At 47.4% G+C, this 72,089-nt stretch overlaps 1 long non-coding RNA gene across 1 annotated transcript; it reads left to right on the top strand.

The window, feature by feature from the left end:
- The first annotated feature begins 6,556 nt into the window (after positions 1–6,556).
- LOC139233776 (uncharacterized) lies at positions 6,557–29,109 on the top strand. Its single transcript, XR_011588215.1, has 3 exons — positions 6,557–6,636; positions 7,332–7,389; positions 28,846–29,109. It is a non-coding gene; the product is annotated as an uncharacterized lncRNA (long non-coding RNA).
- Positions 29,110–72,089: the final 42,980 nt, after the last annotated feature.

Genomic DNA, 72,089 nt, shown 5'->3' on the forward strand with positions numbered 1-72,089 from the left:
GGAGGGGGGGCGGGGAGAGGTGAGTTAGAGGATTCTAAAGCAATAAAGACCTTCACAACATCAGCAAAACATCACAACATCTTCAGCACAACAGCTGGACAACATCATCAAAAAAAAAGGAAAGATAAATCAGCTACTGAAAATAGAGCAGTCCTACCTTGCCGACTGCAGAATGCACTGGTTAGCCCTCCTGTCAGGGCTAGGGGTGGCAGGCACACATGACTGTATGGTTGAGGGATTTTTACTTTTTACAGTTTTCCCTAAATGTTGCGTGGTCCTAATGGAGAATGATTCATTTTTAATGCAAAATATCTTTTATTGGATAATTTACAGTGCACTTCAATGACAACAGCAACAACAACAGCAACAACAGCAATAAAGGCTGCACCCATCCCTCACCCACATCTCGGGGAAAGTACACTTCCTCATAGGGTCGGTGATGGTGGTGAGGGGTGTGTTGGGGGCCCGGCTTGGGTCTGACTAGTGGCTGGTGCGTGGATTGAAGTGGGAGTGGCATTTGAGTATCCAGCCTTTGTGCCCTTATTGCAGAAGCTAACTCCCTCATGGCATCTGCCATCATTTGCACACCCTCTGAAATGCTCGCCCTCAATTCCCGTCTCAGTGCTGAGATTCAACCCGACATTGTCGTTACCTCATCACACACCCCACTGACGGCCGCCACGAGTGATCTTGTGAGGCCATTGGTCTTCTCACCCAATGACACAACCTGATTAACCTCTGCTGAGGGCTGCATCTCAGGAGAGACTGGTCGGCTTCTACCTCCCCTCGCTGTGGGTCTGCCTAGTGGCACCCCTCCAGTGTGAGGCGCAGGCTGGGACAGTGGGGGACTGGGTGTCTCAAGATGCATTTCACGACCGCCACTGGGACCCACAACCTCGGAAGGTGTGAACCCATGGAATGTTGCAGAGGAGCTCATGGAGGTTTCTGGCAGTGTGATGCCCTGTACTATGGACTGATCCATATCGCGGGCTGGAGTGCGCGCATCTGGATCCTCTGGTGGATCTTCAGGATGTTGAGGAGTGTCTTCTTCTTCTGCAAAATACAACAGAACAGTCAAATGGTTAGCGGCAGAGGAGGGGGCAGGATGGGTGGCATGAGTAGTCTGACGCGTAGCAGACCATTCAGCAGTTTAATTTGAAGGGCGACTATGCATTTTAATGACTCACCCTCACCCTCGCGTGTGGGTCAGCTTAAGCAGAGCTGATTCTTTTTCTGCCGGTGCGACTCAGCAAGGCAGCAACCCTCTGTTCCAGGAGTGACAATTGGTGCAGATTTGACGGACCTCCTCCTGTTCTAAGTCTTTCCCTTTTGTTATGGGCCAATTTCTTCTGCAAAGATAAAAATATTAATTTTCAGACATGGTGCGCTTCTGATGGGTGGGACACATACAGATGGTCACATTTTCAATTGCAATTAAATTTAAAGATGAAGATATTACTTACAGTCACTACTTGACCAACGTCATGCCATTTCTTCTTGCACTGGCTTCCAGATCTTGCGGCATTGACCCCTGAGGAGTATTCTTCTGCAACTACTTTCCATCTTCTTCTCATTTCCTTGGGCGAAACTTTTAACGGACGTCTCTTGCTGATATCCAGCTCCAGCCATTTCTCCTCAATGACAGTCACTAATTCCTCCACTTCCTCATGGAGGAAATTCTTTGTTCGTCTTGCACGCTCTTGCGCCATTGGTGTATTGGACTCACACTCAGGTAATGTTCAAAAATCACAGTTCTCACCTTTCTTCCACCTATCCAGCACTCCTCTCCACTCCCTCAGCCACACAAAAGTCACTATTTAGACCTTACCTTTATATATGGTCCATTGCCAATAATACTTAGGACACTCTCCCTTTAATTGGCCGATTGCCAAGCTTCCTGCTCCACTGGGCATGCGCGCACTCTGAAACGCGCATTGCGCATGCTTGCACGCTCAAACAGGCATGCGTCCCCCTGCCGGCACTCCATAAGACGCTGGGCCCAAGCGCGGCCGAAGCTCTGCCCCCGCAGGCTCTGCAGCGCCATGCCGATGGATCCGGACGACGAGGGAGCGGCCAAATTACCAGGTACATTTTTGGCGCTTGTTTTGCTGCAACAAGTCGGCGTGCCACCCCTAACTATGTTGCTCTAGGCGGCTGGGGAAATTTGGCTCCATAATGTGGAGAGATTGTGAAGTCATCCACTTTTGTAGGAAATATAGAAAAGCAGAGTATTTTTTAAATGGTAAGAGATTGGGAAGTGCTGGTGTTCAGAGGGACCTGGCTGTCCTTGTACACGAATCATTGACAGTTAACATGCAGGTACAGCAGGCAACTAAGAAAGCAAATGGTATGTTGGCCTTTATTACAAGAGGATTTGAGTATGAGTTAAGATGTCTTACTGCAATTATATTGGGCCCTGGTGAGACCGCACCTGGAGTACTGTGTACAGTTTTGGTCTCCTTACACAAGGAAGGATATACTTGCCCTTGAGGGAGTGCAACAAAGGTTCACCAGACTGATTCCTGGGATGGGGGGACTGTCCTACGAGGAGCGATTGAGTAGACTAGGCCTATATTGTCTAGAGTTTTGAAGAATGAGAGGTGATCTCACGAAACATACAAAATTCTTACAGGGCTTGACAGGTTAGATGCAGGGAGGATGTTTCCTCTGGCTGAGGAATCTAGAACAAGGGGTCACAATCTCAGAATAAGAGGTTGGCCATTTAGGACTGAGGTGAGGAGAAACGCCTTCACTCAGAGGGTGGTGAATCTCTGGAATTCTCTACCCCAGAGGGCTGTGGAGGCTCAGTCTTTTATATTCATGAACAAAGATCGATAGATTTTTGGCTATTAAGGGAATCAAGTGATATGGGAATAGTGTAGGAAAGTGGAGTTGAGGTAGAAGATCAGCCATGATCTCACTGAATGGCACAGCAGGCTCGAGGGGCTGAATGGCCTTCTCCTGCTCCTAATTCTTATGTTCTTATTTTATAATATGACCAGACGTGCAAGCTTAGCAAGTTTCTATATAAATTTAACATAGCCTCTCTGCTTTTCAATTCTATTCCTCCAGTAATGAACCCCATGGTTTGTTTGCTTTTTTATGGCCTTATTAACCTGTGTAGCTACTTTTAGTGATTTGTGTAATCTGTACCTTTCGGTCTCTTTGCTCCTTTACTCCATTTAGACTCTTACTTTACAAGGAATATGTGGCCTCCTTATTCTTTCTATCAAAATGGATCATCTCACACTTATCCACATTGAAACTCATTTGCCAAATTGCATGCCCATTCAACAAATTTTGAAATTATGCTTTCTTAGATATTAGATCTGTAGATCTTAGTGATATTAAAGAGGAAACCCAGCTAAATGAAGGAAAGAAAATGAATTACATATTTATGGTGCCTTATCACATTAAAAATGTCCTTAAGGGCTTTACATAAAATGCATTACTTTGACGTGCAGTGTTTGCTGTTATATAGGTGAGCACTTATGATTAATGGGTAGCAACGGTATAATTTGATGAGAAGCCAGGAGATACAGAATAGATATTCAGATGGTTTTGCAGTGGGGTAGATCTCCACCAACCATATGTCTCCAGCAATGGCCTTCTCAAGTTTCCTTAGAAAGGCCACATTAATTATGTGGGGTGAGACAGCAGCGGTAAAACTATTGGTTATCGGTTTACCACTGCTAAGAAGGAAACACGTAGAGTTCTTCTCCAATGTTTAAAATGCTGCAGCTGATTAAAGAGCCACATGTTCTTTACTGAGTGGAGCAGTTGAAAAGAGCGACAATGAATGAGGATAAAGTTGCATCGGGGGGTGAGGTGAGGGGGGGCCAGCTTAATCATTCCACATCCAATTTTCCAAGATACAATTTGTGTGGAGAAAATGGATGTGCACTATATGTTAGCACAAGATTGAAAAGTGACTTACATTTGAATTAGATGCCACATCAAATTTCCCAACTCCAGGTTTGGTTTTACCCATTGTGCACACCTCACTCATATCAAATGGGTGCATTAGGGAATCTGGGACCTGGTCTGGTCAGGTAGGCTTTTTAAAGGTTTATTACTGTATAGAATCGTTATGAAGAGTGTTTTTATATATTTTCTGTTAAATTTTGCTCCATACAATGGCTGGTTTTACTGAGTGGCACACCATTTTAACAGTTTTTGTTTTATCCTCCTGCCAATATCCATTATTTATGGTTGCTGCTGCATTTTGAATCATACCACACAGAGTGGTGAAGGTGGGAATTCATTTGGGTGTTCTGATACTGCTGCATTATTCAGATAAGGAAGATGAATTTGATGGGCCAAGAAATGTAGACGCAATAACACATATTTATAGAATCTGGCACACAAAGCTGGACATGTCAGACCTGAGCATATCATACAACATACCTACCTTCACAAGAAGAGACTGCCATAAAATTGGACCTTCTCACAAGATAATTATAGATGAGGAAGGCTATTCAGCCTGTTATGTATGTAAACCTGTAAATACCATGTCTAACCACCAGAAGGGATCCCACAATCCCTTGGGATCACCTGTATATAAGGAGGCCTCACAGGCTGGAGAGGCACTCTGAGATCTGTAATAAAGGACTACGGTCACACCTTACTTTGAGCTTGCAATATCTAGTCTGACTCTTTATTCAAGACATAATACAGCCCACCTTGATTCATCCATCCAGAAAGAATTTGCATTTCCCCCATTTCAGCATCTAATTGTTTCTAAATAGTCCCAGAGTTTTCTGTGTAGGATAACCTGCAGATAATTAACCCTGGGTTTCTGTGGATGTCCTGATCTCCTGCCATAAATTCAGCCACAGACCCCGCCCCCCTCACCACCACAGCAACCACCACCCCCCCATTCCCCCCCTCCCCCCCTGCCAAGAAATAACCTAACTAGCTAAAAGCAGCCATTTACATTGTTTCTCTAGGGGTTCAGCTGGTCACTTGCCAGATTTGCATGAAACTTTCATGCTAGTGATCCCTTCCAATCCACTGCAGAGAACATTTGCCATATCAGGCACTGCAGCGGTTTAAGAAGGCGACTCAGCACCATCTTCTCAAAGGCAATGAGGGATGAGCAATATCTGCTGGCCTTGTCAGCAATGCCCATATCCCATGAATGAAATTTTTAAAAGGCCCTCTGCAGTGGACAACTGTATTAAGGATGACATATTGTTAATTGCAAAGCCAACATCTTCATTCTTTAATGGACCTCCTGCAGTAGAATGCCTAACTTTTCAGCATTCATTTAAACTCCTAGTGCAGGCCAATATTGGTGCAAGTGAAGTTGCCTTAACTTAAGCTTACTTCATCGCAGTGGAAGAATTGCAGATGCTGGTAAAAAGCCTACTTTTCAACCAACATTTATTTTTAAAGAAAGGTGTTGAAACTCTTGGGCCTAGAAATTGCATTGCGCAGTGAACATTTTGCGGGTGCTGCATGACAGCTAAGTCTCCAAAATGGCAGGCAGGTGTGTGCGCATGCTTCCGGCCAAAAGTGCGCCACTCGCCATACTGAGTAAAGTCAAACAAGAGGCGTCCTTTCCTAACGTCTAAAGCATATGCAGATAATGAGCATAATCCCTCAATTAACGTCACTAAAATAGATTATCTGGTCATTATCATATTGGAGTTTATGGAAGCTTGCTGTGCCCAAATTTGCTGCTGCATTTCTTACATTACAACAGTGACTACACTTCAAAAGTACTTCATTGGCTGTAAAGCACTTTGGGATGTTCTGAGATCGTGAGAGATGCTATATAAAGGTAAGTCTTTTTAAATTTCTGTTAATGCCTGATTGAGGCCCCCTCTCCAAGATTGGTTTGCCCTGAGGCAGCCATGTCATCGCCCCAATCTCACTCCAACCCCCCACTCCGGCCCTGATCCCCAAACTCCCACACACCTAGGACCTTGATTGTCTCGCCTCCTCCATCCCCAACCCGACACCCAGATCTCTCACCATTTCTCTCCATTCCTCTCTATTCTTGGTCAGCAGACAGTAACACCAGGCCGGCTCTAATACGATCATATCCGAGACGCAATATTAGGAGTGCACCATTTAATTAAAAATCACTAAACCAGATTATCGGGTCATTATCACATTGCTGTTTGTGGGACTCTGCTGTGTGCAAATTGGCTGCCGCGTTTCCTACATTACAACAGTGACCACAATTCAAAAGTATTTCACCGGGTGTAAAGTGCTTTGGGACGTCCTGAGGTCATGCGAGGCGCTAAGGCAATGCAAGACTTTTTTCTCTTTCAAAAATGGGCTGGCCCAAATTTCCCGGCATAGCATTGCAGCAGGTTGACCTTCAACTTCTGCCATTTAAGAACACCTAAGAGCTTCCCAACCATAAGATAGTGACGCTGGTAAATACACGCACTTGAGTGTGTACACGCAGAGGTCTGTCTTTGCCAACTGCCCAGTGTTGCAAGTAGGCTGGTAATCATAGCTTCCCACTCACACTATTGCTAAACTGTTGTTGCTGCAATAAAAATAGCATGAGTTTTGCTGCCTTTTAATTGCTTTTCTGTAGTCACAAAGACACACCAGGGAATGCAATGGGACAGATCTCTGATGAATTTAGAAGCTATTCTTCCCGATAGAGCTCCGCAGGTGATTCTTACTTTATTTAGCCTTACTCAAGTTTCATTACTGTCACGTTAATCTAAATAAAACATCAGCAAAGTAAATTAGTACAATGTTAAACTTATTCAGCCTGTCATTGTTTCCTTTAAACTATGTTTACATGGCTGTTGTGTGTGAATGCCCAGGGAGAATTTTAACTCTCAGAAACGGTTGGGTTTGAGTCGGGCCGGAAGAAAAAAGGGGAAAAAAATCAAACCCAACCCCAACCCATCTCGAACCCACCCATTTCCGGATTTAACGGAGGTGGGATGGGCGGTTGGGGGGAGGGGCAGGCGATCAACCTGCTCTCAGGAGGCAGGTCCCTCATTTAAATATTTTATTGAGGCTGTATGCCACAGATTGATTCTCAGAGTACAGCAGCTCAGAGTGGGAAACTGAGGGTTTGGTAAGTGGGAGAGTTTGGTGAAGTGGGGGCGGGCAGTGTTGCTTTGTCTTGTTTTTCCTAACTTTTTCCGCCGAGCGGTGGCGTACCTGAGCGGAAGCAGATCGAGGCCCGAGAGTAGGGATAAAAGCTGCAGCAGACCTGCAACTTCAAGGAATCTAATACGGCCAGTGTGATCTCCTGGATTAGTTTCGATCACCTGATTGGGTCGGAGAAGAATTTTCCCTGATTTTTTTCCCCAATTGACCTGGGTTTTTATCTGTTTTTTTGCCTCTCCCAGGAGATCGTACGGCTCCAGGTGGGGAGAACTCTGCTGTGTGACATCACAGATAAGGCACGTAAGTGATTGGTAGTGATTGTGGGCTAAGTTTTTCTTTTAAATTAATATATACCATAAAACTAAATTCTAAAAACTAACCTTTATTTATTTAACAAATTTAATAAACTAAAGCAGGTGAATACTTTGTGTTATGTATTTAAACGTTTGCAACCTGTATCACACTACCACCTGAAAGGTCAAAATTCACGGGAACCATCGCCCCACCCCCCCCCCCCTCCCCGCCACCCCCCCCAGCCCCACCCCCCAGGACTTGGGCTCATTAGAAAGGAAATTTAATTTGGGACTATCTACCGGAAACTTTGAAATCCTAAAGTGTTTTTGGAAGAAACTACGGGCCCAAGTTTCGAGCCGCGCCTAGAACGGCGCAGTCCCGACCTGTACGCCCGTTTTTCGCGCCACAAAGTGCGCCTAAAAAAACCTCCGTATTCTCCACCTCCCTGCAGGTCTTCTGGCCCTCGGCGCAGCGCAGCAGGAGCTGTAGGGGGCGGAGCTAGGTCCCTGCGCTGAAAACAGTGCCGGGACCTCTGCACATGCGCGCTACAGTGGGCGCGCAAGTGCAGTAGCTCCAGGCGCCCGAAACTGTGTGGGAGGGGCCCGAAGCACGCAGCCCCTAGCCCTGGCCGAATGGCCTCACTGGGGCTGCGTGAATAAGGCTCCTCCCATGGCCAGCTCCTGCTTCCTCCCGACCCGACTCGACTCCCGCTTCCCCCCCCCATACCGGACCCGACCCGGACCCGACCCAATCCGACCCGACTCCCGCTTCCCCCCCACCCCCCCAACCGCCTCTGGACCCGACCCGACCCGACTCCCGCTTCCCCCCCACCCCACCAACCGCCTCCGGACCCAACCCGACCCGACCCGACTCCCGCTTCCACCCCCCCCCCGCCTCCGCCTCTGGACCCGACCCGACCCGACCTGACTCCCGCTTCCCCCCCGCCCCCCCCCTCACCTCCGGACCCGATCCGACCTGACTCCCGCTTCCAACCCCCCCCCCCCGCCCCCGGACCGGACCGGACTCCTGCTCCCCCCCAACCCCCGCCTCCGGACTCGACCCGACTCCCGCTCCCCGTCGCCCCCCCCCCGCCTCCAGACCCGACCCGACTCCCGCTTCCCCCCGCCCCCCCTCCCCACCTCTGGACTGGACCGGACCTGACTCCCAGTTCCGCCCCCCCCGCCCCCGGACCCGACCCGATTCCTGCTCCCCCCCCCCCCCGCCTCCGGACCCGACCCGACCCGACTCCCAGTTCCGCCCCCCCACCCCGCCCCCGGACCCGACCCGACTCCCGCTCCCCCCCACCACCTCCGGACCCGACCCGACTCCCGCTTCCCCGCCCCCCGCCCCCGGACTGGATCCGACCTGACCTCTCTCCCACCGAACTGACCTCCCTCCCCCCGACCTGACCTCCCTCTCCCTCCCTCCCCCCAACCCGAACCGAACCGACCTCCCTCCCACCACCCCACCGACCCGCGCTCCTCCCGACCCGACCCAACGCCACCTACCTGTAAATCTGGTGCTGGGGACGGGCCCTGCCTGAAGTCTCGGGCCCGGCCCGTTCAGCCTCCCTCCCCCTTCTCCTTTCCCCCCCCCCCATCTCCTTCCCCCCATCTCCTCAACCCCCCCATCTCCTTCCCCCCCCATCTCTTTCCCCCCATCTCCTTTCCCCCCATCTCCTTCCCCCCATCTCCTTCCCCCCCATCTCCTTCCACCCATCTCCTTTCCCCCCCATCTCCTTTCCCCATCTCCTTTCCCCCATCTCCTTTCCCCCCCCTATCTCCTTTCCCCCCATCTCCTTTACCCCCATCTCCTTTCCCCCATCTCCTTTCCCCCCTTCTCCCCTCTCCCCCCTCCCCCCTCTCCGCCCCTCCCCGTCTCCCCTCTTCTCCCCTCTCCCCCTCCTTCTCCCCCCTCCCCCTTCTCCCCCTCCCCCTTCTCCCCCATCCCTCCCTCTTCACCCCATCCCTCCCCTTCTCCCTCTGCTCCCCCCTCTCTCCCTCTACCCCCCTCCTCCCCCTCCCCTCGCTGTCAGAAACACAGACACTGACAGACAGAGAATGAGAGACACACACAGACAGACAGAGAGATAGAGACACTGACAGAGACACACTGTGGGGGGGGCATCCCAGCACGCTGTTGGAGGGCTCCCGGTGCTGCAGTCGGCAAGTAGAAAATGTTTTATTTATTGATTTAAAAAAAAATTATTTCTTATTAATTTTTTTTGATTGATTTATTGGTTGATTTATTGATGTATTTATCATTTATTATTGATGATGGCTCTTTATTTGTAAAACTGAAGTGTTTAATGTTTGTAAACTTCCCTTTAAACCCCCCCCCCCACCATTCCCTACGCCTGATTTGTAACCTACGCCTGATTTTCTAAAGTGTAGAAAAGTTTTTTTCGAGCGTACAAAAATCTTCACTTACTCCATTCTAATTTAGTTTGGAGTAAGTTTTCACTGACGAAACTTTGAAAACAGGCGTAAGTGGCCGGACACGCCCCCTTTTGAAAAAAAAATTCTGTTCCAAAGTGAAACTGTTCTAACTGACTAGAACTGGAGCAAACTAAATGACGAGAATTCTGATTTCTAAGATATTCCGTTCTACACCAGTTGCTCCTAAAAATCAGGAGCAAATCATGTGGAAACTTGGGGCCTACGAACTTAAATTTAATTTTGGACTTTTACAAGACAAATTCAAGTCTGTGGGCGGGCCTAAGGACCTAAAGGAGCCAGCTTGATTATTGGAACCTTCTGGGTGTTGGGACTAAAGTGAATTGTCTGGAGAAATGGATACTCGAAACGTCTTCTCCATAAGAGACATTAACATTACAACAATAACTCAGAGATGGCCAGCCATCAAACTGAACCAAGAAAAGTCATCTTCATCATGAATAAGAACAAAGGGCCCACTACAGCCTGTATGCAAAAACTTTTAATGAGCCCGCCAAAATATGCAGGAAAGTACTTGAGGTAAGGATAACGAGATTATGTCATGAAGGGACAGACCATACAAACAAAAGAGTGCACTATCAAATAGGGTCCAGGCAAGAAAAAATAGCGATAAGACAAATACGGGTATAGTACAAAATAATGTTAAGATGTTTAATAATGTTAAAAATATAAATCTGGAAGTACTGCATTTGAATGCATGAAGCATCCGTAATAAGGTAGACGAATTAACAGCGCAAATAGATGTAAACGAATACGATATAGTTGCAATTACGGAGACATGGTTGCAGGGTGACCAGGGTTGGGAACTGTTGTGTATGCAATAACTGTTAGACTGAGTACTGTTTAACTCAAAAAGGTATAACCTTTGCTTTGCTTTATTAAGGCCCAAAGTGATTAATAAACAAAATGGCTGGCCTTTTATACTAGGGCTGAACACCAGTGCGTGCAGACCAATGGCCTCCAACAGTGACGCCATCTAGTGGCCAGTGATCCCAAAAGTACACACATGACAATACCCCCCTCTGAGATATTAACACAGTCTTTTACAAATTGAGAGAGTCCAGTATTTTACGCTTCCGGGTTGACCATCTCAGTTCAACTCTCCAGCATTGGGTGAGTGTTCAGAGTCTGTTGTGACTGGTGGCTGGGTGACTGACCTGGTGGGAGTGGCAATGGCCATGTCAGGGATTGAAAGTCCCGGTTCACTGATGAACACTGAGTCCTCTGATGACTGGGGGTAGGTTGGTTGGTCGTCGATTGTCTCTTCCTCCGAACTGTTCCGGTTCGTATGTGTGCCACAGCTTTGTCTGATCCATATGTTTCCTGCATGTTTGCCCATTTTGAGCTTAACAATAAATACTCTGTTGCCCTCCTTGGCCATGACAGTACCAGTGATCCACTTGAGATCCTGACCATAATTCAGAAGATATACAGGATAATTTACAGAAATATCGCGTGACGCAGCTGCGCGATCATGATACTCTTGCTGACTTTGTCTTCTATATTCAACATGATTATTCAAGTCATGGTGTACAAAAGATAGCTTGGTCTTAAGACCTCTCTTCATCATTAGTTCAGCAGGCAAAACCCCGGTAAGCATGTGTGGTCTTATCCTGTAACTAAGCAGTATTCATGACAGGTGGATCTGCAGTGACCCTTGTGTGACTTGTTTCATACTCTGCTTTATGATTTAGACAGCATATTCTGTTTGCCCATTGGATGCTGGTTTGAACGGTGCTGACTTCACATGTTTGATACCATTGAATTTCATGAACTCTTGAAACTCCTGACTGGTGAAGCACGATCCATTGTCGCTAACAACGATGTCAGACAGACCATGTGTCGCGAACATGACACTGAGGTTCTCAATGGTAGCTGTGGATGTGCTGGATGATATGATTATACACTCTATCCACTTCGAATATGCATCCACCACAACTAAAAACATCTTCCCCAGGAAGGGACCTGCAAAGTCTATGTGGATCCTGGACCATGGTTTTGACGGCCACGACCACAGTCTCAGCGGCGATTCAGCAGGTGCTTTGCTGAGCTGCATGCAAGTGTTGCACTGATGTGCACATGATTCCAGCTCAGAGTCATTTCCTGGCCACCATACATGAGACCTGGTGATGGCTTTCATCATTACAATGCCAGGATGTGTGCTGTGTAGCTCACATACAAATTTCTCTCCCCCTTTCTTGGGCATAACAACACGATTGCCCCACGGTATACAATACGACTGAATAGACAGTTGATCTTTACGGTGAATGTAAGGTTTGGTCTCCTCGCACATTTGCTTGGGTATGGCAGACCAATCACCTTTGAGGATGCAACTCTTCACCACTGATAATATCGGGTCCTGATGGTCCAGCACTTAACTTGTTGAGCCATGACAGGGGTTCCTTCACTCTCAAAAGCATCCATAACTAACAATAGGTCCGCCGGTTGTGGCGTTTCCACCTCCGGTGTGGGCAACGGCAGACGGCTCAAAATATCGGCACAATTCTCGGTGCCAGGTCTATGGCAAATTACATAATCATAAGCGGATAATGTCAGCGCCCACTTCTGGATGCAGTATGAAGCATTGGTATTGATACCTTTGTTTCAGAGAACAGTGAAATTAGCAGCTTGTGATCTGTCTCCAGTTCAAACCGAAGACCAAACAGATACTGATGCATCTTTTTAACCCCATACACATAGGCTAGTGCTTCTTGCTCTACCATGCTGTTGGCTCTTTCCGCTTTTGAAGCATAAGTTTACCCGACTCATTAGCTTGTTGGAGTACGCAACCAATTCCATATGACGAAGCATCACAGGCTAATACTAAACATTTATATGGGTCATAATGTACCAGCAGCTTGTTAGAGCAAAGCAGATTCGTGGCTTTTTCGAAAGCACTGTCTTGAGATGCACCCCACACCCAGTCATCGCCTTTTCTTAGCAGCATGTGCACTGGTTCTAATAAGGTGCTCAATTTAGGTAGGAAATTACCGAAGTAGTTGAGTAGACCCAAGAACGAACCAGTACAAACCGGACGGTCTGCACCTGGGCAGGACCGGAACCAATGTCCTAGGGGGAGTGTTTGCTAGTGCTGTTGGGGGGAGTTAAATTAATATGGTAGGAGGATGGGAACCTATGCAGAGAGACTGTTGTGTTCCTATCACAGATAAGACTACAGACAAGGAGGTTAAAGTAACAGTGACCTCAGTCTTTATTAAGACACTCCAGAGTGAGTAACGGCCTTAGGGGCCGGCTTATATACAGTGCTCCCAAAGGATGCTGGGATCCCTTGGAACTTCAGGGGATGCGCTCTCTGGTGGCGGAATATGGGAGTGCATGTTTTACAGATACACAACATCACTCCCCCACAAATTCAAAGTGAAAACTATTTACAAGGTGAGGCGGTCAGGAGCCTTTCTTTCCCTGGTGGACCGCCTCGGTACAAATGTCTGGTCTGGTGTGTTGGCTGTGCCCTTGCTGGGCTGGCGTGTTGTTAGCCCTGCAGGGCTGCTGGGTGAGCCTGGCCTTGCTGGGGTGAGGGCGTGATGGGTTCGATTTCCTGGTCCGGCGTGGTGTCGTTGATCTTTTGGGTAAGTGTTGTGGGCTCGAAAAAGGTGGTGTCTGCTGTGGGTTGTTCAGGGCAGTCTGTGAACCGCAGCCTCGTTTGGTCCAGGTGCTTTCTGCAAATTTGTCCATTGTCGAGTTTGACTACAAATACCCTACTCCCTTCTTTAGCTATCAACGTGCCCGCGATCCACTTGGGACCATGCCCATAGTTTAGCACATACACAGGATCATTCAGATCAATTTCCCATGACACAGTGGTGCGACCATCGTTTACATTTTGTTGCTGTCGCCTGCTCTCTACCTGATCATGCAGGTTGGGGTGAACCAGCGAGAGTCTGGTTTTAAGTGTCCTTTTCATGACTAGCTCAGTCGGGGGGCACCCCTTTGAGCGAGCGAGCGAGATTTTGTGCGGGACCTGAGAACTACTTGGGACAGGCGGGTTTGGAGTGAGCCTTCTGTGACTCGTTTGAGGCTCTGTTTGATTGTTTATACTGCCCGCTCTGCCTGCCCATTGGAGGCTGGTTTAAACGGGCCAAGGTGACATGTTTGATCCCATTGCGGGTCATGAATTCTTTAAATTCGGCACTGGTGAAACATGGCCCGTTGTCACTGACCAGTATGTCAGGCAGGCCTCGGTGGCAAACATGGCCCTCAGGCTTTCAATGGTGGCGGTGGCAGTGCTTCCCGACATTATTTCACATTCAATCCATTTTGAAAAGGCATCCACCACCACCAGGAACATTTTACCAAGAAACGGGCCCGCATAATCTACATGGATCCTCGACCATGGTCTGGAGGGACAGAACCCAAACTTAGTGGTGCCTCCCAGGGCGCGTTGCTCAACTGAGCACACACGCTGCATTGCCGTACACAGGACTCTCGGTCAGAGTCGGTACCAGGCCAACACACGTGGGATCTGGCTATCGCTTTCATCATTACTATACCCGGGTGTGTGCTGTGGAGATCCGAGATGAACGTCTCCCTGCTCTTTTTTGGTAGCACTACGTGGTTAGCCCACAACAGGCAGTCTGCCTGAATGGACAGCTCATCCTTTCGTCGCTGGAATGACTTGATTAGCTCTTGCATTTCAACTGTGATGCTGGCCCAGCTCCCATGCAGTACCCAATTTTTTACTAGGGACAGCAGAGGATCTTGGCTGGTCCAAGTCCTAATCTGGCGGGCCGTGACAGGTGATTTATCATTTTCAAATGCTTCCATGACCATCAACAAGTCTGCGGGCTGCGCCACCATCAACAAGTTTGCAGGCTGTGCCATTTCCACCCCTGTGGTGGGCAATCGTAGCCGACTGAGAGCATCCACACAGTTCTCGGTGACTTGCCTGTGGAGGATGCTATAGTTATATGCTGATAGCACGAGTGCCCACCTTTGTATGCGGGCTGAGGTATTAGTAGTTATCCCCTTGTTTTCAGCGAACAGGGATATGAGGGGCTTGTGATCGGTTTCCAGCTCAAATTTGAGGCCAAACAGGTACTGGTGCATTTTCTTTACCCCGAACACACACGCTAATGCCTCTTTCTCAATCATGCTGTAGGTTCTCTCAGCCTTAGACAAGCTCCTGGAAGCATAGGCGACAGGTTGCAACTTCCCCGCAACGTTAGTTTGTTGTAATACACATCCAACTCCGTACGACGATGCATCACATGCTAGCACGAGTCTTTTACACAGGTTATACAATACAAGCAGCTTGTTAGAGCATAAAATGTTTCTGGCTTTCTGAAAAGCAATTACTTGTTTTTTTCCCCATACCCAATTCTCACCTTTACGCAATAACACATGTAGGGGCTCTAAGAGGGTGCTTAACCCCGGTAGGAAGTTACCAAAGTAGTTGAGGAGTCCCAGGAACGACTGCAGCTCCGTGACGTTCTGTGGCCTGGGCACGTTCCTGACAGCCTCTGTCTAGGCGTCTGTGGGCTGAATGCCATCCGCCATGATCTTTCTCCTCAAAAACTCCACTTCTGTTGCCATGAAAACACATTTCGACCTCTTCAGCCGCAGCCCGACGCGATCCAGTCGCTGGAGGACCTTCTCCAGGTTTTGTAGGTGCTCGACAGTGTCCCGACCCGTGACCAATATGTCATCCTGAAAAACCATCGTGCGTGGTACCGACTTGTGTCGGCTCTCCATATTTCTCTGGAAGATCACTGCAGCCGACCAAATTCCAAACGGGCATCTGTTGTAGATGAACAGTCCCTTGTGCGTGTTGATGCAGGTGATGCCCTTCGAAGACTCCTCCAGCTCCTGCGTCATGTAGGCTGAAGTCGGGTCGAACTTGGTGAAAGTCTTGCCTCCTACCAGCGTCGCAACTAGGTCGTCTGCCTTAGGTAGCGGGTATTGGTCCTGTAGCGAGAAACGATTAATAGTTACTTTATAATCGCCGCAAATCCTGACCGTGCCATCACTTTTGAGTACTGGAACAATTGGGCTGGCCCACTCGCTGAATTCCACTGGGAGAAGGATGCCCTCACGTTGCAGCCTGTCCAGCTCAATTTCCGCTCTCTTCCTCATCATGTGAGGTACCGCTCGGGCCTTGTGGTGAATGGGTCGTGCCTCTGGGACCAAGTGGATCCGCACCTTCGCCCCGGAAAAGTTTCCAATGCCTGGCTCAAAAAGGGAAGGAAATTTGTGAAGAACCTGGGTACATGAGGCCTTATCAACATGTGATAGCGCTCGGATGTCATCCCAGTTCCAGTGGATTTTGCCCAGCCAGCTCCTTCCAAGGAGTGTGGGACCGTCGCCCGCGACAATCCAGAAAGGCAGTTCATGCACCGTGCCGTCATAGGTGACCTTGACCATGGCGCTGCCCAGGACAGTGATAAGCTCTTTGGTGTACATTCTCAGTTTTGTGTGGATGGGGCTCACGGCTGGTTTGAGTGCCTTGTTGCACCACAATCTCTCAAACATCTTTTTACTCATGATGGATTGGCTTGCGCCAGTTTCCAGTTCCATGGCTATGGGTAAGCCATTCAATTTTACGTTTAGCATTATGGATGGACATTTTGTCAAAAATGTGTGCACCCTGTGTACTTCAGCATCTGCCTCCTCTCTCGGAGGCTCAAAATTGCTTTGGTCCACCATGGACCGATCTTCCTCTGCCACGTGGTGGTTAGCAGGTTTTGCAGAGCTTGGAGGTGCCCCATTGTTCCACAGCTCTTTCAAACATACCCTTTGAAGCAGCATGAATAGGCTGAATGGAAGCCTCCACAACACCAACAAGGTGTGAATTGCCTTGCATTCATCCTTTGTTGCGGACTCTGAGTCCTCTGGGTCACCTGAGGCCTGCTGGCAGTTGCAGACTTGTGGTTTCTGCCCTGTACATTTCTACTCACAAACACAGTTCCAGTTAATTTATGAACATTGCTAGCACTTTTGTGCTGAGAGCTTTGTCTGGTGTTATCACTGGTGGACATAAACGCCTGTGCTATCGCAATGGCCTTACTGAGGGTCAGTGTCTCTACAGTCAAAAGTTTTTGTAGGATGGTCTCGTGGCCAATGCCCAGTACAAAAAAGTCTCTGAGCATTTGCTCCAGGTAGCCATCAAACTCACATTATCCTGCAAGTCGCCTTAGCTCGGCAACGTAGCTCACCACTTCCTGACCTTCAGGTCGCTGGTACGTATAGAACCGATACCTCGTCATCGGCACGCTCTCCTTCGGGTTAAGATGCTCCCGAACCAGTGTACACAGCTCCTCATACGACTTGTCTGTGGGTTTCACCGGAGCCAGAAGATTCTTCATGAGGCTGTAGATCGGTGCCCCGCAGACCGTGAGGAGGACCGTTCTCCTTTTTGCAGCGCTTCCTTCTCCATCCAGCTCGTTGGCTACAAAGTACTGGTCTAGCCGTTCGACATAGGCTTCCCAGTCCTCACCCTCCGAGAACTTCTCCAGGATGCCCACAGTTTGTTGCATCTTAGCGTTGGATTTGTGTACTCGTCGCCAGTTGTTGTGTTCCTAACACAAATGAGCCTGCACACAGGGAGGTTAAAGTAACAATGACCTCAGTCTTTATTAAGACACTCCAGAATGAATAACAGGCCTTCGGGGCCGGCTTATATACAGTGCTCCGAAGGGATGCTGGGATCGCTTGGGACTTCAGGGGATGCGCTCCCTGGTGGCGGAACATGGGAGTGCATGCTTTACAGATACACAACAGAGGCAGAGGGATGTAGAATGGGGATGGAAGCAAAAGATAGAAAGAAGAAAAGTAAAAGTGGAGGGCAGACAAACCCAAGGCAAAAAGCAAAAAGGGCCAAATTACAGCAATATCCTAAAGGAGCAAAGTGTGTTAAAAAGACAAGCCTGAAGGCTCTGTGCCTCAATGCGAGGAGTATTCAGAATAAGGTGGACGAATTAACTGCGCAGGTAGCAGTTAACGGATATGATGCAATTGGCATCACGGAGACGTGAGACATGGCTCCAGGGTGACGAAGGTTGGGAACACAATATCCAGGGGTATTCAACATTTAGGAAGGATAGACAGAAAGGAAAAGGAGGTGGGGTGGCATTGCTGGTTAAAGAGGAACTTAGCGCAATAGTAAGGAAAGACATTAGATTGGATGATGTGGAATCGGTATGGGTGGAGCTACGGAATACCAAAGGGCAGAAAATGCTAGCGGGAATTGTGTACAGACCACCAAACAGTAGTAGTGAGGTTGGGGACAGCATCAAACAAGAAATTAGGGATGCGTGCAATAAAGGTACAGCAGTTATCATGGACGACTTTAATACACATATTGATTGGGCTAACCAAACTGGTAGCAATGCGGTGGAGGAAGATTTCCTGGAATGTATTTGGGATGGTTTTTTAGACCAATATGTTGCGGAACCACCTCGAGGGCTGGCCATCACATGCTGGGTGATGTGTATTGAGAAAGGACTAATTAGCAACCTTGTTTTGCGAGGCACGTTGGGAAAGAGTGACCATAATATGGTAGAATTCTTTATTAAGATGGAGAGTGACACAGTTAATTCAGAGACTAGTGTCCTGAACTTAAGGAAAGGTTACTTCGATGGTATGAGATATGAATTGGCTGGAATCGACTGGCAAATGATACTTAAAGGGTTGATGGTGGATAGGCAATGGCAAACATTTAAAGATCACATGGTTAAACTTCAACAATTATACATCCCTGTCTGGAGTAAAAATAAAACGCGGAAGGTTGCTCAACCATGGCTAACTAGGGAAATTAAGGATAGTGTTAAATCCAAGGAAGAGGCATATAAATTGGCCAGAAAGAGAAGCAAACCGAAGGACTGAGATAATTTTGTAATACAGCAGAGGAGGACAAAGGGCTTAATTAAGATGGGGAAAATAGAGTATGAGAGGAAGCTTGCTGGAAACATAAAAACTGACTGCAAAAACTTTTATAGATATGTGAAAAGAAAACGATTAGTGAAAACAAATGTAGGTCCCTTGCAGATTGAGGTGATTTTATAATGGAGAACAAAGAAATGGCAGACTAGTTAAACAAGTACTTCGGTTCTGTCTTCACGAAGGAAGACACAAATAACTTTACACAAATACGAGAGGACCTAGGGTCTAGTGAGAAGGAGGAACTGAAGGAAATCCTTATTAGGTAGGAAATGGTTTTAGGGATATTGATGGGATTGAAGGCCGATAAATTCCCGGGGCCTAATAGTCTGCATCCCAGAGTACTTAAGGAAGTAGCCCCAGAAATAGTGGATGCATTGGTGATCATTTTCCAACAGTCTATCGGCTCTGGATCAGTTCCTATGGACTGGAGGGTAGCTAATGTAACACCACTTTTGAAAAAGGGAGGGCGAGAGAAAATGAGTAATTATAGACTGGTTAGCCTGACATCAGTAGTGGGGAAAATGTTGGAATAACTTATTAAAGATGAAATAGCAGAACATTTAGAAAGCAGTGACGGGACTGGCCCAAGTCAGCATGGATTTATGAAAGGGAAATCCTGCTTGACAAATCTTCTGGAATTTCTTGAGAATGTAACTGGTAGAGTGGACAAGGGAGAACCAGTGGATGTGGTGTATTTGGACTTTCAAAAGACTTTTGACAAGGTCCCACACAAGAGATTGGTGTGCAAAATTAAAGCACATGGTATTGGCGGTAATGTACTGACATGGATAGAGAACTGGTTGGCAGACAGGAAACAGAGAGTTGGGATAAACGGGTCCTTTTCAGAATGGCAGGCAGTGACTAGTGGGGTACCGCAGGGCTCAGTGCTGGGACCCCAGCTATTTACAATATACATTAATGATTTGGATGATGGAATTGAGTGTAATATCTCAAAGTTTGCAGATGATACTAAGCTGAGTGGCAGTGTGAGCTGTGAGGAGGACGCTAAAAGGCTGCAGGGTGACTTGGACAGGTTAGGTGAGTGAGCAAACGCATGGCAGATGCAGTATAATGTGGATAAATGTGAGGTTATCCACTTTGGTGGCAAAAACACGAAGGCAAAATATTATCTGAATGGCAGCAGATTAGGAAAAGGGGAGGTGCAGCGAGATTTGGGTGTCATGGTACATCAGTCATTGAAAGTTGGCATGCAAGTTCAGCAGGTGGTGAAGAAGGCAAATGGTATGTTGGCCTTCATAGCAAGGGGATTTGAGTATAGCAGCAGGAAGTTCTTACTGCAGTTGTACAGGGCCTTAATGAGGCCTCATCTGGAATATTGTGTTCAGTTTTGGTCTCCTAATCTGAGGAAGGACATTCTTGCTATTGACGGAGTGCAGCGAAGGTTCACCAGGCTGATTCCCGGGATGGCAGGACTGACATATGAGGAGAGACTGGATCAACTGGGCATGTATTCACTGGAGTTTAGAAGGATGAGAGGGGATCTCATAGAAACATATAACATTCTGATGGGACTGGACAGGTTAGATGCGGGAAGAATAATCCCGATGTTGGGGAAGTCCAGAACCAGGGGACATAGTCTAAGGATAAGTGGTATGCCATTTAGGACTGAGATGAGGAGAAACTTCTTCACTCAGAGAGTTTTTAACCTGTGGAATTCCCTCCCGCAGAGAGTTGTTGATGCCAGTTCATTGGATATATTCAAGGGGGAGTTAGATATCGCCCTTATGGCTCAAGAGATCAAGGGGTATGGAGAGAAAGCAGGAAAGGGTACTGTGAATGATCAGCCATAATCTTGTTGAATGGTGGTGCAGGCTCAAAAGGCCGAATGGCCGACTCCTGCAACTATTTTCTATGTTTCTATGTTTCTATGAACGCAGCTCCGTCACATTCTGCAGCTTGTGTGCATTCTTGATGGGCCTAACAGCCTTAGTATACCACCGCTTGTCGAATGCCCTCTGGCTCATTATCGATTGGCTCGCCCCTTTGTCAATTTCCATCGATACCGGCACCCCATTAAATTTTACATTGATCATTATCGGGTTGCTCTTTGGTCGGGTTGCGTACAGTCCATACACTTCCTCCTCTGGTATCTCGGATTGCATGTCCGGATCCGCGCTAGTCTGACCATCATTCTCTATGTGTTGTGTCGCAGCTCGCTTGCTCATCTGCGGACACTTGCGCTGGAGATGCCGCACTCTCAGACAGCCTTTGCAACTATATTGCTTAAATCGGCACTGCTAGTGCCGGTGATTTCCCCCACAACGCCAACACGGAGAAATCAGATGCATTCCCGCTGGCGGACTTTGATCAGCTACAGGTTTCGCATACGCAGTCGGGTAGGCCCTGCCATGTGCCGAACACCAAATCAATCATATTTACAGTACTTGCCGAGTTTAAATTTTCCACTGATGTCTGCTTTAGACTTCTATCCGTCGTCATGCGTGACTGAGCGATCGTGATGGCCCTGTTCAAGTCCAACGTCTCCACCGCCAGTAGTTTACACAGGCTCACCTAGTGGTTGATGCCGATTACAAAGAAGTCCCGCAGCATGTCTGCCAACACAGCCCCGAACTTACATGGTCCCGCTAGATGTCTCAAGTCGGCAACAAATTCCACCGCATTCTGGCCCACTGAGCGAACGTGCGTGTAAAATCTGTATCTCGAGATGATGATGCCTTCGTCTGGCTTAAGCTGGTCCTGTACCAGTGTACACAATTCTTCATACGTCTTCTCTGTTGGACTCACAGGCAGGAGTAGATCCTTTATCAGACCATAAATTTTTGGACCGCAAACTGTGAGGAACATCGCCTGGTACCGATCTGCGTCGCCGACCTCCTTCATTTTGTTGGCCACGAAGACCTGCCTCAAATGGCTCACAATGTCTGCCCAATCTTCTCCTTCCACAAATCACGCCATTAATCCAATTGTGCTCATTTTTTCATGCAAAGGTTCTTGTTGTCTCATAGCCAAATGTTGTGCATGCAATAACTGTTAGACTGAGTACTGTTTAACTCCAAGAGGTATAACCTTGGTTCTGCTTTTTTAAGGCCCAAAAGTGACAAATATACAAAATGGCTGGCCTTTTATACTTGGGCTCCACACCAGTGCGTGCAGCCCAATGGCCTCCAAAAGTGATGCCATCTAGTGGCTAGTGATAACAAAAGTACATACATGACAGGAACTGAATATACAAGCATATTCAATATTTAGGAAGGACAGACAGAAAGGAAAGGAGGGTGGTATGGCGCTGTTAGTAAAGGATGAAATCAGAGCAATAGTGAGAAAGGATATTGCCTCAGAAAATCAAGATATGAGGCCGAAATTCATCACCTCACTGCCCACTGCCGTCCACTGCCACTGACATTGCGCTTCTTGATCCGCACAGTGCCACTTTCATGGTAGCCTGGAGCTGCCGGGAGGGGAGAGCCGCTGGGAGCCGCCCGCTGATGTCAGCAGATGGTCGAGTGGCGCAACTGAGCTCTAGCCTGCCAAGCTCCCAGATTCCTTGGGGCGGGAATCGGTGGGAATCGGCAGCAGAACGGGGGTGGACCGCTGGTCTGTCCCCGGAGGCGAGTATGAAGAACCTGGAAAAAAGTGAAGTGAACAATTTTTTTTTAATTTCCACAGCGACTTACCTGCATGGGGTCCCCTGGAAGTCTTCCAATAGTTTTTTTTTTTTTTTGCTGCTGCATTTCTTTTCAGGTCTTCCGAGAATGAGACCTCCCATCCACTGCCGCCCAGATTGGTGGTGTACGTCGTCCATTTGCCGCCCGCTGACCTTCGAGGGACCTCAGCGATGAATATCCCGCCGAATGTACCGTCCGATACCTCGGCAGACATCGGCGGCATTTTGGGCGGCATTTGGGCGGGTGGCGGCCTTGATGAAAATCTACGTCCTAGTAGAAGCAGTCTGGTTGGAGCTAAGGAGTTGTCTATAGGCCTCCAACAGTAGTGGTAATGTAGGGGGCGGCATCAAACAGGAAATTAGAGATGTATGTAACAAGGGTACGACAGAACTCGTAGGTGACTTTAATCTATATATAAACAGGCCAAACCAAATTAGTAATAACACTGTGGAAGATGAATTCCTGGAGTGTGTACAAGATGATTTGTTAGATCAGTATATTGAGGAGCCTACTAGGGAACAGGCTATCCTAAATTGGGTATTGTGCAATGAGAAGGAGTTAATTAACAGTCTTGTTTTGCAGGGTCCTTCAGGGAAGAGTGACCATAACATGATTGAATTCTTTATTTAGATGGAAAGTGATTTAGTCCAATCCAAAACTAGGGTTCTAAATCTAAACAAAGGAAACTACAAAGGTATGAAGAATGAATTGGCTATGATAGATTGGGAAGATTTATTAAAGGGCATGATGGTGGATAGGCAATGGCTAACTTTTAAGGAACAAATGCATGAATTGCAACAGTTATACATTCCTTTGTGGCATAAAAACACAAAAGGAAAAGTGGCCTGACCATGGCTAACAAAAGAAATTAAGGATCGTATCAGAGGAGTCATACAAAGTTGCCAGAAAAAGTAGCAAGCTTGAGGATTGGGAGCAGTTTAGAATTCAACATAAAAGGACCAAGAGATTGATTAAGAGGGGAAAAATAGAGTATGAGAGTAAACTTGCAAGGAACATAAAAACCGACTGCAAATGTTTCTACAAGCATATAAAAAGAAAAAGATTAGTGAAGACAAATGTAGGTCCTTAAATCACTGGTGGTACTTCTCCAGCGCTTTAAGGTGTCTACTCTATATTGTCCACGTCTCTGAGCCATATAGGAGGACGGGTATCACTACTATCCTGTAGACCATAAGCTTGGTGACAGATCTGAGGTCCTGGTCTTCAAACACTCTCTTCCTCAGGCGACCGAAGGCTGCACTGGCATACTGGAGGCAGTGTTGGACCTCGTCGTCGATGTCTGCCCTTGTTGACAGTAGCCTCTTGAGGTATGGAACATGGTCCATGTTGTCCAAGGCCGCGCCGTGGATTTTGATGTCAGGCGGGCAGTGCTGTGTGGCAGGGTCAGGTTGGTGGAGGACCTTTGTCCTACGGATGTTAAGTATAAGGCCCATGCTTTCGTATGCCTCGATGAAGGTGTTGACGATGGCTTGGTGTTCGGCCTCTGACTGTGCGCAGACGCAAGCTCGATGACAGAGGATGGGACAACCTTGGGTCTAGCCTGGAGGTGATGAAGGTTGAACAGGGTCTCATTCATTCTATAGTTTAGTTCCACTCCAGCAGGGAGCTTGTTGAGAGTGAGATGGAGCATTGCAGCGAGGAAGATCGTAAAGAGGGTTGGCGCGATGATGCAGTCCTGCTTGATACTGGTCCGGACATAGATTGGGTCTGTGGTGGATCCATTGGTCAGGATCATGGCTTGCATGTCGTCGTGGCGCAGGCAGAGGATGGTGACAAACATTTGGGGGCAGCCGAAACGGAGGAGGACGCTCCATAGTCCCTCACAGTTGGCAAAGTTAAAGGGATTTGTGAGGTCAAAGTAGGCCATGTACAAGGGTTGGTGCTGTTCCCTGCATTTCCCTTGCATTCCGCCCTCCCCCACAGCTCGATCTGATGCTTTTCCTGGCCCACAATCTCCTCCAGGCCCCAATACCTACTACCTAAAGCAGATGACCTATTTGCGATGCTGGCAGGAGGCAAGACGTTCACCAAGCTCGACCTGACTTCGGCCGACATGACGCAGAAGCTGGAGGAGTCTTTGAAGGGCCTCACCTGCATCAACATGCACAAGGGACTGTTCATTTACAACAGATGCCCGTTTGGAATTCGGTCGGCTGCAGCGATCTTCCAGAGAAACATGGAGAGCCTACTGAAGTCGGTACCATGCATGGTGGTTTTTCAGGACGACATATTGGTCACGGGTCGGGACATTGTCGAGCACCTACAAAATCTGGAGAAGGTCCTCCAGTGACTGGATCGCGTCGGGCTGCGGCTGAAGAGGTTGAAATGTGTCTTCATGGCAACAGAAATTGAGTTTTTGGGGAGAAAGATCGTGGCAGACGGCATTCGGCCCACAGACGCCAAGACAGTGGCTATCAGGAACGCGCCCAGGCCACAGAACATCACAGAGCTGCGGTCGTTCCTGGGACTCCGCAACTATTTTGGTAACTTCCTACCGGGGTTAAGCACCCTCTTAGAGCCCCGACACGTGTTATTGCGTAAAGGTGAGAACTGGGTATGGGGAAAAAAAACAAGTAATTGCTTTTGAGAAAGCCAGAAACATTTTATGCTCCAACAGCTGCTTGTATTGTATAATGCGTGTAAAAGATTCATGCTAGCATGTGATGCGTTGTCGTACGGAGTCGGGTGTGTATTACAACAAGCTAACATTGCGGGGAAGTTGCAACCTCCGCTTCCAGGAGCTTGTCTAAGGCCAAGAAGACCTACAGCATGCTTGAGAAAGAGGCATTAGCATGTGTGTTCGGGGTAAAGAAAATGCATCAGTAGCTGTTTGGCCTCAAATTTGAGCTGGAAACCGATCACAAGCCTCTCATATCCCTGTTCGCTGAAAACAAGGGGATATATGCTAATGTCTCAGCCCACATACAAAGTTGGGCACTCGCGCTAACAATGTATAACTATAGCATCCGCCACAGGCCAGGCACTGAGAACTGTGCGGATGCTCTCAGTCGGCTACCATTGCCCACCACGGGGGTGGAAATGGCACAGCCTGCAAACTTGTTCATGGTGGTGCAGCCCGTACTTGTTGATCGTCATGGAAGCGTTTGAAAATGATAAATTACCTGTCACGGCCCGCCAGATTCGGACTTGGACCTGCCAAGATCCTCTGCTGTCCCTCGTAAAAAACTGGGTACTGCATGGAAGCTGGGCCAGCATCACAGTTGAAATGCAAGAGCTAATCAAGCCGTTCCAGCGGCGAAAGGACGAGCTGTCCATTCAGGCAGACTGCCTGTTGTGGGGTAACCGCGTAGTGCTACCAAAAAAGGACAGGGAGACGTTCATCTCGGATCTCCACAGCACACACCCGGGTATAGTAATGATGAAAGCGATAGCCAGATCCCACGTGTGGTGGCCTGTTATCGACTCTGACTTAGAGTCCTGTGTACGGCAATGCAGTGTGAGTGCTCAGTTGAGCAACGTGCCCAGAGAGGCACCACTAAGTTTGTGGTCCTGGTCCTCCAGACCATAGTCGAGGATCCATGTCGATTATGCGGGCCCGTTTCTCGGTAAAATGTTCCTGGTGGTGGTGTATGTCTTTTCAAAATGGATTGAATGTGAAATAATGTCGGGAAGCACCGCCAATGCCACCATTGAAAGTCTGAGGGCCATGTTTGCCACCCACGGCCTGCGTAACATACTGGTCAGTGACAACGGGCCATGTTTCACCAGTGCCGAATTTAAAGAATTCATGACCCGCAATGGGATCAAACATGACACCTCCTCCCCGTTTAAACCAGCCTTGAATGGGCAGGCAGAGCGGGCAGTACAAATCATCAAACAGAGCCCAAAATGAGTCACAGAAGGGTCACTCCAAACCCGCCTGTCCCAAGTACTGCTCAGCTACCGCACGAGACCCCACTCGCTCACAGGGGTGCCCCCGGCTGAGCTAGTCATGAAAAGGACTCTTAAAACCAGACTCTCACTGGTTCACCCCAACCTGCATGATCAGGTAGAGAGCAGGCGGCAGCAACAAAATGTAAACGATGGTCGCGCCACTGTGTCACAGGAAATTGATCTGAATGACCCTGTGTATGTGCTAAACTATGGACATGGTTCCAAGTGGATCGCGGGCACAGTGATAGTTAAAGAAGGGAGTAGGGTGTTTGTAGTCAAACTCGACAATGGACAAATTTGCAGAAAGCACCTGGACCAAACGAGGCTGCGGTTCACAGACTGCCCTGAACAACCCACAGCAGACACCACCTTTTTCGAGCCCACAACACACACTCAAAAGGATCAACGAAACTACGCCGGACCAGGAAATCGAACCCATCACGCCCACACCCCAGCAAGGCCAGGCTCAACCAGCAGCCCTGCAGGGCCAACAACACGCCAACCCAGCGAGGGCACAGCCAACACACCAGAACAGACATTTGTACTGAAAGAAAGGCTCCCGACTGCCTCAACTTGTAAATAGTTTGCACTTTGACTTTGTGGGGGAGTGATGTTGTGTATCTGTAAAGCATGCACTCCCATGTTCCGCCACCAGGGAGTGCATCCCCTGAAGTCCCAAGGGATCCCAGCATCCCTTGGGAGCACTGTATATAAGCCGGCCCCTCAGGCCTGTTACTCACTCTGGAGTGTCTTAATAAAGACTGAGGTCACTGTTACTTTAACCTCCTTGTCTGCTGTCTCACCTGTGTTAGGAACACAACACATACGAACAATGATGGACACGTAAAGACCATTTGCTTCAGCGAGCCTGTCCCACACAATTGCGATAGCTTCTGCATCACAACTTATACACTCCACCCCACCCGAAACCATGTGATCTCCTGGAAGAGACAAAAAAACTAGATAAAAAACCCAGGCTAGTTTAGGGGAAATTTTTTGGGGAAATTCCTCTCCAACCCATCTATGCGATCAAAACTACTCCAGGAGATGACTCTGGCACTCAATTCCCTCCAGTACCTACCTTCTGTAAGAGGTGATCACCACCCTAGCCAGAAACAGGTCCAGCTCTCACTTGAAGGAATTCAGCAAGTCCATGTCCACTGCACGAAATGGCAGGCTGTACCAGAGGTCCACTATTCACTGGGAATAGAATCACCTCCTGACATCTAATCTAGATCTAGCTTTATACATCTTAAATTTGTGACCCCTGGTCCTCCCTAACCTATTTAATTGAAACAAACTGGCAGCTGGAACACAATCTATTCCTTCATTATCTTACAAACCTCAACCAGGTCCCCCCCATGCCTACGCTTCTCAACTCTTTTAGCCTATCTTGATAACTAAGATGCTTTAGACTGAGAATTAATCTAGTGGCCTTCCTGTGCACCCTCTCCAAAGGCTCAATGACACCTAACATGTGAGGAGACCAAAACTGGACACGGTATTCCAAGTGCAGCCTGAGTAAGGTCTTGTACAAGGATAAAACAGTGTGCTTCATCTTGTACTCAATTGTCCTGTGGATACACCCCAACACTCTATTTGCTCTAGCTATTGCTTCACGGCATTGCTCATGTACCTTTAAGGAAGTATGCACTAGAATGCCAAAATGTATTTCTATCTCCAACATCTTTAATGCCTTTCCCTGAAGGGTGTATGAATGTTGAGCATGTCCATATGCATAACATTGCACTTACCTTTGTTATACATCATTTTCCAGTCATGAGCCCCATCTTCCAACACATTAAGATCTGCTTGAAGCAGACGAGCACAATTTGTGGTATCATCTGCAAATTTGCAGAACGTGCCCCCAACACCTACTTCCAGATCATTAATAAAAATAGTAAAGTGCAACGGTCCCAACACTGATCCTTCGAGACATTACTGGTGACTGGTCTCTAAACAGATCAAAATCCAGTTATAACTATCCCAAAATGTACACAGTGATCAGATTATTGCATATTAATTCTATTGATTGCCAATAAAAATAAAGTAGAACAAAATAGAATAAATCTTATGAAAAGAACTGCTAAAAATGTTCTGAACAATTAATCATCCCAAGAGGATATGAGCACGAAGGTATATGTAAAGGTAATTTGCCCAGTCTAGTACATTTTACTATAATTCAGAAGACTACAGCAATGTAAACAATAGATTTCTAGCCTATTCTCTAACAGATTTAATTTTACTACCATTCCAATTTTAGTTTCTTTTATATATTGAAATTTCAATATCTAAAATATTGAAATTATCTTTCTCCATTCATACCTGTACTTGTAACTCTGCATAGCTTTAAAAACATTTATTAGTGTTTTCACAACTCAGCTATAATTTGAGAAAAGATGTTTTTCCTAAACTTCCTACTGACCATTTCTAGAACAGTACAGTGGTATCAATGCAAATGTTACGCATTGTGCCGCAATATAACTTAGCTTTACTGCTGTTGTCATGTGATAAACGAATCATAACTACTTTTCTTCTCTCCCCAGATAAACTTGGACCATCTGGAATCCAAGAACATCCAGTACAGCACATTGTATCGCAACCATCTACAAGGCACAAGTCAGGGATGTGATGGAATACTCTCCACCTGCCTGAATGAGTGCCACTCCAACAACTTTCAAGAAGCTCAACACCATCCAGGACAAAGCAGCCTATTGATTGACACTCCATCCAACACCTTAGACATTCACTCCCTCCATCACCAGTGTACCATGGCTGCAGTGTGTACAATCTACAAGATGCACTGCAGCCACTCGCCAAAGTTTCTTTGGCAAGAACTCAATTGGCTTAGTACCGTGAACTCAATCAGGTGCGAACTGAGTCTACTTTATTAGCTCTAAAAGTGAGGATTAAACGTGGAGGCTTTCTTTATATGCAAGGGCTGCATGTGTCTGTCTGTGGCCCAATGACCTCTGATGGTCACTCCCCCTGGTGGCGGTTGTCATTTATGTACTTTTGGGATCACAAGCCAATAGATGGCATCACTGTTGGAGACCATTGGGCTGCACGCACTGGTGTGGAGCCCAAGTATAAAAGGCCAGCCATTTTGTATATTAGTCATTTTGGGCCTTAATAAAACAGAACCAAGGATATACATCTTAGAGTTAAACAGTACTCAGTCTAACAGTTATTGCATACACAGCATTTGGCGACGAGGCAACAAGAACCTTTGCATGCAAAAATGAGCACAATTGGATTGTTGAAGCGAATGTGGAAAGAGAAGATTGGGCAGATTTTTTAAGCCATTTGAGCCAGTTCTTTGTAGCCAACAAAATGGAGGAGGTCGGCGACGTAGATCAGCACGGGCGGTGTTCCTCACGGTTTGCGGGCCAAAAATTTATGGTCTGATAAAGAATCTACTCCTACCTGCGAGTCCAACAGAGAAGACGTATGAAAAATTGTGTACACTGGTTTAGGACCACGTTAAGCCAGACGAAGGCATCATCATCTCGAGATACAGATGTTATACGCACGTTCGCTCAGAGGGCCAGAATGCGGCGAAATTCATGCCGACCTGAGACGTCTAGCAGGACATCTTTGTAATCGGCATCAACCACGAGGTGATCCTGCGTAAAGTACTGGCAGTGGAGACATTGGACTTGAACAGGGCCATCACGATCGCTCAGTCATGCATGATGACGGATAGAAGTCTAAAGCAGATATCAGTGAAAAATCGAAACTCGGCAAGTACTGTAAATATGATTGATTCAGCGTTTAGCAGAGTGACACATGGCAGGGCCCACCCGACTGCATACGCAAAACCTATGGCTGCCCAAAGTCCGCCAGTGGGAATGCAGCCAATTTCTCCATGTTGGCGATGTGGGGGAAATCGCCACCACCAGCAGTGCTGATTTAAGCAATATAGTTGCAAAGGCTGTCTGAGAGTGGGGCATCTCCAGCGCAAGTGTCTGCAGATGAGTAAGCGTGATGGTCCACACCACATAGAGGATGATGGTCAGATGAGCGCGGATCCGGATATGCAATCCGAGATACCAGATGAGGAAGTGTATGGACTGTACTCGTCCCTATCCAAGAGCAAACCAATAATGATCAACGTGAAATTTAATGGGATGCCGGTATCGATGGAACTGGACACGGGGGCAAGTCAATCGATAATGAACCAGAGGGCATTCGACAAGCTGTGGGATACTAAGGCTGTGAGGGCCATCAAGAATGCACCCAAGCCGTAGAATATGATGGAGCTGCGTTCGTTCCTGCGTCTACTCAACTACTTCGGTAACTTCCTACCTAAATTGATCACCTTATTTGAACCACTGCACATGCTGCTAAGAAAAGGCGACAACTGGGTGTGGGGTGTGTCTCAAGACAGTGCATTCGAGAAAGCCACTAATCTGCTTTGCTCTAACAAGCTGCTGGTACATCATGACTCATGTAAACATTTAGTATTGGCCTGTGATGCTTCGTCATATGGAATTGGTTGCGTACTCCAACAAGTTAATGAGTTGGGTAAACTTATGCTTCAAAAAGTTTGCTAAAGCGGAAAGAGCCTACAGCATGGTAGAGAAAGAAGCACTAGCCTGTGTGTATGGGGTTAAAAAGATGCATCAGTACCTGTTTGGTCTTCGGTTTGGTCTTTGGTTTGAACTGGCAACAGGTCACAAGCCGCTCATTTCACTGTTATCTGAAAACAAAGGTCTCAATATCAATGCTTCATCCCGCATCCAGAGATGGGCGCTGACATTATCCGCTTATGATTGTGTCATTCGCCATAGACCTGGCACCAAGAATTGTGCCACTGCTTTGAGCCGTCTGCCGTTGCCCACACCGGAGGTGGAAACGCCACAACCGGTGGACCTATTGTTAGTTATGGATGCTTTTGAGAGTGAAGGAACCCCTGTCACGGCTCAACCAATTAAGACCTGGACCAGCCAGGACCCGATTTTATTGGTGGTGAAGAGTTGCATCCTCAAAGGTGATTGGTCTGCCATTCCCAAGCAAATGTGCGAGGAGACCAAACCTTACATTCGTCGCAAAGACGAACTGTCTATTCAGTCCGATTGTGTACTGTGGGGCAATCGTGTTGTCATGTTCAAGAAAGGGAGAGAGAAATTTGTACGTGAGCTACATAGCACACATCCCAGTGTTGCAATGATGAAAACCATCGCCAGGTCTCATGTATGGTGGCCAGGAATTGACTCTGAGCTGGAATCATGTGTGCATCAGTGCAACATTTGCATGCAGCTCAGCAAAGCACCAGCGGAATCGCCGCTGAGGCTGTGGTTGTGGCCCTCGAAACCATGGTCCAGGATCCACATAGACTTTGCATGTCCTTTCCTGGGGAAGATGTTTTTAGTTGTGGTGGATGTATATTTGAAGTTGATAGAGTGTATAATCATATCATCCAGCACATCCACAGCTACCATTGAGAATCTCAGTGTCATGTTTGCGACACATGATCTGCCTGACATCATTGTTGGCGACAACGGAACATGCTTCACCAGTCAGGAATTTCAAGAGTTCATGAAACTCAATGGTATCAAACATGTAAGGTCAGCACTGTTCAAACCTACATCCAATGGACAAGGAGAACGTGCTGTCTAAATCATAAAGTAGAGTATGAAGCGAGTATCGCAAGGGTCACTGCAGACCCACCTGTCATGCATAATGCTTAGTTACAGGACAAGACTACACACGCTTACCGGGGTCTTGCCTGCTGAACTAATCATGAAGAGAGGTCTTAAGACCAAGCTATCTCTTGTACACCCTGACTTGAATAATTATGTAATCATGTTGAATATAGAAGACAAAGTCAGCAAGGGTATCATGATCGCGCAACTGTGTCATGCGATATTTCTGTAAATGAGCCTGTATATATTCTGAATTATGGTCAGGATCCCAAGTGGATCGCTGGTACTGTCATGGCCAAGGAGGACAACAGAGTATTTATTGTCAAGCTCAAAAATGGACAAACATGCAGGAAACATATGGTTCAGACAAAGCTGCGGCACACAGATGAACCGGAACAGTTGGAGGAAGAGACAATCGACGACCAACCAACCTACCCCCAGTCATCAGAGGACTCAGTGGTCATCAGTGAATCGGGACTTTCAATCACTGACATGTTCAATGAAAATGGACTTTCAATCCCTGACATGGCCATTGCTACTCCCACCAGGTCAGCCACCCAGCCACCAGTCACAACAGACTCTGAACACTCACCCAAGGCTGGAGTTGAACTGAGATAGGCAACCCAGGAGCAGAAAACACTCAACCGTCTCAATTTGTAAGAGACTGTGTTAATATCTTAGAGGGGGATATTGTCATGTATGTACTTTTGGGATCACTAGCCACTAGATGATGTCACTTTTGGAGGTCATTGGACTGCACGCACTGGTTTGCAGCCGAAGTATAAAAGGCCAGCCATTTTGTATATTAGTCACTTTGGGCCTTAATAAAGCAGAGCCAAGATTATACCTCCTGGAGTTAAACAGTACTCAGTCTATCAGTTATTGCATGCACAACACAGGTAAACGCAGGCATACATACATTACATCATTCCCCCCAAATTCTTGGTATCAGTCCTATTTACAAATTGAGATGGTCCAGGGCTTTTCGCTCCCTAGTTGATCGTCTCAGTTCAATTCCAGATCTGGGTGAGTTCTCCGAGTAATTCATGACTTGAGGCAGGGTAGCCGATTCAATGAGAGTGGCAGTGTACATGTCGGCGATTGAAGGTCCAGATTCCTTGACAACAGCAGGGTCTTCTGATAGCTGAATATGAATCGGTTGGTCATTGATGGTGTCTTCTTCAAGCTATTCCGGTTCGTCTGTGTGCCGCAATTTCGTCTGACCAATGTGCCTCCTGCATGTTTGCCCATTAGTGAGCCTGACAATAAGCACCCTGTTACCCTCCTTGGCCGTAACAATGCCAGTGACCCACTTGGGGCCTTGACCATAATTTAGCACATACACAGGATCATTAATAGAGATGTCGCGTGACACGACAGTGCGATCATGATAACCCTGCTGATGTTGACGCCTGTTTTCGACGTGATCGTTAAGATCAGGGTGGACAGCGAGAGCTTGGCCTTGAAACCTCTCTTCATCAATAGTTCAGCAGGGGGGACCTCGGTAAGCATGTGGGGTCTCATTCTGTAACTAGGCAGTATGCGTGACAAGCGAGTCTGCAAAGAACTACAAGTTACGCATTTCAGGCTCTGCTTGATGGTTTGGACGGCCATTGGACGCGGGTTTGAATGGTGTTGACCATACGTGCTTGATAGCATTGAGTCTCATAAACTCTTGAAACTCCAAACTCGTGAAGCACGATCCTTTGTCTTTCACAACTATGTCAGGCAGACCATGAGTGGCGAACATGACACGAAGGCTCTCAATGGTGGCTGTGGATGTGCTGGATGACATGATTAGATATTCTATCCATTTGGAATACGCATCCACCACCACCAAAAACATTTTGCCCAGGAAAGGACTCGCATAGTCGATGTGGATCCTCGACCATGGTTTGGATGGCCATGACCACAGACTTAGCGGAGATTCCACTGGTGCATTGCTGAACTGCATGCAAGTGTTGCACTGATGCACACATGAATCCAAATCAGAATCAATGCCAGGCCACCAAACGTGAGACCTGGCAATAAGCTTCATCATCACAATACCAGGATGGGTACTGTGTAAATCCCGTACAAATCTCTTCCTGCCTTTCTTGGGCATAACAACACGATTACCCCATAGCAAACAATCAGATTGAATGGATAGTTCATCTTTGTGACAGTCGTAAGGTTTGTTCTCATCACACATTTTCCTGGGAATGGCCAACCAATCACCACTAAGGACAAAACGTTTTACAATGGATCGATCGGATCCTGGCTGGTCCAGGTCCTAACTTGTTGAGCAGTGACAGGCGACCCTTCACTCTCAAAGGCATCCATGACCAACAGTAGGTCTGCGGGCTGTGGCGTTTCCACCTCTGGCATAGGCAACAGTAAACCGCTCAATGCAACAGCACAATTCTCGGTGCCAGGTCTATGGCGAATGATATAATCATAGACAGAAAATGTCAGCGCCCACCTATGGATGCGGGACGACGCGTTGGTATTGATACCTTTAAGCTCTGAAAAACAAAGATATGAGCGGCTTGTGATCGGTTTCAAGCTCGAAACAAAGCTCAAACAGATAATGCTGCATCTTTTTAACCCCATATACGCAGGCTAAAGCTTTATTCTCTACCATGCCGTAAGCTCTTTCCACTTTAGACATGCTTCTCGACGCGTACGTAACAGGTTGTAGTTTGCCCGACTCAATGGATTGTTGGAGCACGCAACCAACCCCATGTGTACTAAATGCTTGCCCGGGTCATAATGTACCAGCAATTCTAGTGTTATATATGCAGACTATAGATATACTCTCTGTGTAGTCACTGTATAGTTCCATAAGATGGAGATTTGTTTGCCTGATGTACTACCAATAAGGTTTACACTATGTATATACTATGCTTGCACCACTAGAGGGTGCAACTGGTGGAGACTGGGGTTTCCTGCCATGGTGGCAAGGGCTGTATAAAAGGGCAGCCACCATGCGTCTTCCTCACTCTGGAGTTACGAATAAAGGACCAGGTCACTACAGTGTGAGTACAACACATTGCCTCGTGGAGTCATTCATAAGTACATTACAGACATAACAACTGGTGACGAGAATATGGACCTTCACGCGATTATGGTTACCTTTGGCACACTAAAAGACTTTGCAGAGGGTGATGATTGGGATGCCTTCATGGAAGGACTTGCGCAATATTTTGTGGCAAACAACTTGGCAGGGGAGACTAATTTGCTTGGTGCTGCAGGTCAAGATCATGAACGCCTGACATTGGCGGAGAAGCGCAAGGCTATACTGCTGACCAGTTGTGGGTCCAAGGTCTACCGCTTCATCAGGGACTTGCTGGCACCCACGAAGTCCAAGGATAAGACATACGATGAGCTAAGTAAACAAATTCGTGACCAACTAAAACCAAAACAGAGCATCCTCACGGCCAGGCACAGATTCTACGAGGGCCTCCTTCACAAGCTATTATCTGCCGACACCACAGTCAACCTGCAGAAGGCCATCAGTGTCAGTCAGGTGTTCATAACCTCGACCTGCAGCACCAAGTTAATTATTCATCCTGTAGACTCAAACCCAGCAAGTACTGTACACAAAATGGTGCCTTTCACAGGCAAGACTGTAGAACGTGGCTCTGCCCAGGGCAGATCGCACAGACCTCAGGGTTCCAGAACTTAGAGACTGCCGAGGGGTGCTAATCGAGTAGCACCATGCTGGTGTTGCAGAGGAAACCATAGGGCTCACCAGTGTCGGTTTGCTGAGTACGTATGCGAAGCCTGTAACAAGAAGGCCACCTCCAGCGTATGTGTAAAAGAAATACGACTCACCGTCTAGCAGAGGAGTCGGTAGATGACTTTGAATCCAGCGGGGTGTATGATGATTTGGCCAGAGAGGCAGCTCAGCCCGAAGAAGAAGTTTATGGAGTGTATACCTGTACCACCGATTGTCCTCCAGTGAAGATGGAAGTCGAGATAAACGGCATTCCAGTCTTCATGGAAGTGGACACGAGAACAAGCCAGTCAGTGATGAGCCAGGATGCCGTTGAGAGGCTATGGAACGAAAAACGACCCGAGTTGTTTCCAGTACAGGAAAAGCTGCACATCTACACCAAGGAGCTGTTCCCAGTCCTTGGTAGTGCGGATGTAAGTGTAATCCATAATGACGTGGTGCACAAGTTACCTCTGTGGATTGTTGCAGGTGATGGTCCAATGCTACTCGGAAGAAGGTGGATGGGGAAGATCCAGTGGAAATGGGAAGACCTCTTCACTCCAGCAATTGATGTCCCCCGTGCTCAGAGGCAGAGCAAAACCTCACCTTCGCTTGGACCAGGCACCAGAGAACAGACCAGCACAGCACCTGAGGCACAGATCGTCCATCATGATTGCATGGTAATGATCCGACCGGAACGACCTAAAAGTACCTTCCCGGCTCCAGTGGCAGGACTCCTGGGAAGGAAGATCGAATTCACAGGCACTCTTCCAGCTTTTGTGGCAGAATCATGGGAGAGAAGGATCAAGGCAGTCGACCTCGAGGACAGAGGCAAGATGGCGTCCCTGCTGAGGCGAGGTGCAGATTGGCTGGAAAAAAAGATGGCTGCGGCCAGACCACGAGGTGCAATGCTGAGTGACCAACACATGGTGTCCAACAAAGCATTTGATTTGGGTAAAGCCAGCAGGGTTCTCTTAAAGGAGACCTGCAACCAACTGAACGTAAAGAGACATTGTATGCATGGCAATCAATGTAACGAACCGATTAAGATTGTGAACAAAATGTTGTTGTGAGATGTCAGTACTATTCCTAATGTAAAGAACAAAATATTGTTGCAAGATGTCGGGAATAGAGTGTCCCCAAAAGTAGCAAGCGAATGAATTCGGGAGGGTAAAGGCGCTGATCCTGATACCCTGCCCCAGGTGTCCCCACAAGTTACAGACCAGCGACCTCAAGAGGGTGAAGGCACTGATCCTGATACCCTGCCGCAGGTCTATCCCACGCTGCAGGCACCCGATGGCACTATTCGCCACGGACCTCGAAACGAAAACGGCGCAAATATGCACAGTCGGCCGCTGCTATCCACCACCTGGGTGGAGATGGTGATGCCCCCAGACCCAGTCGCTACCTCGGCCATGTCCAGGAGCGAAAGGTCAGAACTAACGAGTTCCCCAAATGGGACCTGGAACAGCCAGGTTCCCAACACCGTTAGAGAGCAGGCAGAAGATTCTGCAGCCCTCAAAGGAGGACAGGGAGACCACACACATCTGTGACTCTGCCCAACACTAGGCAACAACAAAGGCCCTGAGTCCTGGCAAGGTGAGCAAACCTAGCCCACCCCGCTAGCAGGGGGTGCAGCACCACCATCAGATGACTAGGACCCACTCTGGTTGCTCTGGAACCAGCATCTTTGCATACCTGTCCTGCTACCTCAGTTCTGAACATTACTGAACCATGAATGCAATCTACCCAATCCTGGCACACGGACCATAAAATGTAACAAATGTAAGTCACTGAATCAAGATGTCACGATAAAACTGTTTTCTTTTCTTCCTTTCATTGTACTTGCACTTTGTCTGATCTTGTATGTTAATGTAACTGGCCAGCTGCATGATCTCACTGTGTCGGGTGGGGGCGGCAGGGGGGAATGGATGTATGTAGCCATGGACACATACATAGATCACACCCAGAACCCACTGGAACCTCCACTGCATCATCGAACCATCCAAACTGGTAACCACTACCCAACGTTGTGGCAAAAGGACTTGGGGGTTAACAGGGAGAGAGCACAGCCAAGGTATAAGGGCTATTGGCACTTGTCTGGGAAGAGCTAAGCCAGAGCACATAGTGTAAAGGTCATTGGCGCAAAGGACTTGGGTGAGAGTGATATTATATATGCAGACTATAGATATACTCTCTGTGTAGTCACTGTATAGTTGCATAAGATGGAGACTTGTTTACCTGATGTACTACCAATAAGGTTTACACTGTTTATATACTATGCTGGCACCACTAGAGGGTGCAACTGGTTTCATGCCCTGGTGGCGGGGGCTGTATAAAAGCGCAGCCACCATGCGGCTGCCTCACTCTGGAGTTACGAATAAAGGACCAAGGTCACTACAGTTTGAGTACAACACATTGCCTCGTGGAGTCATTCATAAGTGCATTACAGACATAACATCTAGCCTTCTCGAAGGCCCTGTGTTGAGATACACCCCAAACCCAGTTGTCGCCTTTTCTGAGCAGCATGTGCAGTGGCTCTAATAATGTGCTTAATTTAGGTAAGAAATTACCGAAATAGTTGAGAAGACCAAGGAACGAACGCAGCTCCTTCACATTCTGGGGTCTGGGTGCGTTTTTGCTGGCCTCTGTTTTCGAGTCCATAGTCCTGATGCCATCTGCAGCAAACTTCCTTCGCAGGAATTTGACTTGCAGTGCCATAACGATGCACTTTGAATGTTTCAGCCTGAGCCCCACTTTGTCCAGACAATGTAGAGTCTCTTCCAGGTTGTGCAGGTGTTCGGCAGTGTCACGACCTGTGACCAAAATTTTGTCTTGGAACACCATGGATTTAGGGACAGACTTCAGTAAACCCTTCATGTTTCTCTGAAATATGGCTGCAGCGAGCGAATTCCAAAAGAACACCTGTTGTAAATGAACAGCCCTTTAAGCGTATTGATGCACGTAAGTATCTTCAACTATTCGACAAGCTCCTGTGTTATATAGGCCGACGTCAGATCCAATTTGGTGAACAATTTCCCCCCAGCTAGCGATGCAAACAGGTCATCAGCCTTTGGTAATGGGTACTGATCCTGTTTCGAAACTCGGTTGATCGTAACCTTGTAGTCTCCACAAATCCTGACAGTGCCATCACTCTTCAGCACAGGAACAATGGAACTAGTTCATTTGTTAAATTCGACCGGTGAAATGACCTTTTCACGCTGGAGTCTGTCCAGTTCAATTTCAACCTTCTCCCTCATCATGTATGGTACTGCCCGGGCTTTGTGATGGACGGGTCTTGCATCCGAGTCCAGGTGGATCTGCACCTTGGCTCCCGTAAAGTTGCCGATGCCCGGTTTAATTTGCTCAGGAAAATTTGCTCAGCACTTGAGCACACAAAGCGTCATCCACCGATGACAAAGCTTTAATATCATTCCAGTCGCACTTTATTTTTTTGAGCCAACTCCTGCTGAACAGCATTGGACCATTGCCTGGAACGATCCACAGCGATAGATCATGAACTGCCCCATTGTACGGCACTTTGACTGCTGCACTGCCAATCACTGGAATGAGCTCTTTGTTGTAGGTACGCAATTTTGCATTTACTGGACTCAGCTTGGGTTTCACGGCCTTGGTGTCCCACAGCTTTTCGAAAGTCCTCTGGCTCATAATTGACTGACTTGCACCCGTGTCTAATTCCATAGATACCGACCGGCACGCTGTTCAATTTTACTTCAATCATTATCGGTTGGCTCTTTGTCAGGAACGAATGGACACTATACACTTCCTCCTCGGGTATCTCGTGTTGCATTGCCGGATCCGCTCCGGATCGGTCATTGTCTTCTACGTGGTGTGTCGCAGCATGCTTGCTGAGCTGCGGACACATCCGCTGAAGGTGCCCCATTTTTGCACAGCCTCTACAAATATACTCTCTGAAACGGCACTGATGAGGCCGATGATTGCCCCCACAATGCCAACAGGGTGAAATCGGATTCGTGTCCAATGGCGGACTTCAAGCAGCTACAGGTTTCGCAAACACAGTCGGGTAGGCCCTGCCAGGTGCAGCTCTGCCAACCGATGACACAATCTGGTGCGCAGTACTTGCCGTGGAGTTCCGACTCTGCGAGGATATCTGCTTTGTACTATCGACCGTGGTCAGGCAAGCCTGGGCGATCGTGATGGTCCTGCTCAGATCCAGCATCTCCGCAGCCAGCAGCCTCCATAGGATCACCTCGTGGTTTATGCCTATTCCAAAGATGTCGTGCAGCATGTTTTCCAACACGGTTCCAAACGTACACGGTCCAGTGAGACATCTCAGGTCGGCAACAAATTGCGCCACGTCCTGGCCCTCAGAACGAACATGCTTGTAAAAGTGATATCTCGAGATAATGATGCCTTCTTTAGGTTTCAGATGGTCCTGAATCAGAGCATACAATTCCTCATAGGTCTTTTCCGTTGGACGTGCAGGTGAGAGCAGATTCATTATGAGGCCATAGATTTTTGGACCACAAACCGTGAGGAAAACCGTCCTGTGCCTAACTGCATCAGTGGCTTCATCCATCTTGTTGGCTATGAAGTACTGGTTGAGGCGATCTGAAAAATCCTCCCAGTCTTCTCTCTCCACAAATCGCTCCAGGATTCCAATGGTGCTCATTAATTTTTGTGCGTGAAAGTTCGTATTGTGCCTCGTCGCCAAATGTTGTGTATGCAATAACTCAATAGGCTTAGTACCGCGAACACAATCAGGTGCGACCTGACTCTACTTTATTAGCTCTCAAAGTGAGGATTAAACATGGAGGCTTTCTTTATATACAAGGGCTGCACATGTGTGTCTGTGGCCCAATGACCTGCAACGGACGCTCCCCCTGGTGGCAGGTAAACCCAGGCATACATACATTACAACCACCTAGAAGGACAAGGGCAGAAGGTGCATGGAACCAACACCATCTCTAAGTTCCCCTCCAAGTTATCCACTATCCTGACTTGGAAGTATATTGCCATTCCTTCATCGTCGCTGGGTAAAATTCCTGGAACTCCCTCCCTTAACAGCACTGTGAAAGTACCTTCACCACACAGACTGCAGCGGTTTAAGAAGGTGGCTCACCAACATCTTCTTAAGGGCAATTAGGGATGGGCAATAAATGCTAGCTCTGCCAGCAATGTCTACATCCCATGGTGAATAAAATAAAACAACACAAATATGACCGAAGTAGGTACCATCACAGAAACTTGTGCCGACACTCCTAAGTGCATCATCAAAGCGTGCACCTCCGAGATCCCGGCCCGGAAGCCACATTCCACTCAAAAAATCTTGTCACCGCTCGACGGTGCAAAGGTTAGGTTTTTTTTGTCAGTGCCTAGTTCGTGCTGCAGACTGCCAGCATTGCATAAAGGTGTGTTGGTTTTTTTCTGCATTTGTGGGGCGAATTTTTCACCATCTTTCAGAACCAGTGCGAGGATACTACACTGCACGATTGCTTGACAGTGCTGCAGGCTCCTCCACCTGCTCAACAGGGAGCCGACATTAAGGAGGCTGGGCTTGGGAAGGGGTTTGAAATGAGAGTAATGCTGGCAGGCCAACGCCTCCTGCACATTGTGCATGCCACCGAGGCACACAGGAGAAGGCGGCGCTGGGTGAGGTGGATTCGAACACTCTTTGGTTGGGCTGGGTGCTCTTTGCCTTTCCGTCATTGTTCATAGGTTTATATGTAACCTTTAGGTCTGCTGACCAAGGGCCATGTGGCTCTTTGTCGGCCGGCGTGAACATGATGGGCCGGAATGGCATCCTTCTGCGCTGTAAATTTCTATGTTTCTATGTTTCTATTCTCGCAGTTAAATGAGAGACCTATTCAGAAATTTCCAAATCAAATTAAAGATTTATTACACCTCAAACAATGGGTGCATAAAACATCAACATTATCAATTATCAGCCTTGTGCAACTCCTTATTACCCCTCTTATGCAGGCCTATCCTTACACTACGCCCAGTGTCTCCCCTGTGGCTGCCTCATGGCTTTGGGAAGGCTCTTGTGTGTCTGTAGAGGAAGCTACAGATGTCCTTCTCGGACGCCCTCAACCAGCTCTGGCCTTGGAAGGTCCGGTTGCAGACTGGGCTGCATCCTCCTATGCGCCTTCAGTCGGAAGTGGCTGGGACAATGCCATGGTTGGCAGCAGTTGCGGAGTGGCAGGTCTCGGCTCAGAGCTGCTGTGAACTGGAGAGCCCTCATCAGTATCCTAGTCCAAGGAGCCAGCACCACTCCCCCGGGGCAGCACCCCACCTCCCCCACCAAATTGCTGGAGCACAGGTCGATGAGTTGGGGTGGCACCATTAGGTCCCCGGTGGACCGTGGTGGACCCAGCCACAATGGCAGCAGTCGGAACTCGCGTGGCCTCCAGCTGAGTCTGCATGAGAACTGCCACACTCTCGAAGCCACCAGAGATGACAGCAGTCAGACGCTCCGTGGCCTGTTGGCCAGAGTGCACGAGAGCATTCTGAGCTTAAAGGGCAGCGGACATCCTGTCCAAAGAAGCACAGCGATGCTCATTCTCTCGTACACGTGCTGCAATGGCAGCTGTCACCTCACCCAAGGGACGCATCATCGCAGCTTGATCTGCATGGTCACTCTGGGAGTTCACTATCATCTGCACACTGGCAATGATGGCTCCGTGGTGCACGCAGAACTGTCCACAATGCAGGAGGCGGACTCCTCCATGCTCCTGACCACTTGCAACAGCCTCTCCATCACCCCTTGTATTGCCACCAAGAGTTCGGATTGCATAGCCTCCACCCTTTGTTCATAAGCCCCAACATTGATGGGCTCATCTGAGTCCTCCTCAGCAGGACTCACCTGCGCACTCTCCCCCTGGAGAGATTGCACCTGAGGTTCTCTTTGCCCTTCACCATGCTGCAGCCCACCAGGCCCCAGTGCTTCACCCAGTGCAGAACCGTCTCCTAAATCTAAGATATTTAACCGCGGACTCCCAGTATCTGAGCTGGCGCATGTGAGTGTAGGAAGCAGTGATGCGGTGGTGCTGACAGTCTCGCTCATGCTGACACTCAGGGTCTCATCTCAATCATAAATGGGACAAGGGGTGCCTTGAGGGTAAGGTGGTGCATTGCACCATGCAGCAAGCAGCTTGCACACAAGCATAAGCAATTGCCAGATAGACGATTGCATTGTCAGGAAGAGATGAAATTGTACAAAGGCCTTCACTTACCCATGCTACCCCCAGCGGGACTGGAGCAACCATCAGCCACAGGGAATCCAACATGTGTGCCCACTAGCCGCTGCACCCTCTCCTCCTTATCAGTCAGCTCGACATTTTCAGACTCGCCCTCACCAGTGGCTTGTTGCTGGGCACGTTTGCTCGCAACCTTCGACTGCAAGGCAATGAAGGGTTGGTAAGTCGGAGTTTACAGAGGCCTTGGCAATTAGTGCAAGTGTGGGTCCATTACATGCAGCTGTGAATCTCACATGCAAGGGAGCCTCCATTGTGAGTGTGCACATATACATGCCTTAGCAATCAACAGCTACTTCAGCTACTATGTAGTGTTGGTGAGAATGAAGTTAAGGTGAAGGAGAGACTTGCAGATGTAATGTGAGGAGTTGGGGGAACATGTACTCTCTTTCATCAGTGGAATAAGGTCAGTGAGCCTTTTCCGGCATTGGGTGGGGGTATGCTGGTAAATGGAGGTCCCCGAAACCTTCTCTGCAATTTCCCTCCAGGCATTTAAGAAGACGCTCCTAATTGGTCACCCAGTATCAGGGAAGAGTACCCGCCTCCTTCCCTCCATAGCTTCCATCATGCTTTCCAGCTCAGCGTCGCTGAAGCAGTGGGCTCTCCTCAAAAGTTCCCCTGCAGCCATCGCCTCTGAAGCAACTCAGACCGAATTCAATACACAGCTGTAAAATCCTGCCCTTTAAGAAAGCCAGGGAGCAGTTGCATCATTTGGATCAATTGGTTAGGCGCGGGATTTCTCTGTCCAAACTCCACACTGCTGCAACCAACCCATTACCACAGTTGTTACCTGTCCGCTCTGTTCAGCCGCCGGAATTTCACTCGACACCGCAGCATCCATATCGGTGGTGAGAGACATTAAAATGCAGTAGGTGCACCCCGTTTTTGGCGGGAGGCAATTTCGGCCCCTAGAGATCAGCGGACAATTTTCAGAGTAAGAATCTTGGAATGACAGCAGAAAATCATAAATGCTATTGGTCAGTGAAAATTATCATGGAATAGTGGTTCTGGTGCTGGTCCCGCTAAGTGCTATACTGCAGCCCACATGGGCTCTTACAAGGTGATTGCAACAGAATCATCATTGATTCAGAAATACAGACGTACAAACAGTAATTAAAAGGTTTTTGACTGTTGCTAGCTCTGACATGATGTCAACTATCCAAGCAATTCTGCAGGCACAACTATCAGGCATTGGGCAGAAATGTAGCACCTCCACGGGAGAAGGTTTTACAGATCTCGGAGATTTGCCAGGAAGTAAGGGTTGTTTGGCTGTCCAAAACCAGATTGATAGTTGCCTAGAGTAACTACATTTGAGTGGGCAAATAATATGACATCACCTGGTGGAGGTAGTCTCATATGACTTCAACCTGATTATTGATACTTTCCACATGATCCTCTGATCTGCCTTTGATACAAAATTTATGGTGCATATGATTACATATACACAGGCATAAATTGGTTTGTGCCCAAAAACAGGCACGGAAAAGGATTGCCTGAAATGCCTGAAATTGGTCGGAAGCTGAGGAGCCGGTATTTTCTTTTAATTACCTTTTTTGGTGGCAGTGATGCTTCCATCAGCTCCTTTAAGGACCACTGGTTAAGCTGCATTTAGAAGTCAGAAGTCAGTATCATCCTTCTCAGCTCCTTTCCTTTTCTCCCACCTATTCACTGCCTTGCAGATATAAAGTGAGGAACAACACCATTGGTAAATATTTGTGTGGCAATCTGGCAGAGCTGATCATCTGCCTGTGGTAGAAGCTGCCCCATTTTCATTCCATTAGAATCAAGGCAAAAATTGACCCTGTCAAACAGGCGGTCGTAATCAGCCACCCATTACGCACATCATCTGATTTTTCTTTATAGGAAAGGAATATTGGGGTGGGGGGGAAGTGTGTATAATAGTCAAGTTATTCACGATTGTTTAATATCCGCTACTACCGAAAGTGAAAATCTGCTCGATGGCCGAGAAATCCCGGTCGGCTGCTTCCCGCGGGCGATCGACTAAAAAACGGAAAAAAGATGCGCACTTACCTGAACCTGTTGCGCCCACGAGAGATCCCGTTCCTGAGGTCGTCACTCATGGCGCATCGGTGCGCGTGCATGTCAGGATGTCCATAAGTTGGAGCTGCAGTCACATGGCTCTGGGCAGCCAATCCAGGTTCAGTATTTTCTCATTCATAATAATGGAAACTCTGTAAGTTGGAGTTCCCATTATTATGATTGAGAAACAGCCCCCAAACATCCAAAACACTAATAAAAAATAGAAAAAATACACCACATATTTAACATTAATTTAAATTAAAGTTATTCATGTCTTATAAAAAAGATATATTTTTCTGATTTTTTAAAAAAGTTTTTTTAATTATGGTTTAAAATAAACTTACCTTAGTGGGCAGGATTTTTATCAATAAAATGTGTTGTTTAAATTTTACTTGACAATGTTTTTGTGTGTTTTAAAACTCTTAAATCAGGCGCAAGAGTTTTCACAACATCAGTTGGACAAGATATGGGTAAATACCACAATCTTACCCTTGCAAATGTCCTCGCTCTCGAGATGCTGGAGCTTGACAGATAAAAAAAGCCAGTTTTCAGCGCATGCGCTTTGTGTGCTGAAAACCGGTGTTTTCAATGCCTTCCCAGATCCATACACACTCCGTACGGACCGGGGGAGGCCGGGATTTCTAGGCCCAAATGTTTTTACGACAATCCAGTAGTTTCATGGTCATCATTACTGATGCTAGCTTTTTTTATTCCAGTTTTATTTAATTAACTGCATTTAAATTCCCCAGCTGTCATGCTGGGATTATGAACTCATGGCTCCCGATCAGTAGTCCAGGCCTCTGGATTACTAGTCCAGTAGCATAACCACTATGCTACCGTTCCTCCAGTTAAGAAAAGATAAAGAGCCGTTCGAGCACTGTGAGACCTGACTCAGCAAATTTGCTAAGGTAAACCAGTAACCTGATGTAAAAGCTTTGCATTGCTGCTCAAGGAAGCATTCACTTGTGCTAGTTGCCCTACTATTTGTGATTGCTTAGGGGATACCAGTGCAAGGTGCAGGTTGGGGGTACTCTTTGGTATTCCCCCTTTACGCATGCTTTATGAAACAGGAGAATGAGGACGATGAGGAGGGAGCACTGCTGGATGCGAGGATGTTGAGGCAGCAAAGCAGGAGGAGGGTGCTGACTTGGAGGTACCCAACTGAGCAGGTTTAGAGATCAAGGTGGACAATCCAGGGGCAGTGCTTAAGGAGGGTGCAGATTAGGAGTTTACTACAAGAGCTGATAAATGACCAGAGGCCGTGCCCCCAAGTCTCCACACCTCTGTCAATGCACAGTCAATGGCGGCCTGTACTTGGGGAAGCCAGCAATTCTTGAGAAGCTTACAGTCCTGTCACGCTATGCTTCCCTAGTCATCGGGAACCTGATGAAGTCGTCCCTGCGTGCATACAGTGCAGTAGTCACCTGGTGAATGCAGCTATGTGTAGCCTGCTGCGAGATGCAGCATATGTCCCCAGTTGATGCCTGAAAGGAGCCGGAGGCATAGAAGACAAATGCTGCAGTCATCTTCACGTCTACGGGCAGTGCAGTCCTCCTCCCGCTTCGAGGCTGTACGTCCGCCTTTATAAGCTGGCATATCTCTGCGACCACCTCTTTTGAAAGTGTAGCCTTCTGACACACTCTGCCTCGCTCAGGTGCAGGTATGAGCACTTCTCCCTGTACACACAATCTGGGTATTGTAAGGGGTGTTTTTCAGGGGGTCAGCTTTCCCTTCTGACCTTATATGAGCGGTTCCGAATCGCTCCCACACCCTTGGTTCTAGACACTGGAATTATGAAGGGACTGTGACAGACTTGGACAGACAATCGGTTTCAAGGTAGGAAGCAGGTATGGCTTTATTGTGTTTAAAAAGAAGTAAAAAGGCACACCTTTAATAACACACACACAATATTAATACCAATACACACTGAGGGCTACAACACATTGAATAAAATGTCAAATTACAGCCTGTGGGGAAAAGAATACAGCTTAAACTCTAAATGGGGTAAAGAGGAGAATGCAGATACATTTACACAAGTTATCCCAGCCTTCCCCTCCCAATTCCCCGAACTAACTAAGTTACAGCTCTGAGAGTTCAGGGGCTATGCTCACCAATCCCTTTAGACAGTTGCCGGTGAATCATGGTTTCGGGGTTCGCTGCACTTGACCTTCTAGGCGAGCCGCACCCCGGATGGAGGAGAAGACTTTGGACTGCGTAGTCTTGGGTTGGGGTGCGTCCGTTGATGCGGTAAGTTGCGTTTTGGATGTATGGGGTAAGTACCCACTTTCTTTGGTTAGGAATAGTTTTAGTTAGTCCCTTTTGGTAATTTCTCCCCGTTGGGTCGTTCAGAAGGAGATTGTAGAGTGGTTGTCAATTTGGTTGCTGACAACCTTCCATTTCGTGAGCCTCGTGCTCGGTCAGTTCTTGATGAGTTCTGGTAATTTCCTTCACTATTCCATTTCTTCACAGTGGAGGAAGCAGGCTGCTTGTGTCTGTGTCTGTGTTCCAGTCTGTGTGAGTTTGAGTCTGTGTTCTGTTAGTTTTTCCTTGTAAAACTGGGGGATAGATATATCCCAAAAAGGCTTTCTTATCTCCCCCGCCCCCCGAATCTTGCCCAGTTCTTTGTTTCGATTGTCCAGCCCAGCTAACTGAAACTTGATTAAGTGGTTTTAATCTGGCGTTAATAGGCTTTTCGAAGTTGATCAGCTCTCATCCATTGTGCTAGTCTGGCCTGAGCCAGATATTTTTATGCCTATTGAAAAGGTGTTGGAATATGTATATGACATTTGGATCCTCTGGGTGGGGTGATACTGTTTCTTCCATTGTTTGAATGCTAATGTTTTCTAGGGGCAAGTTTTCGAGAGTAAACAGTTCCCAGACAATTTGATTAGCTCCATTGTCCAAACTGGCCCTTTAGAGATGGACCCCTAGTTTCTTCCATGTGCACTTTAGGATTTCAAACTTTCTGGTTGATAGTTCCAAATTAACTTCCCTTTACTTTGAGTCCAAACACTGGGGAGGGGGGGGGTCTCCATGAATGCATTTTAAAAGTCCAGAAAGGAGTTCTTCTCCTCTGCAGCGGAAAGGTACCAGGAATCTTTGCGACATATTGGTAAATTCTACAGTGTGGCCTCCTCCCCATCAGTCTGTGAGCTCTCTGATTCCTCAGATACTGCTGCTGAATTAGCCTTCTCCTTCGAAAAGCAAGCATACAACATGCATGCAGCAGATTTGGCATTGTTAGAATTGCCCCCATTGCTTAAATTTCCTTCATAACAAATTCAGTACTCATGAAAAGCAAGCACACACAGCCTTCCCTCCAAAAGATTTGATGCCCTAGTCGATTGGACTCGCTCTGCGTATGCACAACAATCGACTCGAAGCTTGGTTTCCAGGGTATGAGATGCACAATTGTGAGTCGGCAGAGATTTCAGCCAGAAATACAACAGAGAAAATAAACACCGGGGACAAAATGTACAAATAAATGTTTGCACCGAACTGTTGACGTCCCGCCTCCTCCGCTGCTCATTGGGCTCGATGCACACAGGGTCAGCGCGTCGGCCGGCCAGCAGGATCGCTCCCTTGGCCAGACACAGGAGCTCAGTGCTTGGCATCCACCTCCCCCCCGCCCCCCACCGCCCCACCTCCCCCCCCCCCCGGGCTTCTTTGGAAGCAGAGCGGCAAGTTCTCGAGGGAGCGATCCTGCCGCCCGGCGAGCCAACCCTGTGTGCCTCAAGCCGGGTAAGCAACGGAGACGGGACGTCAAAAGTTGGGTGGTGGAACGGGAACTGATCACCTCCCATGGGGCTCAATTTTCCTTGGTCATCTGCGCCGTTTTTTTGGCATATTTATTTTTTTCCACGTTTCACCCGGCAATCTGCACCAGCGTAACTGTCTTCGTTACGATTTTTCTAGGCCAGTTTTTTTTACATCATAGTTCCCTTATGTCTGTGCTGGTTTTTTAAATAATTTTTCGTAGTTTAGCTAACATTTTTTTCCTCCTAGGTCGGCGTTTCTGGCCACTCCAGAAAAACCTTCTGGGCATTTAATAAAACCAGCGCACATTGAGAAATCAGTGCTGAAAGATGCCATTGTTTTTAAATCGAAGATTTTAGAGGGAGTCAAGAGCACTGTCAAAATCAATAATAAAGTTCAAAATGTTTTAACTGTCAACGTAGTAAATGTAAATTTGTTAGATTTCAGAAGTTTTCTCATTTTTTTACTCACTCACACGCCACCATCGAACGTCATGGAAGCAGGGCTGGAGGGTCAGAGCGTCGGCCGGCAGAATCGGACCCATGCCCGGACAAGGAGCTCGGGACTCGGCTAGGAAACAAGCCGTGTGGGTGGGGGGTGGGGGGAGAGAGAGGGTGAAGTGCCGATTGGAATTCTTCGAGCCTGGGGAGCGAGGTGCCGATCGGAAGGCTTCTGAAGACGGCAATGAGTTGGGGGCGGTGGGGCGGGGCGGGGGAAGAGAAGGGTTGAACTCACAAGACTACAATTAGTTAAGGGGGGGGAGGGGGAGAGAGGAGAAGTCACAAGATCTTGGTTGTGGTCCATCCATACAGACCACGGGGAGAGAGAGAACTGTGAACCTGTCCTGCCTGCTTTCCTGCCATTTTGAGCTTCTTTCAAAGGTTAAATTTAAGTGTGGGGGCAATACTGATAATGCCATACCTTGTGTGAGCCTTCTGCATCATGGTGTTATGAAGGAGACAATTGATTTGATGTCATCGCATCAGGAACATCAGAGCCCGTAGGGTGCTGGGCAGGAGGCCTTACCCACCTTGGGTATATCGAGATAGGCATTTATACCTCAACCTGAGTGATGCAGACTGTGTCAGATGGCTGCGTTTCCACAAAGAAGCTGGAAGTGAGATCTGTGAGCTGGTGAAAGCAGACCTGCAACCTAGAAGCAACAGGAGGACTTCTTTGTCAGTTGAAGTGAAGGTTACAGCTGCACTTTCATTTATTCTTCTGTATCGTTTCAAGCTACAACTGGGGATGTGTGCGCCATCTCTCAACATTCAACACTTGCCTGCATTCACCAGTTGACAGTTGCAATGTATGCGTGGAGGAGTGACTTCAGAAAGTTCCCCATGACCGCCCAAGCAATCCATGACAGGGCTGTGGGCTTCTCCAGGATTGCTGGCTTCCCAAAGGTGTGAGCACCTTTGGAGGATTCCAAGATGTACAGGAACAGAAAAGGATTCCACTCCATTAATGTACAGCTCGTGTGCGACGACATGCATCATATCATGTCAGTCAATGCAAGATACCCTGGTAGCACCATGATGCGTTCATCCTACCTGACAGTGTTATATCTGCCATGTTTCAGCAGCAATAGCCAGAAGGGCAGAGCTGGCTACTGGGAAACAAAGGGTATGGCCTTGCCACCTTCCTCATGACGCCCCTACGCGTAACCCGGACGGAAGCTGACCGTGAACACAACATGTCAGACATTGTGACGCGCAGCATCATAGAGAGGACCATTGGCATCTTGAAAGAGTGTTTCCGATGCCTGGACCATTCCGGAGGCTACTTGCTGTATTCCCCTGAGATTGTCGGTCAGTTCACTGATGTGTGTTGCATGCTGCATAACTTAGCCATCATGAGGCTGCAGCACCTGGTAGTGGAAGACCCACCTGTGGTGAGTGGCTGATGATAATGATGTGGAAGATGCAGATGACGAGCAGGAGGAAGACGACGAGAATGAGGAAGCCATGCGAGTGCCTGAGGCTGGTGCACGACGGCGGAGGAGGGCAGACCATCGTGCCCCTTTAACAATTACTCGAGTCTTGCACCAGCAGCTCATCCGTTTTTCTATACTTAACTTTATAAAATTATTCTTGTATCAAACTTTACTTTAAGATCACTCTTTAAGATCACTTAAAAACTTTAAGATCACTTACAAACTTACTTGTAAATTTACATAACTTACAAAAAACTTTTAATTTGAGAACAGTTACAACACTAACAACAATAATAATAATAACAACAACAACAAAAGCAAAGAAATGCTGCACCCACCCATTTCTCCTCCACCTTATTCTAAGACCGCCCGCTGCGTTTGGTCTTGGAGTCTCCACCACCCCTGCCCGCAGGCAGTGGCGCAGTGTTTCTGGGCTTGGTACCAAGCTTATTCTTTCTAACATCTCGGGTACTGTGCACCTATTGAGGGTGGGGGGCATCAGCATCAGGCGGCAAGTTGGAGGGCCCAGGTGGCAAGTTGGAGGACCCGGCTTTGGGCTCTTCAGAGGCTGGTGTGGGGATTGCAGTGGGAGTGACAGTTGATTCTGTAAATGGGCGCGGGGTCTGGGCGTGTTCCCTTATTGCTAACTCCAACATGCCGTCCCTCATGTGCCCTGACTGTGTCTCAATGACCTACAACATTCCCTCCCTCATGTTGAACAAAACTGTCTGAACAACCTGCAACATTCCCTCCCTCATGGTCAGTGACAGTATTTGACTACCTCTGACATTCCCTCCCTCATGGCCACTATTCTCTCACTGATGGTCCCGGACATCGTTCCCATTTCTCGTGTCATTGTTGTTACTTCTCCCGATAGTCCCGCTACCTCATCAGTCACCCCACTGATGGCGTCCAGGAGTGATCGGGTAAGGTCAATGCTCTCTGCACTCAATTACATCATCTGAACCACATCTGTTAGATCCTGTACCTCAGGAGAGCGCGGTCGAGCACCCCACCACTGGGACCCGCATCCTGGGACAGTGGGGCACTAGGTGTGCCTCGCTGCACGACACCACTGGGACCCGCATCCTGGGACAGTGGGGCCCTAGGTGTGTCTCGCTGCACGACACCACTGGGACCCGCATCCTGGGACAGTGGGGCCCTAGGTGTGCCTCGCTGCACTACACCACTGGGACCCACAACCTCGGAAGGTGGGCCCTAGGTGTGCCTCGCTGCACAACACCACAGGGATCCACAACCTCGGAAGGTGGAAAACCATGGAATGCCTCACTAGTATCAGTCACCCCACTGATGGCATCCAGGAGTGATTGGGTAAGGTCAATGCTCTCCGCACTCAATGACATCATCTGAACCACATCTGTTAGATCCTGCACCTCAGGAAAGCGTGGTCGAGCTCCCCTTCCCCTCCTCCCCACGGGTGTTCCTCATTGCACCCCATCACTGGGACCCACAGCCTGGGATGGTGGGGCCCTGGATGTGCCTCGCTGCACAACACCACAGGGACCACTAGTCATGGAAGCGGCTGTCACTGCAATGATTGGCACCTCCTCCAAAGTCAGTACAACCGTGGGAGCTTCATCCAGCTCCATCCTGTCCCCCTCCCCCTCACCCCCATGTTCTTGGTCTGGAATATTGGATTGGAAGGGTCTTAAGAGAAGTAGCGGCAGGGATAGTGGATGCATTGGCTGTAATTTACCAAAATTCCCTGGATTCTGGGGAGGTCCCAGCAGATTGCAAAACTGCAAATATAACGCCCCTATTTAAAAAAGGAGGCAGACAAAAAGCAGGAAACTATAGACCATTTAGCCTAACATCTGTAGTTGGGAAAATGTTGGAGTCCATTATTAAAGAAGCAGTAGCAGGACATTTGGAAAAGCAGAATTTGGTCAGGCAGAGTCAGCATGGATTTATGAAGGGGAAGTCATGTTTGACAAATTTGCTGGAATTCTTTGAGGATGTAATGAACACGGTAGATAAAGGGGAACCAATGGATGTAGTGTATTTGGACTCCAGAAGGCATTTGACAAGGTGCCGCATAAAAAGTTACTGCACAAGTTAAACGTTCACAGGGTTGGGGGTAATATATTAGTATGGATAGAGGACTGGCTAACTAACAATAAACATAGAGTTGGGATAAGTGATTGATTCTCGGGTTGGCAATCAGTAAGTGGGGTGCTGCAGGGATCAGTGCTGGGACCCCAACTATTTACAATCTATATTAATGACTTAGAAGAAAGGACCGCGTGTAACGTAGCCATTTGCTGATGATACAAAGATGGGAGGAAAAGCAATGTGCGAGGAGGACCCAAAATATCTTCAAAAGGGCATAGACAGGCTAAGTGAGTGGGCAAAAATTTGGCAGATGGAGTATAATGTTGGAAAGTGTGAGGTCATGCACTTTGGCAGAAAAAAAATCAAAGAGCAAGTTATTATTTAAATGGAGAAAAATTGCAAAGTGCTGCAATAAAGCGGGACCTGGGGGTACTTGTGCATGAAACACAAAAGGATAGTATGCAGGTAGAGCAAGTGATCAGGAAGGCCAATGGAATCTTGGCCTTTATTGCAAAGGGGATAGAGTATAAAAGCAGGGCAGTCTTGTTACAGTTATACAAGGTATTGGTGAGGCCACACCTGGAATACTGCGTGCAGTTTTGGTTTCCATATTTACGAAAGGATATACTTGCTTTGGAGGCAGTTCAGAGAAGGTTCATTAGGTTGATTCCGAAGATGAGGGGGTTGATTTATGAGGAAAGGTTGAGTAGGTTGGGCCTCTGCTCATTGGAATTCAGAAGAATGAGAGGTGATCTTATTAAAACGTATAAGATTATGAAGGGGCTTGACAAGGTGGATGCAGAGAGGATGTTTCCACTGATAGCGGAGGCTCGAACTAGGGGTCATAAACTTAGAATAAGGGGCCGCTCATTTAAAACTGAGATGAGGAGGAATTTCTTCTCTCAGAGGGTTGTAAATCTGTGGAATTCACTGCCTCAGAGAGCTGTGGAAACTGGGACATTAAATAAATTTAAGAGAGAGATAGACAGTTTCTTAACCGATAAGGGAATAAGGGGTTATGGGAAGCAGGCAGGGAATTGGACCTGCGTCCATGATCGGATCGGCCATGGTCGTATTAAATGGCGGAGCAGGCTCGAGGGGCCATTGGGCCTACTCTTGCTTCTATTTCTTATGTTCTTTTGTTCTTAGGTTACATGTTCTTATGTTCTTCTCTTCAGGCTCGTCCATGTCTGAATCTTCTTCTGCATCATATGGGTTGGCCTCAGGTTCTGCAAAATATAATAGAACAGTCAAATATTTAGCAGCAGGGGAGGGGGCAGGGTGGGTGGCATGAGTAGGCTCACACATCACAGGCCAGGCAGCAGGCTGATTTGAAGGACCACGATGAATTTGCAAGACTTACCCTCTCCCCCGAGTGTGGGCCCAGCTTGTTTAGTAATGATTGCTTTTCTCCAGGCAGGACCCATCAAAGCAGCGACCCTCTCTTACAAGGGTGTCAGTGGGTGCAGATTTGCCGGGCCTCCTCCTGTTCAAGTTCTTTCCCTTTTATTATGTGCCATCTTCCTCTGCAAAGATGAAAACCTAACCTTTTAAAGAGGGTGTCTTTCTGCTGGGTGGAACATACAGATGGTCACATTTACAATTGCAATTCCATTGAATAAATAAAAATATTACTTACACTAACTACTTGACCAAGATCCTGCCAATTCTTTTTACACTGACCCCAGATCTCGTGATGGTCACCATTGCACAGTAAGCCTCTGCAACTTGGTTCCAGCATTTCTTCATTTCTTTGGGTGGAACTTTTATGTGACCTCTGCTGGTGTCCAGCTCCTGCCATCTGTTCTCAATCACAGTAACTAATGCCTCCACTTCTTCCTGTAAGAAATTCTTGGTCCTTGCACCATGTTGTATCTTGTATTGCTGCAGATCTGATTATTCCAATGCTCTCACACAGCACTCCTTCTCACGCACACAACTGGCTCTTTAAAAATGGCCGATTGCCAACTCGGAGCTGTACGGCGCATGCGCGTCCGTTGCAATGACGTCAGAAACGTAACTTTTTTTTTCCGCGCATGCGCAGAAGGTGCGGCACCTTTTTTCAGCGCAGACAGCAGGCTCCACCCCCCGAAGCGACTGGACACGCTGTGCAGTGCCAAATTCGAATGATGCATCGGGGAAACTTTGGCAAATTATTTCCAGCGCATTTCTGGCCTAGAAAAATGGGCGTATTTCTCATAATACGCCAGAAATGGGTTTGGGCAAAATTGAGCCCATAATTTCACTTTTCAACTTCAATAAAGTTTGTCTTTTTGGTCTGCACATTTTAAGTAGTCTATATATTATATAAGTTTTGTTCCCTCTCTCCAAATGCTATAACTTAGCTCAGTTTCCAAATATGGCGTTGGTAATTCCGATTTCGGTGGGTCTCCGATTTGGTAAGGAAAGGTTTTACAAAGTGGTCCCCAGCACTGTTGTTAAAAAAATCCTTATTGGCGAAACTCGCAAAAAACGGACAAAAGTGGCATTATGGGTGGGTTTGACCCCAAGTGATGTGAGAAAAATGGTCCTTAAAAAAAATGGCCATTATCTATTAAGTACGGTGTTATACCCTTGGCAAAATTAGCAAAATTAAGTTAGCTCCAAAAAATACTGTTAGCTCAAAAAAAAATGGAGCTAAATGGTGGTGAATTTTGGGCCCATAGGGCCTGTTTTTACCAGCATAAGGGTTAAAAGAAATGTCAAATTTCCATTTTAAAAATGATTAAAACATCCAAAAACATTTAAAATGAGCTCATGTAAATTTTGGGCTGGATTAAAATGTTTTTATTATTTTTCAAAAAATTTAATTTTTATTTTAAATGCTTAATCAAAGCGACTTCTCTAATTTTGAACATGGGAATATTTATTTTTATTAGGATTGTGTTATTTATTCATTTGGTGATTTCTCATAAGCTTATGGTGATTCTGTTCGTAAATGGAATCACCATAAGCTTGTGAGGAGTCCCGCTTTCGAATAGGTTGGCCTGGCCCATGTGATCTCAGGGACACTGCGGAGCTGTCTGCAGCCCTAGGATCCATGGGGCTTTACATGGGTGTATGCCTGGAGGCCCAGGACCTAAAGACTCTGAAGCTCGGGAGCCACTTGGTGCTTTTGTATTTCTTTATTTGGTCAGAGGCATACTCTGGAGATATGCCTCTGACTGCAAATTGCTGTCCAATATCATTCCAAAAATAAGAGGCCATTAATATAAGATAGTTACTAATAAATCCAATGAAGAATTCAGGATAAACTTCTTTACCCAGAGATGGATAGAATGTGGAACTCGCTGTCAAATGGAATGATTGAGGCGAATAGCATAGATGAATTTAAGAGGAAGTTGCATGAGTAGAAAAGTACATGAAGGGGAAAGGAATAGAAGGATATGTTGATAGGCTGAGATGAAGTAAGGTGGGAGAAAGCTTGTGTGAATCATAGACCCTGAAATTCCGATGTCCCGGGTCCATACAAAGTTTCTACGGACCTGGGAAGGCATTGGAAAAGCCGGGTTTCAGCGCGCAATTCGCATGCGCTGAAAAGCGGCTTTTCCGATCTGTCAAGTTTCTGGCTTGACAGAACATTCGCAGATCGGGAATGAGGACACTTGCAGGGCAAGATTTCCAATATTTATGAATATCTTGCCCTGAAAATGTCCTTTAAAATCTTGCACCTGAAAAGCAGGCGTATAACCTACTTTTACAGGCGCAAGTGTTTAATAAATACACAGAAATATTTGATAATAAAGTTATAAAAGCACATTTTATTTTTAAAAACCCTCCCCACTACGTTAAGTTTATTTTAAGGCTTAATTAAAAAAACTTTTTTAAAAAGTTTGGAAAATATTATTTTTATAAGAACTTTAATTTAAATGAATGTTAAATATGTAGTTTATTTTCTATTTTTTATTGTGTGTTGGGTGTTTGCGGGGGGGTAGTGGGATTCTCATTCATAGTAATAGGAGTTCCGGACTTATGGAACTCCTATTATTATGAATAAGAATCTCTACTTCACCTGATTGGCTGTTGTCTCCAGATCCCGGCCTGCGCATGTCCCCACGCTATGACGCGCAGTCACGGGAGGCCTCAGGCTCGGAATTTCCAACGGGCGCAGCAGCAACAGGTAAGTGCGCATCAATTTCTCTTTTTCTATTGTTTGCCCGAATGGAAGAGCTCGAACGGAATTTCAGGGCCATAAACATCAGCATAGATCTGTTGGGCCAAATGACCTGTTACTATGCTGTAAATTCTGTGAAAAGAAGGAGGCAATTTGCATGTCATGCATGTGTTAGTACCACTTCTACACTGGAGCTGTCTACTCGAAACCCATTTCCCTTGCTTTTTCCTGGGATCTGTAATAGTTTTCTTCTTCAAGTGGTTATCTAATTCTCTTTTAAATGCTTTGATTGATAGTTTCAAATACACTGTGGTAATCCATTCCATATTCTAATAGTTCTTTGCAGGAAAAGTAAATCTTCTTTTAAGTAACATCAAAGAATGATTAAAAAAGCAATAAAGAAAGGGAAGATAGATTACGAAGGTAAACTTACGTAAAACATAAAAACAGATAGTAAAAGCTTTTACAGATATATAAAACGGAAAAGAGTGACTAACGTAAATGTTGGTCCCTTAGAAGATGAAAAGGGGGATTTAATAATGGGAAATGTGGAAATGGCTGAGACCTTAAACAATTATTTTGCTTCCGTCTTCACAGTGGAAGACACAAAAACCATGGCAAAATTTGCAGGCCACAGGAATGTGGGAAGGGAGAACCTTGAGACAATCACTATCATTAGGGGGGTAGTGCTGGACAGGCTAATGGGACTGAAGGTAGACAAGTCCCCTGGTCCTGATGAAATGCATCCCAGGGTATTAAAAGAGATGGCGGAAGTTATAGCAGATGCATTCGTTATACTCTACCAAAATTCTCTGGACTCTGGGGAGGTACCAGCGATTGGAAAGTAGCTAATGTAACGCCTCTGTTTAAAAAGGGGGGCAGGCAAAAGGCAGGTAACTATAGGCCGGTTAGTTTAACATCTGTAGTGGGGAAAATGCTTGAAACTATCATTAAGGAAGAAATAGCGGGACATCTAGATAGGAATAGTGCAATCAAGCAGACGCAGCATGGATTCATGAAAGGGAAATCATGTTTAACTAATTTACTGGAATTCTTTGAGGATATAACGAGCATGGTAGATAGAGGTGTACCAATGGATGTGGTGTATTTAGATTTACAAAAAGCATTTGATAAGGTGCCACACAAAAGGTTACTGCAGAAGATAAAGGTACGCGGAGTCAAAGGAAATGTATTAGCATGGATAGAGAATTGGCTGGTGAACAGAAAGCAGAGAGTCGGGATAAATGGGTCCTTTTCCGGTTGGAAATCAGTGGTTAGTGGTGTGCCACAGGGATCAGTGCTGGGACCACAACTGTTTACAATATACATAGATGACTAGAAGAGGGGACAGAGTGTAGTGCAACAAAATTTGCAGATGACACTAAGATTAGTGGGAAAGCGGGTTGTGTGGAGGACTCAGAGAGGCTGCAAGGAGATTTGGATAGGTTAAGCGAATGGGCTAAGGTTTGGCAGATGGAATACAATGTCCGAAAGTGTGAGGTCATCCACCTTGGAAAAAAAAATAGTAAAAGGGAATATTATTTGAATGGGGAGAAATTACAACATGCTGTGGTGCAGAGGGACCTGGGGGTCCTTGTGCATGAATCCCAAAAGGTTAGTTTGCAGGTGCAGCAGGTAATCAGGAAGGCAAATGAAATGTTGGCCTTCATTGCGAGAGGGATAGAGTACAAAAGCAGGGAGGTCTTGCTGCAACTGTTTAAGGTATTGGTAAGGCCTCACCTGGAGTACTGCGTGCAGTTTTGGTCACCTTACTTAAGGAAGGATATACTAGCTTTGGAAGGGGTACAGAGACGATTCACTAGGCTGATTCGAGAAATGAGGGGGTTACCTTATGATGATAGATTGAGTAGACTGGGTCTTTACTCCTTGGAGTTCAGAAGGATGAGGGGTGATCTTATAGAAACATTTAAAATCAGGAAAGGGATAGACAAGATAGAGGCAGAGAGGTTGTTTCCATTGGTAGGGGAGACTCGAACTAGGGGGCACAGCCTCAAAATACGGAGGAGCCAATTTAAAACCGAGTTGAGAAAGAATTTCTTCTCCCAGAGGGTTGTGAATCTGTGGAATTCTCTGCCCAAGGAAGCAGTTGAGACTAGCTCATTGAATGTTTTCAAGTCAAAGATAGATAGATTTTTAACCAATAAGGGAATTAAGGGTTACGAGGAGAGGGCAGGTAAGTGGAGCTGAGTCCACGACCAGATCAGCCATGATCTTATTGAATGGCGGAGCAGGCTCGAGGGGCTAGATGGCCTACTCCTGTTCCTAATTCTTATGTTCTTATGTTCTATCGTTCACTTAATGCTTCCATTACTAATCCTACATTTATGCCACACTGTCACTGATTCACCAACCAGTGGAAATAATGGCCCAATATTAATCTGAAGACGGCTTCCAAGTGGGAGGGTGGAATTGCATGAGTGTAACCTGGGAGTCAACTCAGCGAGTTGAAATCTGCGATCATAACTCAATTGAAGCAATAAATTTTGACTTCCAGGTTTTGCATCTCTAAGTAGACGTAATGCATACTGTCATGACACAATCTCAGCTGTTTTAAAAGTGACAATGTACAAATGGAACTTAGAGCAGCCAGGAGATGTTCATGATGGATGCTGTAAATAGAGCCAGAGCAGGAGCCCAATTCAATGATAAATCGCTGGAATTACTGCTGGGTGCTGTCAGGAGGAGGAGGGACTTACTTTTCCCCAACAAAAGGAGGAAGAAACCCTGCTGTTCTCACCCAGAAGATATGGTTTGGAGGTGGCTGAGGAGGTGGGCAGCAGGAGCATTGTGTCCTGGTCTTGGGTGCAGTGCAGGAAGTGTTTTAATGACCTAACCAAGTTAGGAAAAGTAAATACATTTGCTGATTCACCAACATCCTAAGCCCCCATCCCTTTCACTTTGTCTTGCCAAGCATACTCCATCACATCATTCCTCACACCCACTCAACTTTTAGCAGTACCCAGCATTTACTTTCTATGCACTTCATCACTTCCCCATTTGTCCGTCCACCATTGCCAATCACCCTAATCCTCATGCATTGTAATGCATCTGACTCAAAGGGGTAATTATAACCCATCAGAACAAGTGGGTTGGGGTTGGGCGAGATGTAAACATTTTTTAAATCTTAAACCGGACCCCAACCCGTCTCCAACCCGCCCACTTCCTGGTTCAATGGAGGTGGGACGAGGGTGGGTTGGCCATTTAAATATTAAAATAAGGGTGGGAGCCACACATTTAACCTGTTTTACTGGTTTGATCCTGGCTGGCTGAATTTCCCAGGCCTCGGAAAATGCGGCAGCTCAAGTAAGACGAGAACAGATTTGGGGAAAAAATAAGTGCTATTACGCACTGCTTGTGGGCCAGGTGGAGCAGAGGTGCTCTCCCTCATCATCCATCTCCTCCTCTATGTTCTCCTTGCTCGAAAATGAGTGATAGGCCCCTTTGTCCTTCTTCACCTTCAATCCTCTCTGCTGTGCAATGTTGCGCAGGACACAGCACACCACTATCATCACTAAATGATGAGTAATGAAGGACGTCTTCAGATCTAAATAAGCACCTGGAGCGCATCGTCAACATTCCGATGGCTTGCTGTATGGCATATCTGTTGGAAATGTGGCTCTCATTGTAACACTTCTGCATCTCAGGGTGGGGTACATCACAGATGTGCTGAGCCAGGTTTGAAGGGGATGTCCCTTATCTCCTACGAACCAGTGTTTAGGTCTGCTTCTTGGAATGAAAAGGTCTGGAAAGTTGGACTGCCACTTTATGAATGCATCGTGACAGCTCTCAGGGAATCTAGCACACACTTGGATGAATCTCTTGTGATAGCTGCGCATTGATGCACAAATATCCCTTGTGATTTATAAGAAATACTGGTTGTTGTCATATGCTCGGATTGCCATGTTTATGCAATTGATGGCACCCTGTACTTGGGGGAATCCAGCCAAAGGTGAACCTGAATGCCTGCTCATTTTGACTATTGTGAACACACGGGAGGTTTACATAACTCCCAACCCTGGCAAATAATCCATCCTTATGCATTTATGTGTAGCGGATCGCGAGACTCTTGATATGTCTGATACTGCCCTGGAATGAACCAAAGGTAAAAATCATTGAGCCCTGTGGTGACTTTCACAACCACAGCAGCACGTCTTCTTTTAGGAGACTGCAGATGTCTACCGCCACCTGACATGACAACCTGAGCCTACGGAAGCACTGCTCTTCCGAAAGGACAAGGAAGCTGACCCTCTCTCTGTACACCGTGTTACATGGGTAGTGCCTCCTGCGACCTCAGCCCCTCTCCTGTGCACCTCTGTCTTGTGCACATCTCTCCCTTCCACATTACAACAGTGACGACAAACCAAAAGTACTTCATTGGTTATTGAGACGTCTGGTGGTCGTGAAAGGCGCTATGTAAATGCAAGTCTGTCTTTCTTTCTTCCTTTCTTTCTTTCTTTCTTTCTTTCTTTCTTTCTTTCTTTCTTTCTTTCTTTCTTTCTTTCTTTCTTTCTCCCTCCTATGTACCTCTCTCCTCTGCATCTCTTTCCTGTGCACCTTCCTCCTGTGCACCTCTCTCCTATGCAGCTCACTCCTGCGTATCTCTCCTCTCTGCACCTCTCTCCTGTGTGTGCGCTGATCCCACCACAGCATTTCGTCGCTGCCATGGATGGTGATGGTCATCTTCATCTGATGTGCTGTCTAACACATCCAACACACCTCCCACCCTGAACTTGTCAGTTTGAAAGCCTCCAAAGCTTAGAAATAGCAATATAAACACAAGGGACTGGATTTTCGGCTTTTACCATTTTGGGGCACAGATCGGGGCGGAGTGCTAAAGTGTGCGATGGGAAATAGTTTGTACCCTCGTCATGTATTTTCGGCCAAAAAGTTATCTGGAGGAGCGTTGGCATAAAGTCAGGCGTTGTACGACTGACTTTGTGCGCCAGAACCAAAACTTTCGGCGGTGAAGGAGGCGGCCATTTTGCGCATGTGCATTGTGGTCTTTTTTTCCCTCTTGCTTTCTTTTCCGGTCGCAAACACAAATGCAGGGTGCGGCAACGTCCAGTGCGTATGCGCATTTAAACCGGCCCATTTCAGCCACTTCCGCTGAGATGGAGGATCACGAGGGAAGGCAGTGTACCAGGCACTTCAGATGCGAGGCTGGTGAGGCATTAGTCAGTGCGGTGAAGAGGCAGTGGGCCTCACTCTATCTTGCTGGGGGAGCCAGACCACTCCCTCCTGTCTTCAAGTGAATAAGGAGGGACAAAGCACAGGAGGTGTCTGCTGCAGACACTGTGCCCAGGACTTCCACAGTGCTGAAAAAAATTCAACGCCCTCATGAGAGTCGTCAGGATGAGTACCATTTGCAGCGATGCGTGCCTCCATTACTTGTAACATTAACCTCACACACTATTGAATTCTTTCATTTATCTGTTCCTCAGTGGGGTGCCTTTCACAAGGCATAACAAAGATGAAGGCGTACATTGGCAACCATTGGCTTTAAATGATCTATGCACAAACAATTTATTTCATTAAAATCTTCCCTGTCAATTCACTCCACCTGCTCCTATTGCTTTCTGAAAGATCACTTACATCCCCCATGGTAGATGCCTCTAACCAGTGAACACATACTGATGAAGCACATGCAAGATCACAAGAGATTGAAAGGAGGCCTCTACAACATTCACGCAGTATCACCTATTCGACTGTGGTAGGCATATGACGCATAACAGCGGAGAGACTCTTTTTTAACCCTTCCTATCTTTCTCTTTGCAGTCAAAACACTCCCACAACAGGAGGGAACAGCTGCAGACAGGCAGGGGTCTGCCTCAAACATTACCTCTGATAGACGTGGAGGAGAGGGTCTCTGCCCTCATCGGAGTCCCAGGTCGGACAGTTGTCAGGGGCGATGCTGAGCCCCTTTTGGCTAGTGAAGGTATGTAAATGCATCTTGTGACTGAATCCACTGCACTGCGAGATATAATGGAGTAGCGGTGGCCCTCAACTGAACCCGTGCAATGCCACCTTCCTCATGCCACCCTGCCCCCTCCCCTGCCGCTAACCGCTCACCGGCTGTTTTCGACTTCCAGATGACCAACCAGAGGCGCACCATCCCTCGAGGGAGGCCTCCACTTCAGGCCATGCGGATGAGGACGAGACACTGGAGGAGTCTGCTCCGGCGGTGCATCTGAGCCAACCAGTTGCACCCTCGGATTAAGCTCTTCTGGGAATGGTGCGGAATTCACGGGGTTTGAGGAATCTGGTCGCAGTGGCGTATAGCAATGCATTGCCGGGGTGGAATGCCGCAGGCCATCTCTCCGTAGGGTGAGTCGGCAAACTCGGTCTTCTAACAGACAGGCAGATCTTGAAGTGAACCTGGTGGAAATGTCCAGGAAGAGTGCAGTGATGAACCTTATTGATGTATTAGGATGGATCCCAGCGAGCATTGACAAGCTCACTGTGACTGTTGCGGAGACAGCGTCACAGATTGTCGTTGCGAGTCGGGAGTCCAGCGAAGCCATCATTGCCTACACGTAGAGGCTGGTGACCTCTTGAAGCTACAGTGCATTTCCAGAGTGTGTGGCACATGCCATTGATCAAGCTGCAGACTTGGGTGCATCACAGGCACAACCTTTGCTTGACCTTGAGCAAGTGATGCAGTCCATGCCTGCATCCATACTCTTTGCATTCCCATGGTCCAACGGGGAAGTGACGGTGCCAAAGCAGGCCAGCAAGGTTTGGGGGACATTGTGCTCCGGTTGCTAAGATCCAGCCCTGTCGGAGAATGAATGACTCCAGGGAAATGGGAGGTGGTATCTGTTGTGTATGGAGCAAGAGTCAGACTGAACACTGAGCTCAAAGTAAAGTGTGACCGTAGTCTTTTATTGCAAGTCTCCAGAATGCCTCTCCAACCTGTGAAGCCTCCTTAAATACCTGTGCTCCCAAGGATTATGGGATCCCTTGGGACTCCAGGGGATGAGCCCTCTGGTGGCTGTACAGAGTAAATACAAGTCCACATATATAACAACACTCGCCCCCAAAGTCAATAGTGTAACTATTTACAATGTGAGTCGATCTGGGGCCCTTCTTGCCCTGGTTGATCATCTCGGTTGTGAAAGCTGGTGTTGTTGAATCATTTGTTGGGCCCTCGCTGGGCTGCTGTGGATGATGGGTTCTGCTTCGTGGACAACCCTGGTGCTGGTTGCCAATGATGTTTATGTTGGGGGATCAAAAAAGGTAGGGTCTAAGGTGGGTTGCTCAGGATAGTCCGTGAATCTGAGTTTGATTTGGTCCAAGTGTTTCCGGTGAATGAGTCCATTTGAAAGTTTGACCCAAAACATCCTGCTCCCCTCTTTGGCCATGACAGTGCCGGGAAGCCACTTGGGACCTTGTCCATAGTTTAATACAAATATAGGATAATTAATTTCAATCTCGCGTGACACATTTGCTCTCATTGTATGCACTTTGTTGAAGCTGCTTGCTCTCTACCTGTTCATGTAGATCAGGGTGAACTACAAGAGCCTTGTCTTAAGTGCTCTTTTCATGAGCAGTTCAGTAGGTGGGATCCCAGTGAGGGAGTGGGGTCTCGTGCAGTAGCGAAGCAGGACTTGGGATAGGCGAGTCTGCAGTGAGCCTTCAGTTACCCTCTTCAAGCCTTGCTTGATGGTTTGCACTGCTCTCTCTGCCTGACCATTGGACGCTGGTTTAAACGGGGCAGATGTGACATGTTTGATCCCGTTACGGGTCATGAAATCTTTGAACTCAGCACTGGTAAAACATGGCTCGTTGTCGCTCACCAGGACATCGGGTAGGCTGTGTGTGGCAAACTTGGCCCGCAGGCTTTCAGTAGTGGCAGCGGACATGCTAGCCGACATTATCTCACTTTCAATCCACTTGGAGTACGCGTCTACAACTATAAAGAACATCTTACCCAAGAACGGGCCTGCATGGTTGATGTGTACCCAAGACCGCGGTTTGGAGGGTCAAGACCATAAACCTAGCGGCGCCTCCCTGGGTACATTGCTTAACTGCAAGCATGTATTACATCTGTGAACGCAGGACTCTAAGTCCGCATCCATACCGGGCCACCACACGTGGGATCTGGCTATCGCTTTCATCATTACGATGCCTGGGTGGGCACAGTGGAGGTTATTGATGAAGGTTTCTCTTCCCTTCTTGGGGACCACTCCTCGATTGCCCCACAGATGGCAGTCTGCCTGTATAGACATTTCATCTTTGCACCACTGGAACAGCTTTATATCTTCCTGCATTTCCACTGGGACACTGGACCAGCTCCCGTGAAGCACACAGCTTTTGACGAGAGATAATAAGGGGTCCTGGCTTGTCTAGGTTTTGATCTGCCGGGCAGTGACGGGTGATTGCTCACTCTCAAATGCTTTCATAACCATGGCTAGATCTGCAGGCTGCGCCATTTCCACCCCGTGATTGGCAATGGCAACCTACTGAGAGCATCGGCGCAGTTTTCTGTGCCTGGCCTGTGGCAGATGGCATGGTTGTATGTGGACAACGTGAGCGCCCATCTCTGGATGCAGGCCGATGCGTTGGTATTTATCTCTTTACTCTCAGAGAACAGGGATATAAGTGACTTATGGTCAGTTTCCAATTCGAATTTTAGGCCAAACAGGTATTGATGCAGTTTCTTTACCCCATAAACATGCGCTAACGCTTCTTTTTCAATCATGCTGTAGGTTCTCTCAGCCTTAGACAGACTCCTGGATGCATAAGCAACCAGTTGCAGTTTCCCAAAATCATTAGCTTGTTGCAATACACACCAGATGCCATATGATGACGCATCACATGCTAGTACAAAACACTTACATGGATCATACAACACAGCAATTTGTTTGAGCATAACAATTTTCTCGCTTTTAAAAAGGCATTTTCTTGGCTTTTGCCCCAAACCCATTCATCCCCTTTTTGCAGTAAGACATGCAGTGGTTCTAACAGTGTGCTGAGACCCAGTAAGAAGTAACCAAAGTAGTTCAGGAGTCCCAGAAATGACCGCAGCTCCGTCACGTTCTGTGGCCTCGGTGCGTTCTCGATTGCCTCCATCTTCGCGTTGGTGGGCCTGATGCCATCCACTGCAATCCTCCTTCCCAAGAACTCCACTTTAGGTGCCAGGAAAACACACTTTGAGCATTTTAACCTGAGCCTCGCGCAGTTGAGTTGACTAAGAACCTCCTCCAGGTTCTGCAGATGCTCAACTGTGTTCCGACCTGTGACCAAGATGTTGTCCTGGAAGACCACGGTGTGCAGGACCGACTTCAGTAAGCTTTCCATGTTTCTCTGGAATATCGCCGCCGCCGATCGGATTCCAAATAAGCATCTGATATAAACAAAAAGATCTTTGTGCGTGTTGATGCAGGTGAGGGCCTTCGATGCTTGCTCCAGTTCCTGCATCATGTAGGCTGAAGTCAGATTCGTGAATGTCTTTCCTCCCACCAGCGTTGCAAAGAGGTCGTCGGTCTTTGGTAGTGGGTATTGGTCCTGCAGGGTGAAACGATTGATATTACTTTATAATTGCCACAAATTCTGACGGTACCATCTCCCTTGAGGGCTGGGATGATAGGACTGGCCCACTCGTTGATCTCGATCGGGGAAATGATGCCCTCTCTTTGCAGCCAGTCTAGCTCAATCTCTACCCTTTCTCTCATCATGTACGGTACTGCTCCCGCCTTGTGATGGATGGGTCATGTCCCCGGAATTAGATAGATCTGCACTTTTGCCCCTTGGAATTTCCCGATGCCTGGTTCGAACAATGAAGGAAATTTATTTTAAGACCTGTGCACATGAAGTGTCGTCAGCGGATGATAGTGCTCAGACGTTGTCCCAGTTCCAGCGTATCTTTCACAGCCAGCTCCTGCCGAGCAGGGGTGTACGACCACTGCCCTGTACCACCCAGTGTGGTAGCTTGTGCACCGCTCCATCGTTGGAGACCTTTATGGTAGCACTGCCAATTACAGGAATCAGTTCTTTCGAGTACGTTCTTAGTTTCATGCGAACTGGAGTTAAGACTGGCCTTGAGATCATGTTGCACCACAACCTTTCGAAAGACTTTTTGCCCATGATGGACTGGCTCACGCCCGTGTCCAGCTCCATTGACACCGGGAGTCCATTTAGTTCAACTTTCAGCATTATCGGGGGACAATTCGTGGTGAATGTGTGCACCCCATATACCTCTGCCTCCTCTATCTGAGGCTCTGGTTCATCATGATCCTCCGTGGATCTGTCCTCCTCTGCAGCATGGTGGTTTGCAGGTCTAACAGGCTTTGCAGCTCGCCTGCACACTCGTTGGAGGTGTCCCATTGTTCCACAGCCCTTGCAAACGTACTCTTTGAATTGGCATGAATGGAAACGATGAGCACCCCCGCAGCGCCAAAAAGGTGTTAATGGCCTTGCATTCATTACCCTTGATGGTGGACTCTGAGACCTCTGCGGACGTGTAGCTGCAGGTATGTGTGACCTGCCCTGTATGTTACCATTCGAAAACAACATCACTTTGTTCAAAGTACTTGTAGCAGCACATGTGTGCTGAGAGATTTGCTTCGTATTGTCACTGGTGACAATGAATGCCTGGGCTATCGCTATGGCCTTACTCAAGGTTGGGCTCACTGCAGTCAAAAGTTTGCGAATTATGGTTTCGTGGCCAATGCCAAGTTGGACAAATTCTCTGAACATGTGCTCCAAATGTCCTTCAAATTCGCAATGTCCTGCAAGGCGTCTTAACTCGGCAACATAACTCACCACTTCCTGGTCTTTATACCTTTTGTAGGTGTAGAACCGGTACCTCTCCATCAGAACGCTTTCCTTCGGGTTCAAATTCTCTTGGACCAGTGTGCACAAATCCTCGTACGATTTTTCCGTGGGTTTCGATGGAGTGAGCAGATTCTTCATGAGGCCATACGTTGGTGCCCCACAGATGGTGAGGAGGATTGCCCTTTGTTTGGCAGCGCTCTCTTCCCCATCTAGCTCGTTGGCCACAAAGTATTGGTCGAGTCGCTCCACAAAAGTTTCCCAATCATCTCCCTCCGAGAATTTCTCCTGAATGCCCATTGTTCTCTGCATCTTTGGGTTCACTATCTGTATCTCGTCGCCAGTTGTTGTGTATGGAGAAAGAGTCAGACTGAACACTGTGAGCTCATAGTAAAGTGTGACTTTGGTCTTTTATTGCAGGTCTCCAGAGTGCATTTCCAACCTGTGCGGCCTCCTTAAATACTTGTGTTCCCAAGGGATTATGGGATCCCTTGGGACTCCAGGGGATGAGCCCTCTGGTGGCTGTACAGAGTAAATACAAGTATACATATATAATAGTATCATTCTTCAGGATGACAATATTCCGGATCCCATCACTCATTCACCAACCATGCACCACAGACAGTTGACACCCAAACCACTTGTGACTGATAACGCCAAGGAAGAGGCACTCCAGTCAAAACCCGGACCCTCCAGCCCAGGAGCTGGTCCAGTGCATCCACAGATGCAGTCTCCGTTGTGTGACCCCCTCCAACACAACAGCCCTCTAGCAGCCTTACTGTACGCCCTGAGGCCTCATTGAGGAGGAACGGCAGGCATGGGAGGGGGTTGAAGGGAAGACGGCGAGGGGAGTCTCTCCAAGATGCAACAATGACTGGGAAATAATCATGGAGCCTTTCAATTTTGTGCACTGCAGGAAGCAGTTATTCTTTTCCTAATATTTTGTGCACTGCAGGAAGCAGTCTTTTTTAATTTCAATTTTGTGCACTGCAAGATGCAGTTTTCATTGCTATTATGTTGTGAATTGCAGAAAGCAATAATGTGTGTATAAGTGGTCAACTATTCTATTATGTAGGGTTTTCTGTGGGAGCGGGGATATTGAGAATGTTGCATGTTGGTAAAAATTGTTCTTTGATCTTTGACATTACTGTCTTGTGTCTCATTTGCCCAATCATTTGTACATTAGGCAGCATGGTGGCAGAGAGTGGCGAGGCAATGCTCAAACCTCCCGTTCCCCGTTCAAGTAAACTGGTTAATGATGAGCTACCCAAGTAAGGCTCTTGCAGTGGCCACATCTCCGCGCTGCCTCCCCTGGTCATGGTTGTTATGGTATGGCTTCCTTGCCAGACTCCTCTTCCTCGTCCTCCTCCTCCTGAGGTGGTCCTGCAATTCCGTTAGCAATGCCTGTCCCCTCATGATGGCTAAATTGTGTCGCATGCAGCACATGACAATGAACTCGGAGACCTGCTGAGGGGAGTATTGAAGGCTGCCTCCAGAGCGGTCCAGGCATCGGAAGCACTTCTTCAGTACACCAATTGTGTGTTCACCTATGTTATGGGTGGTTGCATGGCTCTCATTGTAGCGCTGCTCGGATTCTGTGCCAGGGTTCTGGAGGGGGGGTCAGGAGCCAGGTGGCCAGTCTGTATCCTTTGTCCCCAATCAGCCAGCTCTGACCTTGTATTTGTCGCTGAAACATGCGTGAGAAACTGCTCTCACGCAAGATGAAAGCACCATGTGTGCTCCCTGGATAGCGGGCATTGATTGTGAGGATGCACTGAGTGTGGTCGCAGACCAGCTGAACATTTAGGAGTGATATCCCTTTCTGTTTCGAAAGACCTCTGCATTCTGTGTTGGTGCTCGCAGGGTGACGTGCATATTGTCAATGGCACCCTGAACCTTGGGGAAGCCTGTAAATCATGCAAAACCTAGTGCCCTCTCATTCTGGCTGTCCCTGCTCATTGGGAACTTTATGAAGTCCATCCTGCATGCGTACAGTGCCCTTGTCACCTGGCGAATGCAGCAATGTGTAGCATGCTGCAAAATGCAGCAAATGTCTCCTGCTGCTGCCTGGAAGGAGTCGGAGGCATAGAAGGCCAACGCCGCAGTCACGTTCACCTCGACTGGCAGGGTAGTCCTGTTGGTGCTGGTAGGCTGTAGGTCTGCCTGTAGGAGCTGGCATATCTCTGTCAGCTGAAGCGCAGCCTTTGAACGCATTGCGCATCAGAAATGTGCAGGTATGAGCGATGTTCCCTGTAAACCCATAGGTGGATGGGGGGGAGTAAAGCCTCCTCCGCAAATGTCTGTGACCTCTTCGATTCCATTGCAAACCATAAACAATAAGCCTTCTTCCAGCTTGAAGCCAACTGCCAATAGTAACCAGCATGATTTGTTGCCGAACTAGCATTGCCCCCATTGAACTCTTACTGCCCTTGAAAGCAAAGGGCACATAAGTGCCGCTTTAAAGTGTCCACTAACGCAGCTTTCTGCGCGCAACCGTGGCAGTCAGTGACAACTGTGATATAAGATTCTCCAGCCTCCCTTTAAATATGGCGCCAATTGTGCCTGCTGCACCCTGGGAACAGCTGCTTTTTTTGTTCGGGTCCTGGGGCAAATCAGGCATAATGCCTGAAGGTTCCACCCAGGGCGCTAACATAGCCTTGCACGACGATTGATGTCGTCCTGACAGTCAAAACGGATGACGGGGCAGTAAGCTTTTGCGCCACTGCAAAACCATTGCTGAAACTTCCGGCCAGGCGCTAAATCCTAGATGCCCCGTTTGATACCCAGAAACACCTTTTTTCGCCCTGCTGAAGCGCGAAACAAAACGCAAATTAGCGGAAAATCCAGCCCAAATACTCTCTTCCAGAGGGAACTGAGACATCAACTGTAATATGTGAGGTTTTGTTCAGATGGGGCAATTAAAAGTTTAAATACTCACCTGAGCTGCAGGTCAATCTTGTTTCCATTTCCCTGGTCAGTTTCCCGAGCCCTGGGAAACCTGTGCTGGAGACGATAAATTCAAAGCTAAGTAAAATTCAATTGAAAAGACCTCATTAACATCTTCTGAGGATGTTAATTATCACAAACGTACTCACCCGCCTGAACTAATAAAAAGCCCCAATTTTGGCGAGTAGGTTTCTTGCAGGCATCCAAATGTGCCTCCGATAAACTCGGAAGTGGGCGCGTTGGAGCCGGGTTGCAGTTGCAATCTCAATTTCACTTATTTTAACTACCCACCCAACCCAAACCACTCGTTTTTGGGGTTAAAATTCCCCCCATAATTTGGGGTTACTGACCAACTTGACATAGGAAAGTTCCTCCCTACTTACTCTATCAAAACTCTTCATGATTTTCATTACACCAATTAGATCTCCCCTTAAACTTCTCTGCTTTAAGAAGAACAATTCCAGCTTCTCCAATCTCTTCCCACAACTGAACTCCCTGGTATCATCCTGGTAAACCTCCTCTATACCCTCTCCAGGGTCTTAACATCCTTCCTAAAATGTGATGCCTTGAATTTTACACAATACTCCAGCTGAAGCCTAACCAGTGATTTGTAAAGTTTTAGCGTGACTTCCTTGTTTTTGTATTCAATGCACCTATTTACAAAGCCAAGTATCGATACGGTTTCTTAACCGCCTTATCAACTTGCCTCACCACATTCAAAGATTTGTGTACGTACATCCCCAGGTCCCTCTGCTCTTGCACCCACCTCAAAATAGTACCATTGAGATTATACAAAAGCAAAATACTGCGGATGCTGGAATCTGAAATAAAAACAGAAAATACTGGAAATCTCAGTGGGTCAGGCAGCATCTGTGGAAAGAAAAACAGAGTTAACACTTCAGGTCGATAACCCTTCATCAGAACGGATTCTTAAAGTGCTCCTGTTTTTCTCTCCACAGATGCTGCCTGACCCACTGAGATTTCCAGCATTTACCATTTAGATTATACTGCCTCTCCATGTTGTTTCTCCCAAAGTGCATCACTTCACACTTACATAAGAACATAAGAACATAAGAACATAAGAATTAGGAGCAGGAGTCGGCCATTCGGCCTCTCGAACCTGCTCTGCCATTCAATAAGATCATGGCTGATCTTCTACCTCAACTTCACTTTCCTGCACTATCCCGCTATCCCTTGATTCCCTTAATATCCAAAAACATATCGATCTCTGTCTTGAATATACTCAAAGACTGAGCAACCACAGCCCTCTGGGGTAGAGAATTCCAAAGATCCACCACCCTCTAAGTGACGAAGTTTCTCCTCATCTCAGTCCTAAATGGCCAGCCACTTATTCTGAGACTGTGACCCCTAGGTCTATACTCCCCATCCAGAGGAAACATCCTCCCTGCATCTACCCTGTCAAGCCCAGTAAGAATTTTGTATGTGTCAATTAGATCACCTCTCATTCTTCTAAGCTCTAGAGAATACAGGCCGAGTATACTCAATCTCTCCTCATAGGACAATCCCTCCATCCCAGGGATCAGTCTG

The sequence above is a fragment of the Pristiophorus japonicus genome, chromosome 2 (genome assembly GCF_044704955.1).
Source record: "Pristiophorus japonicus isolate sPriJap1 chromosome 2, sPriJap1.hap1, whole genome shotgun sequence".
In the NCBI taxonomy this organism is placed as follows: Eukaryota; Metazoa; Chordata; class Chondrichthyes; family Pristiophoridae; genus Pristiophorus; species Pristiophorus japonicus.